The 69,916-nt window shown below is 45.8% G+C and overlaps 2 protein-coding genes across 2 annotated transcripts; one reads left to right on the top strand and one right to left on the bottom strand.

The window, feature by feature from the left end:
• The first annotated feature begins 12,915 nt into the window (after positions 1–12,915).
• On the top strand, positions 12,916–28,434 carry CYP4B1 (cytochrome P450 family 4 subfamily B member 1). Its single transcript, XM_037039474.1, has 12 exons — positions 12,916–13,138; positions 20,714–20,855; positions 21,040–21,084; positions 21,534–21,661; positions 22,429–22,553; positions 22,843–22,994; positions 23,120–23,226; positions 24,011–24,201; positions 26,429–26,562; positions 27,333–27,397; positions 27,500–27,582; positions 28,005–28,434. The coding sequence occupies exons 1-12, from the start codon at positions 12,959–12,961 to the stop codon at positions 28,186–28,188; spliced, it is 1,536 nt and encodes a 511-aa protein (XP_036895369.1). The 5' UTR covers positions 12,916–12,958; the 3' UTR covers positions 28,189–28,434.
• A 4,400-nt stretch (positions 28,435–32,834) lies between these two features.
• On the bottom strand, positions 32,835–54,148 carry CYP4A11 (cytochrome P450 family 4 subfamily A member 11). Its single transcript, XM_037039473.1, has 12 exons — positions 53,939–54,148; positions 49,770–49,911; positions 49,028–49,069; positions 48,435–48,562; positions 47,319–47,443; positions 38,455–38,609; positions 37,898–38,004; positions 37,621–37,811; positions 37,384–37,517; positions 36,037–36,101; positions 35,816–35,892; positions 32,835–33,245 (listed from the first exon to the last, which is right to left on the bottom strand). The coding sequence occupies exons 1-12, from the start codon at positions 54,131–54,133 to the stop codon at positions 33,077–33,079; spliced, it is 1,530 nt and encodes a 509-aa protein (XP_036895368.1). The 5' UTR covers positions 54,134–54,148; the 3' UTR covers positions 32,835–33,076.
• Positions 54,149–69,916: the final 15,768 nt, after the last annotated feature.

The raw sequence follows: 69,916 nt of genomic DNA, 5'->3' as shown, positions 1-69,916 counted from the left end.
CCCTATCTATTTTCTACCTACCATCTATGCTATTCTCTGTGCCTTCTCCCCCCTTCTCCCCCTCCCACCCCCCTATTGCTAACCCTCCATGTGTTCTTCATTTCTATGGTTCCACTCCTGATCTAGCTGTCCTCTTGGTTTGCTTTTGTTTTAGGTGTGGTTGTTAATAACTGTGTGTTTGCTGTCCTTTCACTGTTAATATTTTTCATCTTCTTTTTCTTATATAAGTCCCTTTAGCATTTCATATAATAAGGGCTTGGTGATGATGAACTCCTTGAACTTGACCTTATCTGAGAAGCACTTTATCTGTCCTTCCATTCTAAATGAAAGTTTTGCTGGATAAAGCAATCTTGGCTGTAGGTCTTTGGATTTCATGACTTGGAATACTTCTTTCCAGCCCCTTCTTGCCTGTAAGGTCTCTTTTGAGAAATCCGCTGACAGTCTGATGGGTACTCCTTTGTAGGTGACTGTCCCCTTATCCCTTGCTGCTTCTAGGATTCTCTCCTTCATTTTAGTCTTGGCTAATGTAATTATGATGTGCCTTGGTGTGTTCCTTCTTGGGTCCAACTTCTTTGGCACTCTCTGAGCTTCCTGGATTTCCTGGAAGTCTATTTCCTTTGCCAGACTGGGGAAGTTCTCCTTTATTATTTGTTCAAATACGTTTTCCACTCGTGGCTGTTTCTTTCCCCCTTCTGGTACCCCTATAATCCGGATGTTGGAACGTTTAAAGATGTCCTGGAGGTTCCTAAGCCTCTCCTCATTTTTTTGAATTCTCATTTCTTCATTCCTTTCTGGTGGGATGTTTTGTTCTTCCTTCTGGTCCATTCCATTGATTTGAGTCCCAGTTTCCTTTCCATCACTATTGGTTTCCTGTGCATCTCCCTTCATTTCAATTAGTTTAGCCTTCATATGTTCCTCTAATTTGTGACTATGTTCCTCTAATTTGTGACTATAATCTACCAGTTCTGTGAGCATCCTGATAAATAGTGTCTTGAATTGTGCTTCTGAGAGGCTGGCAATTTCTCGGTCGCTTAGAGTTATTGGCTCTGGGACTTTGAGTTCTTCTTGCGCCATCTTTTGGGCTGTTCGTGCCTGTTCCATAGCAGGATCAGAGCCCTAAAGTGTTCACTAGAACAGGGCAACTAAGTCGCTGGGTTGTGACGTTGTATGTGGGGGCGGGGTCAAAGAGGGACAATGGCTTCCCGTCTGCCGCCTGCCCCCGCGGCCCCGGTGCTGGTGCCGAAGCCACCACCGTCACCAGGCCCACGCGTTTCGTTCCACTGCATGCGAGTGTGCCACCGCCGTCAGTCCAACACTGCTGGGTTCGCCCCCTGGGGCCTGCGTGGTCTGTCTCACTGTGCGCGAATGTGCGACCGCGGTCAGTCTGCCCCACACCCGGACTGGTTCCGGGCTGCCTGCGCGTCTAGGTCAGGGGATCTGTCCCGCCCGACCCAGCTCCGCTGCTGACTCCGCCTCTCTTACCATCCCTGTTGAACGGTTCGTAGTTGTCGGACTTCCGTATAATCCCGTTTTCTGGTCTTTGGGTGTGTCCTAGTTCTCCAAACCTTTGTTGTGTTCAAACTTGGTTGTGGGAGAAGGCACAGTGTTTCACCTATGCCTCCATCTTGGCAGAAGTCCTGGAATTTTTCATTTAATGGTTTTGGGCCTCATTTGACCACTGGTAACTGAAACCTTGGAAAGCAAAACCATGGATAAGGGGGGACTGCTGTGCCTTATATTCTAAGGCTTCATTTCCCATGAAGCGACAAGCACGGATTAAACAGAAGTAATTCGTCCTGTTCGGCACGTTCTGCAGAGAAGGGGACCATTGCTTTACTGTCAGAATCCTCGGCATCTTCCCGGGAGTGCCCTTAGAGACAGCCAGAGACGGCAAGCCCTCTGACCCTTTCCTTTTTTCTTTCTTTTTTGTCTTCTTTTGGCAGAACTGGCTTCACATCTTAAGCTCATGTCTTGTCCTCTCCACTCACAGACATGTTTGCAATACATGTGGTCTGATGGGTTTAATGTTAGACACTAATCACGGTGTGGCAGGATTCATTTTTCAATCTATCAGTGGCAATTGTAGTTGCCTGGCTTAGTTTGGGCATTTTGATCACGGAGGAAATATTACCCTCCTCTGGGGGTGTCCAAACGAGTCTGTGTCAGTTCCAAAGTCAGTTCCAGATGCTCGTTCCCAAGTCTGGAAATTGCTGTACCTTCTCTCGTAGCAATGTTTCCTTAGACATCACAAAGTTGACACATTCATCAGATAAGAAGCAAGTGTGGCCATGCCATGGAACCTGAAACCCTCAATTGTTCCAAACGCCCTGGGTACTCACGCAACAATACTATCTGCTGCCTAGGGCAGAGGGTGGCATGTTTACTCTCCACTGATGGAGACAGGTAGATGAAGTTTTGTCCAGTCTTTAGCTTCCTCAAAGTCCGCTAACCTCTAGGGTTACCCCACCCTTTGAACTCAAGTAGAATCATCAGGGACCACTTCCACACACTATGGGAAAACTAGCATATCCCTCACAATCAATATTTCAAAGATTCTCAGAGGCATGTATTTCTCCTGAGGACCTCTTGGTCTTTGTGTTGGTTCTAAACATGTCTGCAGATTCTGTGATACTCTCCCTATCAAGAGGTGGGGTCTAGCTCTCCTTCCCTGAACTTATGGGTAGGACTTAATGATTCATTCCTGGTAAACAGAATGAGGTGGAGGTGATCCTGCTGGGCACCTGAGGCTGGATCCTACCACATCTTGGCATTTCTGTCAGGCTCTCTCTCTGGAAGCTTGGTTTTGGAAGGGAGCTGCTGTGTTCTGAGGAAGCCCAGGCCACTCAGAGAGGCCAGGTATCATGTTCTGGCCAACAGCACATACTGAAGTCCAGGGGTCATATGAATGGCATGTGAGTGAAGAAGCACTTGGGGGGGGGTCTCAGACTCCAGCTGCTGCCCAACTGCCCCCACTCTATGTACTGGTGGTGCTGTTATCTTTCTAGGCTGCTTGGTTCCATACACATCATTGCCTCTTCCTTCACCCTCATGCAGCATCACAGATGGAAGGCTAGTGTGTGTGGTGGGTGATGTTGAAGATTAGGGGCTGCAGAGGGCAGCTACATCAAACCAGAAAAGTGAGGACTTAAACTTGGGTCGTATTGAACTCACTTTGGCCAATTTCACAGGTAGTCCATACCATGGGGTATTTTTGCTGATCCTGGGCACCCTTGGCCTGAAGCTTTCTGCCATCTTCTTGGGCCTTTCTGTCTACCCCAACCCCGTCCTCCTCTCCCTTTTCATTTATATTAATTCTTGTTTTCATAAGAGGCACCTAGCAAAGAAATGAAATGTTATTTTCCTGCATTTAAAGCTATTTACTTTTCCCAACATTCTTCTTATACAGCAGGCAGAAAGGTACTCACCTCAGTCACTTTAGGGTCTCCTTTCTTCCTCTGCCAGGTGTGTACCAAGGTCTCTGAGTCACTGTAATGCTACTGAGGCTGGGTGTGGGGTGTCTGTTCTCACAGCCACACCCAGACCTGTTAGTGGTTCTGTTTCACATTTACTGTCAGAACATGGGTTTGGCTGCCGCATCTTCCCTCATTACCAACCATAAGGTCTCCCCAGGTTGAACTCCTTCCCAGCCAAGCCTGAACATTACCTGGGTGCACAGAACACTCATTTGCTCCTGTGCTGTGAGGGTGTCAAGACCCATCAGCCTAGAAGCATCATGCTGCTCCTTCTTCACCACCTTTCCAGAGCCACATGGGCATCGTTGTTTCTGTGGCCTTGACCCCAGAGAGACACATGTCCTTCTCAGTTCTCTGAGTCCTCAGCACAGGTAACACAAGGTCCTTTGTCAGGGACTCATCAGAGTCATGTCTTCCCCATGACTCTGTTCCTCACTCAGTTCAGTTCTGGTCTCAGCTGTGGGAGAGTCGCTCTGGCTGATCATGTGTTTCTCCATAACAATGGTTTATGTTATAGAGTGTGTGCTCCAAATCCTTTAGGGCTGAGGCTTTTGAAGGTCAAAAGCCCTAATTTTTGCAACTCAGTGACTTGGTTTTTGAATCTCCAAATCAAGAAGTTAACTGTGATTGCTAAGAGCTGCGGGTCCCATGTCCTGAGTGTGGATTGGGAAGGAAGGAGACTTGGAGGGAAAGGAGAGCAGTGCACAAAGATAGCAGAGTACTGGGAAGTAGCATCTTACACCGAGATTTAAAGTGTCTTTGTCCACTCAGCTTGCATCTAATCTGTATCCAGTAGAATTTCATTAAAGTGTACTTTTTATGGTCTCTCTCCCATCTTAAATATGTTCTTTCCCTGACAACTTTTTTACGTTTTTCCTAAGCCAAGACTGCAGATAACTTTTAAAAATAGCACTTTCCCTCTTCCTATTATATAATTATAAAACTGTGTAACCAGAGCTATGGTGGAAGCCAGCACTGGGGACCTAGGGCAGAATATAGAAAGAGACTGGTTGCAGTGTGCACCATGGAAGAATTCCTGGAAAAAGTGATATGTGCGCTGGCAAGAGCATTCCAAGAAGGGAAAACAACACATAAGCGCTGCAGAGGTTGTCCTGGGGACAATAAGCAGGAAACGTGGAGGGACCTACAGGGTGCAGGCAGGGAGAGAACACCAGAGTGAGCTGAAGGAATCAGCTTATCCCAGGCCTGGGTGACCAAGGGTTTGGTTGCCATCCAACCCTTGGGTAAGGGCTGCAATTCCACTGGCAGCTTCTAGACAAAGCAGTGTGATAATTTAAATAGTTTTGTCTCTGTTCCCTCTCTTTTTATTTGCTCATTCCACTCTCCCCCTCTGAAGGAGCCAGAGCCATTCTTTTTCTTGTAAGGGGAGGCTTTCTGGTCTCACTCATCCCTGCATGCTATCTCCTTCCCCTTTACTCCAAAACCCTGCCTCTCTTTGCACCTACATTATACCTACCCTGAATTTGCAACTTGTGAATATCACTATTCTTCTACCTCCAGGTCCCTGCTTTTCTGTTCCCTCCCCCTGATATACCCCTTCCTTGACTCCTCTGTTTCTGGTAATCTCTTTCTTATCCTTCAGGCCTTGGCTCTGTAGCTGTTTCTCCATATTGTGTCAAGCCTTCTGCCCCTAGATGTTTCTGATCTGTGTTCTCTGGTGCGTCAGAGGGGAGCCTGGCCTAATGCTTGGCCTATAGGCTCAGCCCCAGTCCATGTCTGCCTAGGGGAAGGTGGCTGAATTGTTTACTGCAGTGGATTTCTTTGGCAGAGGAGCAGGGAGGTGGCGATGGGCAGTGTTCTCACGCTCTGGAGCCTGCTTCTGCCCCAAGATTCAGGGCACATAGTATGCAATAGAATTAATGGGTAAATAATTAGGCAACTACAAGTGAGGTGTGGCCCCAGGGAGGGGAACCAAACCTTGGTCTGGGTTTGGGGACCCTAACTTTGGCCACATAGTCAGAAGATCTGGGCCCCCATTCAGAACCTGGAAGGATTTGCTATGAGACCCTGGCAAGTTGTTTCCTTCTCCTGAGCCTTAGTTTCTTTATTTATAAAATAAAAGGGTCTCACTAGGTGATCTGTCTCTGGGGTCTTCTCAGCAAATATTCCTGAGTACCATGCTGAGTCTGCTGGTGTTCCCGGGAGGAACCAGACTCCATTCCTGCCCTCAAGCAGCACAGGGTTTTGGTGGAAGTGGGGTGGGGGTGGAAGCAGACACACTGAGATGCTCCTAACACAGTGGCAATATGGAAAGAGTGGGCTTTGTGGTCAGACTAAGGTGGGAAAGTTCTAGCTGAGTCATCTTGAGCAACTGTCTTTATGTTCCTGAGCCTCAGTTTCCCCTTTGGTAAAATGAAGGTTATAATTCCTGTTTATGGGGGTTGTGTTACCAAGGTCACATGAAAAAACTTCAGCTCTAGATGGCTGGTTCAGGTGTTTGGAGTGTTGTCCCATGTACCAAAAAATTTCAGGGTTACCGTGCTGGTGTGGCTCAGTGGATTGAGCACCAGCCTGGGAACAGAAAGGTCACTGGTTCAATTCCCAGGCAGGGCACAGGCCTGGGTTGTGGGCCGGGTCCCCAGTTGGGGGTGTGTGATAGGCAACCACACATTGTTGTTTCTCTCTTTTTCTTTCTCCCTTCTTTTCCCTTTCTCTAAAAGTAAATAAATAAAATCTTCAAAAAACTCTTTTTTCATAGTGGATTCCTGGTCAGGGCACATACCTATGTTTTTGGTTTGATTTCCATTCGGGACAGGTATGGGAGGCAGACATTTGCTGCTTCTCTGTTATGTCAGTGTTTCTCTCTCTCTCACTCACTCTCTCTCTCTCTCTCAAATCAATAGAAATATCCTCAGCTGAGGATTGGAAAAACAAAACCCAACATGTCTACAGAACTTGGTGCTCCAGGCATTATTGCAGGAATTGCAATTATCAAGAGAAGCCTGTGGGGGGGGGGTCTCAGAAGGGAGGGGTTCACTCTGTTAGGGTTGAGCAGGTCTTCACAGCACACCAGCACTGGTCACAGGACCCAGTTTTCTATCCTAGCTGGCGACGTCCTCACTGACTCTGCCTTTTCTGCTTTGGCTGACTCTGCTCTCCTTCAGCTCCCCCAGAATGCTGGGTCCCAGCCCTGCCCTGTGTCCTCCCTGACTGCTCCCATGCCTCTCTGGAAGGCCACCATTTCCCAGTCAACTCTCCTACTTGGGGCCACTGCCCCTCTGCCCGCAAACTGTCTCCTCCTGCCTGAGAAGGATCCAGGTGTGTTCTTATCCCCTTCCATATCCCAACCCCACTTCATAACTCTTCTCCCCTGGGCATGGCCAGCCATACACTGAAGTTCTCATCTCCTACACGCTTGGCACCTGGGTCCACCTTTTATGCCCCCTCTGTCCTGCATTCTTTACCTTGTTCTCTACCAGCATCTTCCCTTCAGCATTAAAAATGCTCAGTCTCCCCACCTTAAAAGTCAAGCACTCTCAGGGGTTTACTGTTGACCTTCACTGTTTACTTTCCTCACCTCCCACTCCCTCCTCCATCCACTGTGTTCTGTGGTCTGGCCTCTGAGTCATTTCCCTGACATGTCTCTGGCCCAGGTCAGCAGGGCACTACCAACCCTTCATCCCTGCTGAATCCACAGAATCTTTGACTGAGCATGTCTTTTTTCCTCAACCCATTCAGCTCCCCATCCCAGGACCCTCTGTCTTAGCTGGCCCTAGAAATGGAAACTTTCCCAGGGTAGGGCAGGAGACTGAGCAGGGAGCCAAGGTACAGAGTGAATTCTCAAAGGTTTTGGAAGCTGTCCTAATCCTAAATACTATCTGATTGCTTGAGCCCACCCACAGGATGGAGTTACTGTAACCTGAGCCAGGCCATTTGATCACTTGCCCTGACCTGCACCTGCCCCAGTGTCCTGGTTGTCCTTGCTAGAGATGGGGCCACCCTTGGGCCTATGTTTTGTGAAGTGAAGCTCTGTTCCCTGAATTAGAGAGGAAAGAGTTTTTGAGGACATTGATTCAACCCCTCTTCCTGTACCCCAACAACTGGAACCCTGGCTCTGCTTGCTCACTTCCTGTGATGGGGAGCTCTCCATCTCATGGCTCAGAAGTATCTGCCTGGCAGGCTGGTTGTGTAAGGGGCCTGGCAAGGTAAGAGCTCTGTAACAGTGAGTTCCTATTCTATTGTTTCTTCCCTGTCTTCAGGCAGTGCTGGCTGCATGTGGGAGAGTTTTTTCCCCTGCAGTGGGTCTGATACCATGCCTTTTTGCTGAGTCTCTGCAGTTGGCTCCCCGCTTCCATACAACTCAGGAGAAGCCCAGTGAAAGATCCACTCAGCTTCATGGAGCACCTTCTTTCTGTGCATATGCAAATGAAATCTTAGCATGTGATCTTCACAGGTACACTGGCTGGAATGTGTAGTATGTATTGGAGGTTGAGTGGGGATACCCAGAGTACTTGTTTTCTGCCCTTACCTAACAAGTACTTTGCTTTTCACTTAAATTGTACTTTTGAAGAACATGTGTGTGGGTGACTTTCGGAGACTATTCAGTGTTGGGGGTGGGCTAAGATGCCCTAATTGCTTCTTGGGCACTGTCAACAAAAGTATCTTCAGGGTGCACTGAAGGGTTCCCCACACTCCCCTGCTGAGCTGGTTCCAGGAGGGGGCAACATTGCCCCCTCCACTGCCCTCTCCCATGGGGTCATATCATCTTTCTTCCATTTTGTTTAGTGCTTTCTGATCTTTATTTCTACAAAAGGTGCTTTTTCTCAGTTTTTCTATGTTTATTTTTTCTTTCTTGCTTTTGTTTAGATTAATTGAACATTTCCTCTCATTTGTCAGCTACAAGTTTAAAATTTGTTAAATTATATTCTTAAATGGCTCCCTGGATGTTTTAGTATGTATGATTTACATATCAAAGTTCACAGTTAAAGTAAAATTAAAACTTTCCCATCCCAAATAATTCAAGGTCCTTTGAACACTCTTACCTTCTCCTCCTTCTGCCCACATATTATTACTACCAATTAGTTTAGTTATATCTCTCTTTTTTAAAACATGCCACAAGAACTTATGATTTTATACAGCCAATGTTTATTTAGATTTAACCATATGTCTGTGGCTTTCTACTCACTATTGCAAGTGAGACCCTCCTAGTGGGATTTACTTTCCTCAGTTGTGCAGTATATTTTTTCAACTTTTCTTCAGGTAGAGTCTGCTGGTGAGAAACTCTCAGCTTTTCCTTGTTTGAAAACGTCATTATTTCCTCCTAATTTTTGGAAGATCATTTGTCAGGGTATAGAAATCTAGGTTGAAGGTTATTATTTGTTAGGCTTTGAAGATATTAACCAGCATCTCTGGCTTCAACGTTGCTGTAGATGAGAAAGTCATTAATTGTCTTTCTTCCAAAGTCACCTTTGACTTTGCTGTTCTGCAGACTCACCATGATATTTTGAGATGTGGATTTTTTTCACTTATGTCATGTAGAATTTATTACCTTCTTCATCCTAAAAAGTTATTGTCTTTCATCAGCCCTACAAGTTCCCACTTATTATTAATTAAATAATAATTTCCTCAAATTGTCTCTTCTGTGAGGTCTCCCTCTTCCTATTGTAGAATTCTGATCAAGTATAAGTTAGACCGTTTCACTAATATCTCCCTGGAATTCCAGAGATCTTACAGCCCAGGTTGAAGGGAACTGAGAGAGTGATCATCAGCCATGAAGGTGGGAGTCAGGATGGGCCACTCTTCCCTGTGCTACTGGAGACAGAGCACACTGGTGGAGGGTTCTCCCATTCCAAATAACACTGCCAGGGCTTCATGGCTGAGAGAGCTGTTTTTGTTCCTTAGTGCTGGCCTGTCAATCTAGTCAACAATCCCTCCCCAATAACAAACTGGAACCTCTCCTGCTTCTGGGCACTGTGGGTTGCTGGGTACTTGATGAGCTGGTAGCAGTGGGTCAGCCAGGAGCCAGGACTCTGAGCTCTACTCCCAGCTCTGCCCAAGTCCCTCTGGGTCATCTCAGCCTGAGAAAGTGGTTTTCAGCCAGGGCCCCTGAACCACTGGGAGTGGGATCTTCTGGCAATTTCCACTCAAACAGCCAAGTAGAAGTAACATTACTTTCTTTATACCTCCTTGAATATTTCAGTCACTGGCAGCATTTTCCAACTTCCCAGTCTCTGAGAATGCCCTTTGCTGCTCTCTGTGATCATTAGCTTCCTGCTACTGTGACCATCTCAGGAAATCTCCAGGAGCTGGCTGGGGTCACAAAATCACTTCTGGTTGAGTTTAGGTCAGATGGGCCCCTCCTGGAGCCAGGAAGACACCATAACTATCCTCAGAAGCTCAAGGGAACACCTGCTGCTGCCATCACCACTGCTGTTTCTGAACCTGTCAGGGCATCGAGTCCCACCTGAGGCTGCTCTTGCACCGTTCCAGCCCTGCCACAGAGCTAGTGTACACGTCATCCCCGCCAAGGTGACACTTTAAATTTAGCTTTGAAATTATGATAACTAGGTTCAAACAAGCTGAAAATATAGAAAACAATAGAACAGAACCGATGTACCTGCTTCCCAGGTTTTGTTTAATGGATGTGAATATTTTGCCATAATTGTTTCAGATGGTTTTTTTCTCTTTTAGAAGCAATTAAATGTTAGATACAGCTAAAATCCTACCCTGGTCATCTTTTTTCCTTTCTTCTCTCCAAAACAGCCTAACCTGTTGAAATGAGCATGCTTCCTTACAGTTTTTATAGTTTCTAGAAATATGGCATGTTTGTAATAGCTAGCATTGCTTTTTGTGTTTTAGCAATCTTGAAATGTCACAGATGATAACTGCAGAGTTACAGATCCGTGTGGAGAAATGAAATACTCAGATGGTCCTGTGATTATTGACTGTCCACGTGGAAAGGGGAAAACTCAGTCTCCACCTTATATCATGCACCAAATGTCAAATGTATCAAAGACCTGCCCTCTCCTAACTGTTTGTTCCAGGGACCTGATCCCGACCTCACAGCTGAAGGCCCTCAGGACACCACTGAGTCAGAAGTCTGGCTTGCCTTCCTGGGTAGTGCCTGAATGGAACCAGGTTGTTTTCTGGGCCTCCTGATCCCCCCCTCCCATGCCCTACCCACATTCCACAGCCAGATCCTCCTTTCTCCACCTGTACTTACCTAGGCTTAGGTACAATAGGTGCTAGGGGCAGCTGGGATTATGCTGAAGCAATTGTATTCAGTGAGACAGGTTATCTGGAAGACAAAGAAACCCCAGAATCCAAGCTAGAGGTTATCTCACCTATTCTTCTCTTATTGATCATTGCTCATCCAAAAACAGCTATGTGAATATTTAGTTTAATTGTACTGAACACCCCATGTGGAAGCTGGGTGCTTTATACATGTTACCTTCTTTAATCTTCCAAAAAACCTTATGAAGTAGATACTAATATAACCTGTGTTGCACAGGTTAGCAGCAGAGACTTAGAGTTTAAGAAACTTGTCCTGGGTTAAGTGTGTATCTCAGGACAGTTATGTCCACTTACCATTTTCTAGGCTAGCTCTAGTCTCTTTCCAGGTGAATCCTCAGTGGTTTTTGACAGGAGCTGTGGCTCCTTCATCAGGTGGGAACTCCCTCAGGCTCACCCAATACACTCCATGATTCCATCATGCTGAGTCCACACTAACAAATAAATTCACCATAAACTATGGAAGTCTACTGATAGACTTACTCTGACCTGCATGACTTGCATTTTTTTTACTGACTTTTTTTTTAGAGAGAGAAAGAGGAAGAGGGGGAGAGAGAGAGAGCAAATCAAAATCAGAGAGAGAGCACCTCTGATTTCTTTTCCATTCATTCATGCATTCATTGATTGTTTCTTGTATGTGCCCTGCCTGAGTATCAAAACCCGGACGTTGGTGTGCTGGGATGGCCCTTTAACCACCTGCAGTACTGAGCCAGGGCCTTGCATGACTTGCACATTAAGTGGAGCATAGAAATGCACAGAAACACAAACATATGATTTCAGAACTCTTTTGGGTTTCTGTTTATTGTACTGCCACCTTGCTTTCTCTGCCTCTGGGAGAACTGGGTAGGGTTGTTTCCCCAGCAGAGCAGTTGGAGGCCATGTTGGCATTGTACCACTCTCTGAGTCAGCCCCTGCAATCTGAGTTCAGAGTTCAGCGTTCCAGGTCCGCCTGTTTTCTGGTTTGCCCCCTGCCATCTCCATGCCAGGTCCAGCGTTTGCTCTGCTCTGCCCTGATGGGAGGCTGATTGCTGCATGCTGACTCCCCCAGGCTCTCTTGCTATCTCCCTCATGCTTGGGTTTGGACGATAGAAGACACCACTAAGAGCTTGAAGGGTGGGAGGGGAATGGGGCTGCGACATTTCTTCTCTGCTCCTTCCCTCTCCAGAATCATTTCTCTGGCAATATTTGCTCCTACCAGACTTCAGGAATGCTGTCTTCTCCTCTTTTTCCTTTAGCTAAGTGATGTCAATGGGTTTTCTGCTGTGGCCAGTCTCTGGAAGCCACGCCATACCTTGTTTGATTCCTTAATTCTGTTATCTCTCTAGAAAGAGCTTTGCATTCATGTCTTTTCACGTGAAACATCTGCAGTGAATTGTTTCCTGTGGGATCCTGACTGTCACAACCCAGGACAGGAGGGAGAAATAGCAGACTCTCTCCAAACAAGGCTAGGGCCTGGGAAAACCTTCTTTAACAGACTTTGGACTGGGCAATTGAGGGCTACACCTGCCTCACTGTGAGGCTTTGGAGAATTCCCTGACCTTCTCTGGGCCCAAGTGGCTTGTCCATCAATCCCAGAAGGACTGAATTTGATGATCCTCCTCAACACCCTGAAAGTAGTGCTGTACATTCTTTAGTGTCAAGTTTGCACTATGGTCTTGGGGTGAAGTTGGCCATTTTCTGACCCAGGATGTCCCTTCTGGAGCCAGAACCTAGTCCCTGACAGTGCCTCTCAAAAGAAGACTCAAGCATCATATGCCTGGCATTTGTGGAAGCCTCCCAGTGGCCCATATGGAAAGGGAATATAGAAAGTTCAGGCAAAGCTGAGCCTGAGGTTCATAACCTGGAACATGCTATAGAGTGAGTATCTAGGAGTGCTTTGTTTGGGTTAAATGAGGCTTCAGCGTGTAGAAGCCTCCTGAAACAACGAGGTGCTTATATGAAAAGGCAGTTGTTATGCCAGTGATTTTACCAAGGAACTAAGGCAACGATATTCCTCATGTGGTTTCTTTGAAGCCTGCTACGTGGTTTCTCTCCAGCTGTTTTGAGACTAGTCAGCCAGGCTGTTTCTGCTCTTTTCTGTGACTTTGGGTCTGCTTTCTCTTCCTTATGAAGCGCCACCCTCTGGACTGCTGCTGCTGGTTTGGCTGGGGGCAGGATCAGGCAAGGTGCCAGCATGTAGAGTATAAGTGAACCACAAAGGAGCAGGTGGAGCCTGGGTGGCTGCAACTCCAACCATGGGGCCTGTATTGCTCTTCCTGAGCCTCTCCTGCTTGTGCCTGTGGGCGTCTGGACTGATCTTGGTCTTAGGCTTCCTGAAGCTCATTCGCCTGCTGATGCGGAGGCAGTTTCTCATCAGGGCTATGGACAGCTTCCCAGGGCCCCCTACCCACTGGCTCTTTGGGCATGCCCTTGAGGTACGTGGGCAGTGATATGAAGAGGGAGGGGTAGAGAAAGAAAATGGCCTCTTTTTCTTCAGAGAATCCATCCCAGGATCCTGGGGGCCAAGGCAGGAGACCCTTATTAGGGTAGGGAAATGATATCCTGGGAGCCATGGTTTCCATTCAGCTTTACCACCTAATCTCCCCCTCGATCCATCTTCTGTGCTTGCCTGGCAGGGGGCAATTTAAAGTTGGAGCACAAGCAGGCCACAGACTCTATCCCATCATTTTGAGGTCCAAGATTCAGACAAAGTTTCTGCTAAGGGCTTGGTGATAACATCGGGGCAAAAATTCTGGACAGTCTGATAAAACTAGGCAATCTTGTTTGATGCTTAATGAATATCCTCTTTGTTCTGTGCAATGTAAAGATTTCAATTTTAAGGCAGATAATTATGAAGTGAAGGCCAAGATGAGTACTGTCACCCAAAGAACACCTAGGACATCTAAGCTGTTAGTGTCACTAATGGTGGGGTTCTCCTTGCCATGGCTAAGGGCTCGCCTAGGAATTTTGACATCTTGTTGGGTTCATATCCTCATTTGCTCTGCCCAGTTACTTCAGGGTGGGGAGACCACCTTAACATCCATTGTCAGGAACAACTCTTAGCTCCCCATGTTCGGGACTTAGACCAGAGGTTTCTGCACACAGGGAAAGGAACACCTGCACTGGAACCGACCAGGAGAGTAGATTCCTTGTCCCAAAGCCCCTGGAGATCCTACTTAGCATATTGCAAGTAGAAGCCTGAAGTAAAAACCTTCTATGACAGCATTGTTCTTCAGCCAGGTTTAAGAGCCCAGGTGTAGCTGCCAGAGATTAGGGCTCAGAGAGAGGGATAATTACTTCTACCTCCTGAGTACCTTGCCTGATTCACAGTCTGAGGAATTGCTTCTCCTCCATGATTGATGTTGGAAACGAACTTGATTTTCAGATGAGGATTGCCCAGGCTTATTCTTGCCCCCACATAATCTCCTTCCTCAGGAAGTCCAGATAACCTTGGAGTCACCCAGGAAAGGAAAGGATGCACCAGAAAGGTGAATCAGACCCAGGCTCTGCTCTCAAGAAGCTTTCTGTGTAGAGGGGAAAGCTGAGACCAGGGCCTTCCCTGCTCCAGACTGGGTTGGGTGCCTAACCAGGAGTTTGCATCAGCCTCTTGTTCTTGTCTGCATCAGCACTGGTCTCATTGGGATGTCATTTTCTGCTTATTTGTTCGTCTTTCCCAATACTGACATAGAGATCTGGTCTGATTCATCCCTGTACCCTCAGGGTCTAGACAAAGCCTGGCACAGAGTAGGCATCACTGAATGAACAAACAGTGGATGGTGAAGGGCAGGGAAGGCTATTGGTAGGGCAGAGAGAGTGATGGAAAAGACAAGTGGAAGAACCAGGAGGGCTTTGGGATAATCTTTGCTAAGTACAAAAGGAGGTCATGGAAAGGAGATAGGGCCCTAATGATGGTATGAGAGGCATTTGGAAGACCTTCAATCCCTATTCTCCCACAACCCCTCCACTTTCTCTTGCCTCCAGTGAAGCTGGGTTTTCTAGGATGAGCACCTTGCTCCCCTACCTTCACATCAGGGTTTGCTCTTTTTTACCCCCAAATTCCACCTTCCCACTCTCCTTCCACCCGCTGTGATGCACTTTGAGAGTATGTGGAAAGTCTAGAACATGGCTTAGCTCTGGCTATTATGTCCAGCACAAGTATATGAAGGTTCTTGGCATCCAGGAAGGGCATTGAGGGGTTGATAATCTCTGGCATTACCAAGATTACCTGGGGAACTGTGGCAGGCTCAACAGCTCTGCACTCTCCTAGGGCTTGGCACCTCTGCTCTGGTTGGATCTATGCTGCAGCTTGAGATATAGGAAGGAGAGAGGAGGGACTATTTTTCTTGAGGTGTACATGTGAAAACTGAGGCTCAGAAAGGGCAAGGAATTTGTTTGTGTTCATGTTGTAGCTCAGGAATTGAGTTGAGGGTAGACTCAGAACTCCTGCCTTTTCATTCAGGATAAAATTAGGCCATAAAAAGTGACTGCAGCCCTGGCTCAGTTGGGTGGAGCATAGGACCACACACCAAAAAGTACTGCAGGTTTGATTCTTGTTTAGGGCACATACCTAGGTTGCAAGTTCAATCCTCAGTGAGGGCATGTATGGGAGGCAGCACACTGATGATTTTCTCTCACATCAATGTTCCTCTCTCTCTAAGAATCAGTAAACATTTCCTTGGGTGAGGATAAAAAAAGCGATTCCTAGTCCAAGTGATAATGGCAGTAGGAAAGGGGGAGAAGGACTTGTGGTGGATAGAAGGGCCTGGGGCAAGGAGGAACTGTCCATGAGAATTAACTTCTCCCTTCTTGGTCTCAGGTGCAGCCTAAAGGTTCAGAAGCATCTAACTGTCATTTTTCTTAATTCTCAGAATGTGTTTCCTTGAGGCTGGTTTATGTCCTGCCCTGTTCTTCTAGGGTTCTGCCCATTCCACTAAGGGGGGGAGTGGGGGTGGGAGGACTTTGCACAGAATGGGAGCTCAGTTACATTATTGGCCTGAGGTTTGGGGCCCTGGAATAGATGCACAACTCTGACTTGTGTGTTGGGTTTTGGAGAGGGAATGCCAGTTGCCTGCCCAGGACAGACCATCCCTTGAAACTGCTTGGAGACTTCCTGACCTCGGCCCAGTGGAGAAGGGCATGAAAGTGGCATCTGGCCATGTTTTCAGGGCAAAAGCCCTGGCAATCAAAGAACTGAGGGCACAGGTCTTATTTTGAAACCTGCTCATACCAGGGGGAGGATGGTCCCCACAGCAGACCATTAGACCTGTGATTCCAGGGGTGGGGTGCTGTGTGATTGGGCCACACTGCACTTTTGTACCAGGGCACAGATGTGCAGAGGGATCAGGGTGCCTGTGGGCAGACCAAAGGGCTGGTGACCAGTTGTGTAACTTAGAAGACCTGGCCAGGCAGCCATGTGAGCCCCAAGACAGAGGACACCCCGGGGCATGGAATGGGGCTGCAGTTCCAGCAGGGAGGTCAGGTGCTTGCAGTTCCCTTCACTCCTACCAGGATCTTGGGGCAATCAAGGGCATGTAGGAGAAAGCTGGGCACAGGGAGGCAAGGGCTGGATCAAGCTGTGGACATGGTCAGCATGAGGTCAGGGCCTCCTGTCCTGGGTGGGAATGACACAGAGGGGCAGACTCATGACTGAGGAGGAAGGGAGTGGGCTGAGATGAACCAGGCCAGTCCTGGGCTCTTTCTACCCTTGAGATTCTGTGAGTCTGACTTCTCTGTGACTTAAGCCTGTCCCTGCCCCTGTCCAATCGGGCTTCCTGGACTTGGGAGGGATGAAGAGGAGACCAGCAGTCATGGTGATTAGATATTAAGTTGGCAAGGAAAATCTAGTAGGTCAGATAAAAAAAAAAGAGACACTCAGGATGAAGGGGGCGTTTCTAGGAACACCAACCAGCAGGGAGGAAGAGAAGGGGTCAAGGACAGCAGAAGTTTTCTCTTACTGGTAGATGGAGACAGTGTTTATCACTTTGTGTAGTGATAAACTTTTTGACATTGTGTGCACCAGGGCAGTAAAACACTTATAACAACCCTACCTCAGCCCTTGGGTTAAACTCAGGATGGCAATTCCAAGGTAATGAATGAGAAGATCAATGGGGAGATTTCACTGGACTGTGCAGAGGGTCTGGGAGGAGAAGAGCCCCAGAGAAGGCAAAAGATGGGTGGCTGGAGACCAAAGTAGGCAGGTCCCATGTCCAGGGTCCTTGGGGAAAGTGTCTTGGGTCAGACATTATCAGACGCTCATTGTCCTTTGAGGTTAGTTCCTGGAACAAGTGGATTTGTTGCGTGGGTGAGGATCATGCAAGGGAACTTTACTTGAAGGAAAAGCAGGGCCAGCACTTGCACAGACCTCAGCATGATTTGCGTATCCTAGGATTGTGCAGCGCACAATTTATGCACCTGAACATAGAAACCCTGACAAACTTCACTGTGCAGTAGGGAACCTGGGAACACTCACCAGAGAGAGCAGTACTAACCTACAAGCAATAAGCAAATCAGTTCTCATCTGAACCTCAGTTTTCTCATCTGTAAAATGAGAGCAATTATCCATTCTGCATGAGGCAGTATGTCAATTTAGTTACATATTACCTGATATATAGGAGATACTGAATACGTATCTGTTCCCTTCCATTTCCTATGTCAAGAGATAGAATGCAGCCCTGACTGGTGAGGCTGAGCTGGTTGGGTGTCATCCCACAAAAAAAAAAAAAACGGTTGACTGTTCCATTCCCAGGCAGGGCACGTTCCTGGGTTGGGCTGGGCTCCTGCTGAGCTGCATATGATAGGGGACAAACTGATGTTTCTCCCTCACATCAATGTGTCTCTTTTTCTATTTCTCCCTCCTTTCCCCTCTCTCTAACTTAAATAAATCTAATATTTTAAAAAACAGAGAATGTAGAAATAAGCAGCAAATGTGGATTGGCCAGAGCCAGCATTTAGAGTCAGCTGGGAAAAACAAATAAACATCTGCAATGCTATTTGAGCAAGACTTTGGGCTGCTTCCTCATGAGACTCACTATCCCTGACCAGTGTCCACATTAGGCAGATGCTTTGTGTGCTCTCTCTGCTCCGTTCTTGTCTTCGTCTTTTTCATTTCCTCTACTCAGTGCATTTGTTCCACACACACTTTATCAAGTACATGGTGTTTCTTAGGCCCTGTGCCAAGCTCCACAGTGACCTGGACATGCCACAGGTGTGATCTGTGCCCTTGGAACTCACAGCTCAGAGGGGAGTCAGGGGTCCTGGGTGTGAATCCCACTTTTGTTGCTAACTAACCATGTGACAGAGCTTCTCTCCCTCATCTATGAAGTGGGAATTATGATAGTGTCTGTCTTGTAGGATTTTCTGTGGATTAAATGAAAGAATTTGTATATCAGGATTAGTGCAGTGTTCGACAACTTTAAACACTCAATGAATGCCAACATGAACATTTTTAATATTTCTAGTCACGCAGGCAAGGAATTATAACAGCAAGCAGAGCATAGGTAAGGTAGTAACAGTGCTGGAGAGGCCCGGAGGAGGCAGATTTCACTCAGTCGAGGATACAGAGGTTCCTGGAACAGGGCATTCAGGTTGGATGTCGAGAAATGGGCAGTACTCAGCTAGAGGGTATATGTGGAGCAAGGAATGGTATCAGCAAAGAAGCAAAGACACAGACATGATGCCACACCCCAGGAGACCATCTTAGTTTTAGACATTCATACACACAAGGCTGCCATAGACACAGTTAGCATCAGACATCTCCAAGGATGTGGGCAGGTTGCCAGCAAGGTATTCCTAAGGTATTCCTCACAACATCCACATCAGCCATCCACCATTCAACTGATCCTAAGGGACTAACCAGGGGCAGGGAAATGAGATCCACATTAGGGGGATATGTGTCCACCTTGTCTTAGAATCCCCAAGCCCTGCAAACACTCACTGACTATCCCAGGGTTCCTGCAAGAGCCATGCACTTACTCTCAAGAAAATCTAAAGCCTGTGTTTCCATCAAGTGTTTATTGCTCACTCATGGTTCTTTCTAGTCCAGATGTTATTTACCAAACAAAGATCATTTTTGTTATAGCCACGTTGCCTACTAACAGTTGACATCCTACAGGTATCAAGTGTCCAATAAAACAAAGTTAGAGAGTATAAGCCAAGGTCAGCCTCCATGTGACAGGGGACAAATTTTGGTTACTCTTTTATGCATAGGTGGAAGTATCTTAGGGCATGTTCAGCACACGTTCTTCAGTGTAGCTGGGTGCATTTGGGAGAAGGATGTGTCTGGAGATGCACAGAGGAAGCTTGGAGGAAGAATTGGGGGAGAGGTAGGCTTGAAGAGGTGGAATCTAATTGTTGAGGGCTCGGCTTGTGAGTGGGATTCTTCTAGGTCACAGGACCTAGAAGAATCCCACTCTAGGTCCCACTCTAGGTCCCACTCTAGGTCCTTCCATGAACACTTTATCCCTTAAGGGCCTTGAATGCCACCTGACAAACCTAATAAGACACACACCCTGCATGACTTCCCTAATGCTGAAGCAATTCTATCAGCAAAGTGTTATCACCCCCACTTTCCAGATGAGGAGAGTAAGACTCAGAGAGCCTAAAGAACTTGCCCAAATTCATGCATCTAAACAACAGGGGAAATGTATATTCAAACAAGGTCTTCGAGCTCTGAAGTTTACGGGCCATGGAGTAAACGTTCCTGGTCCCCATCCCACTTCCCTTACAACCCATGTGATCCTTGGAAAGGAACATCAGATCTCTGTGATTTAGGCTCCTCTTCCCTCAAATGGGGCTTCATAGAGTTGTTATAACCATTGGATGAGGCCAAGATGTATGGTGCTGAGAAGAAGGCCTGGCACACAGCAAGCACTTAAGAAGCATTAGGTGTTCTTCCTCCCAAATGATGAAGCTCAGACTTCATTCTGAGTCACTGAAGGGTCCGGAAGACCCTGTCAAAATACAGAAAAATGGATACATACACAATGGTATATCTATATAATGGAATGGTATGTAATTGTTAAAAAATATTGACAGTTAAATGCACTAGTTTCCAAAGTAAGACAAGATATGTTAATTTTTTAAAAGGCAGGTTTGGGAAGGTATTTATAGTGTACAGTATTTTTACATGAACACCTCTGGGTGCATAGATGTGGTTAGAAAAACACTCAGAGGGCACACACCACCCTTGCAATGATCTCTCCCACCTCAACTCAGGCCACTGTCTCACTGTGAGGCAGCTGCTGGAAGACCCAATAGTTTTTCCCACCCCAGAGCCTCTGTACTTGCTGTTGCCTCAACTTGGAACTTACTTCTCTTTCTCTTTACATGGCCAGCCTCTCATCACACTTCAGGTTTCACCTTAAATGTCATCTCCAACAAGAAGCCATGTGGATCACTGTTATCTAACAGTGATCTAACAGGTTCCCCTGTTAGTCTTTTGTAGCACAGTGCTTATTTCCTTCTGAAAATTTACTATGGTCTCAATGATTTTACTTAACTGTTTACGTGTCTTGTCAGTCTTCCATGTAGAATAAAAGGGCAGAACCATGTCTGTCTCATTCTCTTGAGACACCTAGACAATGCCTTGCAGGTAGTAGATCCTCAATAAAAATGTGTCAAATGACTTAACAGGATGCAATCATGGTGGTTTCCCTTTTGAACAACAAGCTGGGATTATCTTTCTAATGAAGAGTTTAATGCTGACAAGAAATCTCTTGTTGGCTAGAGTGTAGATAGAGGGTTAGTGGCAGGAACCAGAAGGCAGCAGGTTGGCCATTGTGAGGTTGTTGAGCCAACCCAGGTGCAATAGGAAAGTGGTTTGGATTGAAATCAGTGGCTCTGTCGCTCTAGAGGGGACTGAACCAAAGATGGATAGGACTGGGTGATAGGCTGGGAAAGGGGTGTAGGAGGAGGGATGGATACTCCCTGGGCCTTCCTGTGCAGGCTGAAGGACTCATTGTGGCTGGTAATGCTGGGTTCCTGACTGACTAGCCCTTCTGTCACCATTACAGATCCAGCAGACGGGGAGCCTGGACAAGATAGTGTCCTGGGCCCACGAGTTCCCATACGCCCACCCACCCTGGTTTGGGCAGTTCCTTGGCTTCCTGAACATCTATGAGCCTGAATATGCCAAAGCTGTGTGCAGTCGAGGGGGTGAGCATTCTCGGGAGAGGGCAGGACTTATTAAGAGCAAAGGGATCATGCCACCATATGGGGAGGAGTCTTGGCCTGCAACCTACAGATGTAGGCAACTGAGATTCACATCCTATTTATCAATTAGTCTTTTTTTGGAAATCCCCCAGTCCTGGCTGAATCCAGTCATCCCTGTCTCCTACAGACCCTAAGGCCTCAGATGTGTATGACTTTATCATCCCTTGGATTGGTGAGTGGTCACCCTCCGTGACCCTGGACTGGGTGATAGGATCCTTCCCTGTCCTGTCCCCACTCAGTCAGTTATTCAGGGAAGTGGGGCCCTGGCACCTGATCCTTCTGGGTGTGTCTCCCACCCAGGACAGGTAGGGCAAGGGTCTGGGAAATGTATGAGTGTGAGGAACAGCTTTTTGGAGAAATGGGTTCTAGAGTCTATCCTTGCAGACATTGCATGTGATGCTGCCCAGAGCAAGGGCTTGAGGAAAGCCTTTGGGTCATGGACCCAAGTCTGGTATCACCAGAGCCTGTGTGGCTGGAAGGTAGAGCTAGTTTGGGGTGTGAGGTTGGGTGGGAAGAACCAGGGTAAGGTTGGGTGAGACAGGCCTGCTTAGCTCTGGACTGCCAGAGATGGAGCAGAGCTTTGTGTACTGACAAGCCCTCCCTCTCCCATCCTTTCCCCAGGGAAGGGCCTGTTGGTCCTTCAGGGGCCCAAGTGGTTCCAGCACCGCAAACTGCTCATGCCTGGTTTCCATTATGACATGCTGAAACCCTACCTGACAGTGTTTGCCGAATCCACAAATGCCATGCTCGTGAGCTCCCTGTCCCAAGATCTTGGAGGCGGTGGCTGCCAACCAGCCCCTCTGAGCACAGCTTTCCCTGGGGGAGTACAATGAGGGGAACCACTGAGGCCCTGAGGTCCTTCCCTCTTGTAGCAGTGCAAGGCCCCTGACACCACATGCCTGCTGGGACCTGACTAGGTGTGGAGTCCAAGTGGCCAGGCATCCCTGGCCCTTTTCTGCTCCAGGAGACCCAGGCATTTTCCACAGACCAATGGGCCCCTGTGGGACCCAATAGGGTTCGTACTGGAGCAGATTTGAGGGATGCCTATGTTTGGGAATATGAGGAAGGCCATTCATGTCTAAAAAGTGTCTCCTCACTATCTACAACAACTGCCTAAAACAATGCCATTGGCAATTCCTCCTTTAAAAGGGATGCCAGGGGTCAAAGTCAGACTCCTCATCTCAGGCCCAGATAATCTCCAGAGGTTATTCGGGGTTTCCTTGCCCTTGTAGAGCACTCGGCTGTCACATTACTGTAGGCCTGACTTACACACACACTGTGTTGGGAAGCTCACTACCTCTTGGCCCATCAATTCCTTTATATACAGGCAGCCCTGACAGGGAGGAAGTATCTGTGTGTGCTGTGGAAGGCCTGCCTCCTGGTCCTGCCCTCTGAGCCTGAAGCCCTGCCTGCCCCACCCCACAGTCCAGTAGGACAGAGGGCAGGCCAGGGACTGGGTGCCTGGGACAGGCTGCCTTGTGGCCCCACCACATTACTCACCCTCTCTGGGCTGCAGGAAAAGTGGCAGGAAAAGGCTCATGAGAATAAGAGCTTTGACATCTTTGGTGATGTGGGCCACATGGCGCTGGACACACTCATGAAGTGCACCTTTGGCAAAGGACACAGCAGCCTGAGCCACAGGTCAGAGGGCACTTGGGGCTGATGGTAGTTCCAATCCAGGCCACCTCGAGGGGAGACATGGCAGGATTCCTGGGCCCTTCTCTGTGAGGAGACAGGGTCTTGCCCTAGGGAATCCCTGCTGGGGGGAGCGGGACTTGTCCAAGGTGGGGAGACAGATCCTGGCTTAATGGCAGGGAGAGGAGAGGAGAAGAGAAAGTGCTGACTTGGGGCTGGATTCCTGGTATGAAGCAGTGAGGGGCTGTTCTGTGGGTGAGGGTCTAAGCACCCCTCCCCCTCCATCTCTGTGCAGGGACAGTAACTACTATGAGGCAGTCAAGGATCTCACTCTGCTGACGCAGCAGCGCATCGACTCCTTCCAGTACCACAATGACTTCATCTACAGACTTACTGCACATGGCCGTCGCTTCCTACGGGCCTGCCAGGTGGCCCATGAGCACACAGGTGGGCCTTCCCCACACACCCACCCACAGGAAGTCAGGGCTCTAATGTCACTTTGGGCCACTCTGGGCCACTGCCACTGTAGAACTTCTGTTTCCCTGTGGGCAGAGGATGGGTCCCTGGCCTAGACCAAGTCATCCAGGAACGGAAGGCAGCCCTACAAGACAAGAAGGAACAGGAGAAGATCCAGAACCGGAGGCACCTGGATTTCCTGGACATTCTCCTGGGGGCTCGGGTGAGTGCACAGTTCCCACCCCTTCCTGTGAATGGGTTCAACTGGGGTGTTCAGGCCACCCTCAGGGGCAGGGATCACTGAACAGCAGCAGAGTGGTTAAGCATTTCTTTTTCATTATCCAGCAAATATGGCCTGTTCTTTGTCCAGGACACATCAGCAAAAGCTCATAGGTGGGATGGTGCAGAGTGTGGTTGGCTGTGGCTGTGGGGAGAGGTATAGTAGCAGGAATCCTGGTAACAAGCCAGAGGGCCCACGGACCAATTCCAGATGTCTAAGACTCTGAAGAGTGTCAGTGCCCTAAATTTTAGAATCACGGACTTTGTTCATTCATCCATTTATTCATTCATTTACTCACACAGTCCATTGACTCACAGAGCCCTTTCCTGGGTTAGTTCCTGTGGTAGGGATGCAGAAGAGGAGAAAGACCTGGCACTGCCCTCCAGATGCTTACAGTCTAGTGGACAGGACAGGAGGTGGATGCTCACAAAATGTCTCCCTGTGTCTGGTGGTATTCTGTGTGCTAAACGAGCAGAATCAAGAGTCCATGCTGGGAAATGTCACAGGTCTCTTGGCCAGAGGATCAGGGATGAGTTGCTAAAGTAGGTGGCATGCAAGCTGAGTTTGCGAGAGCAGATAGGAATCTGGGAGAAGGTCCTAACCTCCAATCTGAAACAGAGCTTTCTCTACCTCCCTTGGACCTTCATTTTACAATTGCTGTTTTGAGCACTTCTTGGTCCCTACCACAAAAGCCTTGACTTGCTCCATTATGCCTACCCTAAATCAGGATGAAAGTGGGATCAAGCTGTCTGAAAGAGACCTCCGGGCTGAGGTGGACACTTTCATGTTTGAAGGACATGATACCACCACCAGTGGCATCTCCTGGTTCCTCTACTGCATGGCCCTGTACCCGGAGCACCAGCAACGTTGCTGGGAGGAAATCTATCAGATCCTTGAGGACAGGGACACCTTCCACTGGTGAGTGAGGCTGCAGATAGCCCAGGCTGTCTTGCTCAGCTCTTGGGAAAGGCTGTGCCCATGTTGTCTGGTGTCATCCCTGATGACACAGGACCATCTTAGAAACAGGTGAGAACAGCAACCACTGTCCTGTTACCTCCAGTGTAAGAGGATGCACTTCTGAGCCCATTCTCCCACAATAGAGGCTTTTCAGGTGTCAGTAATGTAGAGAAGGTCACAAACAGATGGCTGATTTCTTGTGTTGACTCTGATGGTAGAACCTGACCACTTTCTGGCCTCCTGGACAGAGCAGGGAATGCTGGGAGTCAAAGAGGTAGAAACTGAGGATGAACAAAGTTGGCAAAGCCAAAGAAGCTAACCTGCCTTCAGGTGGCCACGTGCAGCCTCCAATCCCACTGGTGAAGGAGGAAAAGCTGTTTTCCAAACTCCATCACTCAGAAAGTTTGAATTTTCCTGTCATTTGGTTCACATTTCACTTGTTACCACAACACCACTGATGGTGACCTTTCTTTGCAGCAGGCTCTCTGGGAACCTTCCACAGCTCTGCCCTCACACCTCTGTCTCCCCGCCTTCTCCCCTCTCATCAGTACCTGGGCTAGGCACCCAGTAGGGGTGCAGAAAATGCTCAGTTTGAGGGAGAAAGTTTGGATGCATTTGAGGGAGATCCACATAGTTCCAGGGTCTAATATTTGGAGGATGAAGTCTCTGTAACTTATTTTTAAGGAATGGATGTTGGAAATCTTCCACGGTGTCCAGCCAGGTGGTAGGTACTTTCAGGTGTGTGGGTGGGAGAGGAGGAGGAGGAGGAGCCAAATTGCTATCCTTGGGAGTCTGTAGAGAGATTAAGTCACATAACTGAAAAGTGAGAGAAATCTAAAGAATGAGTGACAACATGTTGTGGGCTGACAAATCAGAAGAGGTGGGGCTAAAGTTGGCTTTCTATGGGGGGGTGAACTCAGGTGAAGGGAGAGAGCCAGGAATTCTAAGGTGGGTAACTACGTGAACAGGCCTGGAGGGAGGGAGTTGAATTACTGGGTTGGTCAGAATGTTTGTTTGTTTGTTTTCTGTAAAATGGCTCTAGTAACACTTAATTTTCTTTAAATTTGTTTGAAACAATTTTGTTAGATTGTATTGTGATAACTGTCATATCAGCATGCAGTATAAAAACATCAAAATTGATGAATTTTTGTGTAGCCATTTCAATATTAAAGATGGAAGAAAACATGCAACAGTGTTTGGTATAGTATGCTTTGTTATTTCAAGAAAGGTAAAAATGCAACTGGAATGCAAAAAATATTGCGCAGTGCACAGAGAAGGTGCTGTGACTGATCAACATGTCAAAAGTGGTTTGAGAAGTTTCATGCTGAAGATTTCTCACTGGACAATGCTCCATGGTCAGGCAGACCAGTTGAAGTTGATAGCAACCATATCGAGAAATTAATTGAGAACAATCGACATTATGCCTCGTGGGAGATAGCCAACATACTCAAAATAGCCAAAGCAATAAAGTTATTGGTGAAAATGAAAAATGTGTCTTCTATTCTATGGAAAAAGCTAAAAGGGCTTTTTGACCAACCCAATATTTATTTTATTTTCACTTCATTCTATCTAGAACTTGAAGCAACTTAATGGATTGAATAAAACAACAAAGCACAAGTGGAAAAAAGAGGACCTAGGGGAAAAACCTAGGGGCTATGGAATAAGGTGTTGCCTAATAGTTTTAGTCGGACCTCACATTTGGGTGTGAGCTTCTGAGTGGCAAATGGGGACAGAGAAATTATATATATTTACCTGAGGTTGTCATTGCTCACTGTCATTACTGCTGAATGAAGTAATAAATGACTATTAGCCCCTGTTCCTTTCCATTCCAGCTCCACAGGGGAAACCTAGCAGAACCTACGGGACTGACTCATGTGGGGCTTCTCTGGGGCTCTCAGAGACACAGGACTCACCTTGTCTCTGATGGCTGGGTGCACTCACACTTCTAGGGTCCTGTGCTTTCCCTTCCTAGCAGTGAGGATGAGGGAAGGATGTTGAAAAGTGGAGTCAGAGTTTCTGGTCCGAGTGGCCACGCTAGTCCAGTCTGCCCTGAGCACTTGCTGCATTTGCGTTTCTGTGAGCCTTGGGTGTGTGATGGTGGTGAAGGGGAAGTGGGGGCTGGGGCCTGTCTTCCCGCAGTACCTGGTTGCTGCCCATCTTCAGAAAAGGCTGGCTGTGTTACTGGCAGGGATGATCTGGCCAAGATGACCTACTTGACCATGTGCATCAAGGAGAGCCTCCGCCTCTACCCGCCTGCGCCTCAGGTGTACCGTCAGCTCAGCAAGCCTGTCACGTTTGTGGATGGCTGCTCTCTACCTGCAGGTGGGAGAGGGTGCATTTGGGGTTGGAACCAGGGCCTTTGAGGATGTTTCTTTGACACTCTCTGTGCCTTTGGCTGAATCTTTGCACCTGTGGCAAAGAACTCATGCTTTGTGCTGGCCTGGGTCCCATCCTGGCTCCATAACATGGGTAAACCCCTCTATCACTAAGTTCTTTTTCCTCTTCTTTGAAATGAGGCTGAGGAAACACCTGCCTTACCAGGTTGCTTCCTGGAGTAAATCATCAGGGCTGTATCACCACGCAAGTTGTTCTCTGAACAACTTCAGGGGGCATCATTCACACAGACTATGATGCGTACAGTGCCAACCTGTACAACTCTACTTGGGAGCTTCATAAAGAAAGTTCAACTCCATATCTGGCACATGGTCCACATGCCATGACTGGTAGCTGTCACTATTGATAGCATAGTGCTATGACTAACTTGTTTTCAGAGTCAGTTTATTGAGAGCTGAAAGCGTGTAATGGTCCTTGTGTGTCCTGCTTTGTGTTGGGTGTGGGTTCAGTCCCTTTTTGTTCCATTCCACAAATGTCTGTGTCTGATGCTGTGCCCAGTGCTGACCTACAGGAAGTGGGCATGATGATAATCAAAAGCACTTGATGTGTTGAGGGTTGTCATGAACATTCTGTCACTAGCAGTGATGAGGTAGAGGCTGGTGTCTAGTTAGGCAGACACGACGGGATCCAGGCCCTGTGAGGAGGTGAGCCTGGCTGCCCAGGACCACCTGGTCATGTTCCCTCTGCTCTGCCCACAGGCAGCCTGGTCTGTCTGCACATCTATGCCCTCCATAGGAACAGTGCAGTGTGGCCTTACCCTGAGGTATCCCATTCCTGAGGCTGGAGGTCAGACGGGGAGGGAGGTGGCAGGGAGTCAGCCTTCCTCTGGACCTGGTGTGTATTTAAGCCTGGCCTGTCCCCTCAGGTCTTTGACCCCCTGCGCTTTTCCCCTGAGAATGTGGCAGGGCGCCACCCCTTTGCCTTCATACCCTTCTCTGCTGGGCCCAGGTAAGGAGAAGCCCCACATTTCCAGTCCCTCAGGCCTGAGGAGGTGGGGTGGAGGATGTCTTGGGGGAGACATTACTTTGGGGAACTCTGTGATGAGGGGGGCCAAGCTGGGTTGTGGTGATTCTAACACAGGGTAAGTTCCAAGGACTTTCTTCTTGCCTTTAGCATATTCATGTTGCTAGCAGGGGAGTGGGGTGGCTGAGTCATTGCAAGAGAGACCCCTAGGCAGAATCCTCAATGGGAATCTACTTAGCAGTAGTCTGGGAACCTACCTTATGATCTGTTTCTAAAGCCCAGGTCGATCAATCTATCAGGCAATCAGTCATGCAAAAATAGTTATGGATTTTTTGGCCACTGAGAGCACTGGATTTCACCACTTCAGACACCCCGTTCCTGATGCCTCTTTGTGTTGCTCACTGCAGGAACTGCATCGGGCAGCAGTTTGCCATGAACGAGATGAAGGTGGTCACGGCCCTCTGCTTGCTCCGCTTTGAGTTTGCCCTGGACCCCTTGCGGCCACCCATCAAGCTGCCACAGCTGGTCCTGCGCTCCCAGAATGGCATCTACCTTCACCTGAGGCCACTGTGCCCAGGCTCTGGGAAGTAGCTCTGCCAAAAGTAGGGCCCCAGACAGTCCAGGCTGTGGCCTTTCCCTGGGCCCTGACCCCTCCAGGCTGGGTTGTGGAGCAGCTGTGGCTCCCTGTCCTTGGGAGGCTTGTATTGTAGAAGGGGAGTTGGTATCCTAGACACCATCCTCAAGGATGGTGCCAGAAAGCAGGTGTGTCTATGAATGCTTACTGTGCATGTTTCCTGGAGCTGATCATTCACTCAGCAAACATGTGGTGAGAACCCACTTGATTCTAGTCTCTTCCTTTTCCTATTGTAATAGGCAATCTTTCTAAGTGTAGCAGGAACTTACATTCCAGTCTGGGTGATGGAGTGAACGCGCTGGAAGCTGTGCCCTGGAATTCCTGGCTATGACCAGCACTCGCCCAGTCCATGTGACAGAGGGTTGGCTTTGGGGCTTGGCCCTTCACTGAGTTGGGTGTCTGTCTTTAACTTCTCATATGTGTTAGGAAAATAGCATAAAGAATATTTGCCTAAAGCCAAAGTGTTCAGAACAATGAATTTCTAGAGCACACATCCAGGTAACCACTGTCAAGGTGAAGCAATGTGGAATACGAACTCAGAGGTATTATTTCTACCCCCCTGAGATGGGACTCTATGTCACTACTGCCATCGTCCATCTCTGTGTCAGAGTCACCCAGTGCCCTGGGTGCATGGGCTTTGGCTGGTGAAGGTGGCAGAATGACACTAGAGGTGAGCTTTAGGGAAGGGTGGTGCCTGAATCAGGCCTTGAGGCAGGGTGTGGCATGAGGTGCAAGAAGGAGTCTTGGGGTGAACTTCAGTTTAGGCCCACATGATGAATCAGGGTTTTTTTCTGGTTGCCTCCACATTATCTCTTTGACAGGTACATGTAGCAATAGGTTTGGTACCAACTGCTGCCTGCAGAACCCTCCCATCCACCATGGTTGGTGAATAAGTGGTCCCGGACACAATCTTGCTGTTCCCTTGGGAAAGGGGGTGGCAATTCTGTCTAGTGGGGAATGCTCTTAGCCCTTCTCCCAAATGGCTTTTATTGGGAATGGAATACAGCATACATGGCTAGCTCATAAATCAATGTCAAAAGGCTATAGCCATAAAAAATGCGTATTGTCCATAGGTAAAGATTGAAGGACCAGAGATGTGTCCTAGGTCAGGGTCTCTTAGTCATGCTGACAACAGAGGGTCTTTTAAGAATTAATTGATTGATTACTTAATGATTTTTATTTTAACTGTTCAAATATAGTTTTCTGCCTTCCCCCTGCCAGCCCACCACCCTCAGAGGGTCTTGAAAATGTGTTTCATAAGATAAGGAGTTTACTGCTCATGCCTTGAACTTAAACATCTGGTTTGAATCTACAGGGCCATACAAAACAGAATAAGCTTCAAAGGATACAATGTATTTATCAGGCCTGAACCCAGGGGACCTTCGGTGTCAGAGTCATGTCTTGTGTGCCACCTGCATTTTTACCTGGTGTTCCAGGGAGACTTACTAGCCCCTTTTGGGACTTTCTCTCACATGTGTGCATTCTTGGAAACCACACAGAGTGGTCCCCGACAAACGTCTAAGGCCATTTGTGAGCTTCAATCCGGGAATGAGACAGGTATGGAGGGAGGGCGCCTGACACCAGGGGAGGGGCAAGAGAGGAGAATTCAGGCCTGGGACATGGGGACATTGCTATGTTGCTCTGAGGAGGGACCACCTGCAGACATGTCCTTCTTCCTATTGATTCCACGGCCCTGGAAGCTTGGCCCTGAGCTCCTGCTCACTCCTGCAAAGCCCTGTTAAGACCTACAACTCACTGTGCACCTACGTCTGGGATTTGGACACCTTAGTCTGAGTGTTCACCATGCCACCAACATTCCCCTATGTTCTGGCCCTGGACAGACCTCTGTCTACACAACTGAAGAAAATGGTTCAACAGCTCATAGCTGGGAACTGAGTCCAGTGGTCATAACTAATTTTATTCCATGGGTGGTGCCCAAGTCTCCTCTTTGGACAGTCAGGAGGCCTGTGAGGCAGGATTGGAGGAGGCCATTATCCCTCTTGAATATTAAGGGAAGGAACCTGTCACGATGCTCATCAGGGAGGAGCCTGAGCGAGCTCCTGATTCTGGGCCCTTTTGACCAAGGCTCCATAGGTGGTGCTGACTCTGTCTGAGGGCTTGTGTTGGTGAGAAACAGAGCTGACAGCTCTGGAGCCTGAGGGAGAGGGGAGGCTCCACGTGGGAGGGAAGGACAGAGGCTGGGGACCTGAGAGCACCAGAGATGAGTCCACCTCATGCTTCCAGCTCTCTAGCACTCCCTGCTGTGTCCTGAGCTCTGGTGCGTGTGTGTGGTACAGTGTGGTGTTGCTACCCAAGCAGTGGGGTGGGTCCTTCTGCTCACTGCCTTTGAGGCAAAACTTTAAACACAGGGTTTGGTGGGAAAGAAAGGAATCTTTTATTTAACAATTAAGGAAGGCTATTTAAACATTTGTCATGGCAACTACTACATGAATTCAAGAACTGAAAATAACTCAAGATCAAGAATCTGTATGACTAAAGGAGGCATACTAACTTTGTTCTAAGACACACTAAGAAAAATCTTTCTATCACCCACTGCCAGCTCAGTTTTTCATTGTGCAAGGAGCCTCTTCTCCCACCCAAAAGCAAAATAAATGTAGGTGGGTTAGCTGGTGTCTTGTCCCTGTTTAGCTTCAGGCATCTTGTGCACTGTGTGCCTCCAGGTCTCCTACTCCTGGTGCACCTGTCCTCTTTCTGCCGCCACTGAAAGGGCTTGTACTGGCAACCCTTGCCAGGCACTGGTCAGCTCCCCACCCACCTCCCCCAGCACAGGACTGGTGTTGGGCCTGAGGCCTTTGATGAGGAAGGGTGGTGAGCTGGTGTGGGAGGCTGGGGGTCTGCCCCTGACAGTACTGTGCTGTGTTGTAGTGAGCTTTAAATGTTGAAACTGAGAGTCCAGGGTCCTGCTCCTAACAGGTGGAACCTCGGCCCCTCCCCTCCTACAGTCTCTAGAGTCTGGGGCTCAGGACTTCCTCCTTGTCCAAGTAGGAGGGGAGATCAAAGGAGGAGGCTGATTTCTGCATCCCACCCCTTTATAAAATGAATCTCCTGCAAACAGCTGCATGTAAGTCTCTAGTTGCCAGGGGAGTACAATGGTCTGTAACTCAGCCCCTCCTCTATTTCTGGGGATGGGGTCTTGGTTTCTTCATTTGCATCGTTAGAGTGTGCAAGGGCACATGCAGGAGGGGCTGCCCAGGAGTGTCTCTATGTAAGCATCAGGCATCTGTGCATGTGAGCCTGGACTCAGCCAGGTTGAGCTTTTACCCATTGCCTGAAGCCAGTGGGGAAACTCCCTGGCCCTTCTCACAGCCCTAGAGTGCTGTGGTTAGAGTACATCAATGTGGCTGACCACCCAGATTTCAAGGTTCCCATTGTCCCGTATTCCCTGATCATGTCCACTGAGCCCTTCTGCACCACCTGATGTCAGGGGACCTGCTAAACATACTACTCAGGATGCTCCCACCTATTTTTGCTCTATATCTGCCAAGCACTTTGTGCTCACCATGCCCTTCCTTAAAGCAGGGCTGAAGTAGCCCAGTGACCCAGGAGGCCAGGGGACTGGGGTGGGAGATCCTGGCTGCAGGTACCGGGTTGGGGAGAAGCCCTTTGGGGAGGCAGAGGCGGTGCTTCCACCACAGGCAGAGGGTGCCTGGAGAGGTCTGTGTATGCATCCAGGGCCCTAGGTGAGGAATGGCTGGGATTGGACAGGGGGAGGACCAGTGTTTGGAACCGGCAAGAGAACAGGGCTTGGCTGAAAGAGGCTGGTGGAGGAACACAAAGGAACAGAGCCCAGAGTCAGAGGACGACGACCCACTTGGTCACCAAATGTGGCAGGGTTGAAGAAGCCCCTCTGCCCTTAAGGTAGCTGACCAGAGATGCAGGGCCTGTCCTGCGGAGAAGGCATTGCCAGCTGTTTGTTGGCATCCTCTCTGATAGAGCACACATGTCTGCCCACCTGGGCTCCCCCAATCCTACTGGACAGCTGTCTCCTCTGTGGCCTCTGAGGTGATGGATCCTGGCACCTCAGAGCAGATATCATCTCCCTGCTTTGTCTTGTCTCACTTTCCCACCCCGTCTCCCTTGCTACTCTCCATCCAGCTCCTCCCAAGGCATATGACAGTGTGAACTGTATTCTGGGAAGGGAGAAAGAAGGAGAGGGTGTGATATTGACAAATGGGTGTATGGGAAACACAGAAGGGAACTGGGAACATGGACCGATGGCAGTCACTAGGGACCCATTAGGCAGAATGACAGCTCACAAGATGTCCATGGTATAATCCCTGTAAGATGTGACTATGTCTTCTTTTATCTGAGTGAGTCCATGTAGTCACAAGTGTCCTCATAAGAGAGAAGGCAACGTGAAGACAGAAGCAGAGGGACATCGGAGGTGCTGCTGGATTTGTGTACAGAGGAGGCTGCAGGAGACAAGGGATGTAATAAGGTAGCTCTGAATGCTGGAAAGACCAAGACAGGGATTTTCTCCTAGAGCCTAGAGGTGGTGTGGCCCTACCAACACCTCGTGGTGATCCTGTGAAACCCACTTCAGACTTATGAATGCAGATGCTAAGAGAAAATTTGTGGTGTGTTCTGTCACTGAGGCTATAGTAATTTATTATAGCACGTGAAGGAAACTATACAGAAAAGAGAAGCAGGCAGAAAGTGAAGTGACAGGTTGGAGGGCAGACAGTCAGAGGACCCGAGGGGGAGGTTAGGGAGAGTGGCATGTGGGAAGCAGGACTTAGTTAGAAAGACAGAGGATGGCATCACGTAACGGAGACAGGATGTCAGGAAGGAGATCCTCAGAGCTTGCTCTTGTCCCAAAATGGATTAGGGGAGCTTTCTGAGTTGCAGGTGGATTCCATTCTTGGAACCCAGAACAATTCTGGATACTGGGATGGGGACTCTAAATGGATCCACCTCCAGCTCAAAGCGAAGCAGGGTCAATGCCACGGCCACCTTCAGCTCATTCATGGCAAAATTCTTCCCAATGCAGTTCCTGGGCCAGGGAAGAGAAATGACATGAGAAGTGGCCTTAAACCCTGTTTTGAGCTGGGCACCCATTGGCTGCTGAGTCCTTGGTAGGAACAGGGCATTTGATGTGGGTCAATCCAATCCCCTTTGTTTTTATGACACACACACTTCTACCCCTCTGGTCTTGTTTCACATTCTGTACTCAAACTTTGACAAACCCTATCTCTCTATTAGGAGTAGTTTCAAACTCCTACTTCTGTACTCAGCAGGCATGAAATCCTAGTAGGAGAAGGTCATTGCCCTAACCTACCAAGTGAAGTCAAGTGAATGACTGAAAAGTTGTCAATTTGTTTTCTCCTACCACAACCAGTTTCTGACGTCACAATGAGGAGGCCAGGTCAGGGTGTGATATGGAGTGGGATGGGTCACACTCTTAGGTCCTCACTATATCGGGGAATGTCAGTGATCTTCATCCTCACAGAGAAGGAGAGATGGGTTTGTGTAAGGAAATCCAACTGGCAATGAGAGAGCTGCAGGGGCAACTAGGGATTAATGACATTCACCCAGTTGTACCACCTGCCTCCCAATCAATGGTCCAGACTCCTGCCACTCTGTCCTCTCCTCAGTCCACAAGCCTCTGTAGCCTTTCTGTCCTACTGCAGAAATGTCCCTTCTTGACATTCATCAATCTCAGCACCTGGACTTCTCTGTCTCCTGACTTCCCTCCCCTCTGCACTGAAGTCCCTTCCATGCCCCCATCATAGGTAGAACATGTCCAAGTGCTTCACCTGGCATCGAACCCCCATGGGTCATTGCTTCACTCATCTCTCACTTGTCCAGCTCCACTTCCTAAGTGAGCTCATGTGGTTGAATCACAGAGAGGCCGTCCCTCCACCCTGCCTGCCACATGCTCAAGGTTAAGTCCAAGGACATAACCCTCACACCTTTGCTGTCTGTACCTCTCCTTTCCTAGACCCCCAAGGCACCATTAGTGTTTTATTCGAGGATACATCACAGTCCAATGCCTAGGACAGTGCAAAGAAACATAGAACATTCAACACTCTGCTCACTGAGGGAATGAGTGAAGGAAAGAAGGAATGAATGAAGTGTCTTCAGTAGATGGTGACTGGGAAGACCTGGCGGCAGGGACAGTGTCTTTCCCGTCTCCTGGCACAAATAGTTGTACACAGAGACAGACTTAAGAAAACATTTACACTTGAATAAAGTTCATTGAATTGTAAAAGTAAATTAAAATTGGAAAAAAATTCAAGTTCTGAACTAGGAATTGAGCTGCCTAGTGCTCTCCTGCCCTCTAGTGGCAGGCATATGACTTGCAGCCATGGTCTAGGAGGAGGACTCAATCCTGGGAGAAACCAAAGGCTAGATAGAGCCAATTAACCCCTGTAAGAATTTGTTTAGAGCCTATTCTGTACAAGTTGATTCAGCATTTGAAGAATTCACAAAAAGAGCTTGTTGCTGAGCCAAGTACAAAGGTTAAGGACATTAGTATATTTCAGGAAGTTTTCTTTAGTCTGCAGATTTTCCAACAGCAACCCTTCCGGGGTGTAATTGTCCAGCTCAACAGCTATTTCAAGGATGCTGTATATTTTACACACCAGGAACCTTTCAAATGCCGTATGTCATATACAAAATCGGGGATTTTCTCTCAAAAGGAGTGGCTGTTCTTAGTTTTATGCTTTTTGCTAACATTGGACCATGTAGCTCTGGGAGTTCCATAAATAATTCCATTTGTATAAACAATTTTGTCAACTGGAAAACCAGTCATACATATGTGAATGTTAGTGTGAAGTTGACCTTTTGTGGGGGTAGATTGATAAAGCAAGGAGGCATACGTTGGTGTGAAACACCTCTCTATGCACCGTTTATGAACAGGACTTGAACCATCAGGAGAGGGAGGTGGCTGGAAATTGGAACACAAGCAAATATTGCAGATACAGTGAGTGGCAGGCCAGTGATGTGAGGCATTGGCTGCCCTGTTCTGTGAGAAGAGAGAAAAAACTCTCTTTTTAATGGTACTGGTAATGGAGAAAAGTGAGTGGGAGTTTCATTTTTATAAAAAATTCTACCTTTGAGAAGTTGTGTTCCTGAAGTGAGAAAGACACCAGAATAACTGAAGTTTAGAAGAACAACTGACACTGAATTGTGGGTGGCAAACAGGGAAAGGAACTCTTTGAAGAGTTTTAGACAAGTATAGCCTCTCTGTTTTTGCCATCTATCCCAGCAAAGGTTTGACCGCATATTAATACTCACAAAACCATGACAGCTTGGTTCAGTTGGAAAGCTTCTTTGTATGAAGTGGGGTTTATATACCATAGTTCCACTGTCTGCATAGTCAAATAGTGACAAAAATCGTAACATTAAGGACAATCAATTGCTTGGAAAAAAGTCAGTGGGTAAAGTATCTGCGTGGTGGCCTGATATGTCATGGTTATTTTGTACATATAGACAAGTGTCTCCTTTACAACACACCAGCATACAAAGGCACATGTTGGGAAACACATATGAAACTAGAGGGTCACAAATATCAGGGTTCACATTTGGTGGTGGGCCCTCCCCAAGTACAGGATGCCTCACCTCGATCCTCCTGAGAAGGGCAGGAAAGCATGGCTGTGTAGATCAGAACCTGGTGCAAAACGGGAAGGGTCAAACACCTGCAGAGAGAGCACCAGGGTCAGGACAGGTAGGGTCAAGCCCCTCCTTCCAATGCAAGAGGACACAGGACTCCTGGCGCTGGAAGCAGGAGGAGGTATTGGCCTAGAGAAATCAGCCCATCCTCCCTCCCACAGCCATCCTACCTCTGGGTTAGGCCACACCTTCGGATTGTGGTGAAGACCATACAAAGAAAGGGAGACACTGATTCCTGTAGGGCAGGGAGAACAAAGAAGACTGATCATACACATGGCAGCAGGGGGCCGGTGCGTTCCCCAAAACTTGGGAGTTGTAGTGAGTGTCAGAGTGGAATGATCCTATTGCAATACCAGAGGGTGCACTTGGCAGAGCACACGTCACACACTATGAGTAGATAATCATGTCCCACGACTGAGAAGCAAGACAGAATGCTTACTTTTTGAAGGCTTACTTTCTGGAGCAACTCAAGATAAATCTCACATTTATTAGGTGCCCTTAATGGGCCTTTGGGGGTTATCCATGAACTCATTCAGTCTTCACAACAGCCCTCCAAGAAAGGCATCCATGTTCCCGTTGCTCAGATAAGGCACCTAAGATTCAGAGAGGCTGAGCACATTGCCTATGATCATAGGTAGGATGTGGCAGGGTTGGGATTCAGACCAAAGGTGAACCATGAGGTGGCCTCCACCATGACAGGATCTCAGATCTGATCAACATCTGTTCTCTGCCATCAACCTGAGGGCGGTTGGGAGACTGGCCCATCTGACTCATGGCAGTGGATTTGCTGGTCTAGCATCCTATCTGGTCATCCTAGGAAGACCAGACCCCAGAGGAAGGATATCACATTTCTCCTTCCCTGTGTCTGGTTTTTGAGGCAAATCTCACATTACAGAAAAGTAGAGTTTTAGATTGAAATTGTGGAAGCTGTATCCAGAATCCAACATCTCCTTGTGAAGAACATGCCATGCACTGAGTCATTCTTATGTTATCTGCTATGTCTAGAGTGATTTACAATTGTCACAGAGGAATTGCACACACATTACATCAAAAACAGAGGATATTCAACTAGATGTGAGAACACAGACAAAATTGCCCCTAGAGTTTTACAACTTGGAGCTGGACTGGAGAATGGAGTATTAGAATCATAGAACATGGGTGCCATCAGATGGAATTACTGTGGTGTCATCAAACCATGGATTCTAAATGCGATAGGATGCTAGACTAGAGAATGATAGAAGCTTGGGATTCCATTCATCTGAGATGTCAGAATTGAGATGGACCCTTTTGAGGTAAATGTACTGATGTGATTCACTATGATTAGAAAGGGGGACTGGTGTTGTGGTCCAACTGTGTGACAGGCATTTTATATTCCTAATATAAACTACAAAGTAAGTTTACACTTAATGATGAAGAAACAAGACCAGAGAGGTCAGGACTACCCTAGGACACCTGAACCTCATTCGCTAGGTGTTCTTGCAGAGTAACCAATTTAGTGAATGTGGTGAAGATCAGACCTCTGGGTAAGGAGCGTCCATCAGGGAAGGTGATTGGCTTGCTGAGCTCTCTTGCAATAACTGGTATAGGTGGATAGAGTCGCAGTGCCTCCTTGATGCACATGGTGGTATAGGGCATCTGATCCAGCTGATCCCTGAAATGAAGGCAGCCCACTCTGAGGGCAGGCAGGACCCAGGCAGACCAGGGCGTCTTATCTGGCTAAGTGGGTAGGGCTCTCCCATCTCCTGAGTGCTCACCAGGTGATGGAGGTGCCATCTCCCAGGAGGCTCTGGATCTCCTTGCGGCACCTGTGCTGATGCTCAGGGTGTGCAGCCAGAGAATAGAGGATCCAGGAGATGCCACTGGCTGTGGTGTCATGGCCCTCGAACATGAATGTGTCCACCTCGGCACGGAGGTCCTTGTCAGGCAAGCAGCTCCCATTCTCCATCTGGGGAAGGCACAGAGAGAGTGCAGGGTTAGTTCCTTCTTCTGCTCCTCTGCATGAAACCTCTGGCCCCTCCCACAGACACTCACTCTGGCAAAGAGGAGGATGTCCAGGAAGTCCAAGTGCCTCTTTCTCCTGACCTCCTCCATTTCTCCCTCCTCTTGCAGATGTGCCTTCCTCAAGTTGATCACTTGCTCTGTCCCAGAACAGTGGACCCCAGGTAGAGTTCAGGACTTTAGGTGTCCACAAAGAGCAGCTAACACAGAACACACCTGCCCCCAGCCCTGTTCCAGTTGGGGTCCCATGAATCAGAATAAGTGTGGGAGCGGGGGTCACATCAGGAGGAAGAGGTCCATCTCCATCTCATTGGAAGTCAGGGCTCTGCTCAACAGCACACCCATGGAGTAGGGTCTGCTTGAATGCCACTTGCAGGGGGTGACATTACCAGGATGGTGACACAGGTCAATCCCAGCACAAGACCTGGCACCCTAACACTTTGGTTCCCAAGCCATGAACCAGGAGAGTACCCAGCATGGGTGTGTTGCATCTCCTGAAGAGCACCAGTGGGTTCTTTCTGAGGGTCAGGGCCAGTCCCTTTGGCATGTGCCTGATGAGGGACAGGAGCAACCCAGGAGGTGGATCCAACCTGTGTGCTGATGGGCAAGCTGGCAGGTCCTGTGGTTGCAGCGGCCCTCAGGAGTCAGCCCATAGATGGTGTCATTCTGGTAGAAGAAACTCCTCACTCGAGAAAAAATGAGGTTTTTCAAGTCTTCAATGGTCTGGAGGTAGGACTGGCAGTTCCTGAGGGAGAAGATACAGAAAAGACTAGGGTATTGAGAGGCCTCTGTCCTTGAGGTTCTAGGTGGGAGTTTCCATAAACAATGGGGACAGGTGGCACTGAGGCATTCACTGCTTCAGTCTTCTGGTCCTTGGCACCCTCAGTCCTTTACAAGTGATATGAATAAGAAGGGAAGATAGTGGAGAGTTAGGTGAGAATGGAGTCCACTTCCCCCTGTGCACAAATGGAAAACCTAGCTGATCTGAGGAACAGACTGAACAGCCAATGGTATCCCAGCAGAGAGGAAGATTGGAGGCTAATGTGTAGAGGACATTCAAATACCAGATGCTAAGGAGAGTGCTTTGGGTAATAAGGTTTCTGGTACCAGCATGGGGAAGAAGGCAGCTGCATCTCCAGGCCTGGCGCCCACTGGGTCTGGTGCAGGATTCTTGGGAGAGAGTCAGTCAATGGCTCCCTTTCCTGCCAAACAAGATTTGAGCAGCACCAGGATAGACCTGGATGCTTGAAGTCGCTAGGGGCAGAGTGTACCCACTGAAATTGTGGATGGTGGCAGGGGAGAGATGGTCTGTGATGGCCCCTGACCTAGGTAGTCCCCAGTCTGGTTGGAGAATTGGACTGAGTGGGAGGCCAGTTGCTTGTTTAGAGTGGCAGAGTTGAATAGGAGAAATTTTTCAAAAAGAAAGAGAAAAAAAGAGGCACTCAGTGGCTGCTTAGGGAATATTCCCACTGTAGCCACCTGTGACTACCCTGGCTGCACCTCTGTGGCCTCTGCAGCCTCACATGTGGGCCCATCCCTGCTGTCAGGATGCCAACTATATTCCTACCCCCAGCTGCAGTGGCGAAGGGCACCCAACTGTGCCTGTGAACCCTGTGGTGCACCACCAACCCAGCCACCTCCCGTGCCATTGCAGCTGCCACCATAGCATTGGAGGCTGGCATGTGCTCAACACTACCACCAGGTGACTCTGTTTCAGCTGGAACAGCAGAGGCCTAGACCTCATGCCTGCAGCCCAAGAATGAGTGCGCCTGACCCTGCTGCCCAGAGTTACCTTGTGCCCCACCCCATCACCCTGTACCAGCATCCTCAATGGCAGCCATGGCCACAGCTTCCACCCTGCAGAACCAACTGGCTGTAAGAGGAAGATGGAGACACCTCTGTAGAGGGGAGCAGCAGGGCTCAAGGAGTCAGCTATTCCCAGAGAGACTTAATGCAGTGTGGGGGCTGAAGTACCCTGAAGAGTTTCTGAGAGTCCCTAGCGTTTAGACAGCAAAGAGTGAGAAGGTGGTGTGTGAGTTGCCCTTAATTGGTGCACTTCAAGGACAGCACAACTGGTGGACTGAAGGCGTAGGCCAGGCTCAGACGGGTACTGGAGGCACCGGTAGTGAACTGAGGAACTAGGCTGGAGGGTGGACAACTGCAAACAGTGTGGCTCTGGCCAGGCTCCAGTCCTTGCAAAACCACAGGAAGGGAGAAAAGGGAAACCAATCCCCATTCAGCCTGATGCAGCCAGGAAGACCAGCAGAACTGGCTTGGCTTGTTTAAAGACAGCAGGAGGCTTTAAAAAAATTTTCTTCCTTTGTTTTTTTCTTTCTTTTTCAAAATCCTTCCTCCCTCCCTCCCTCCCTCCCTCCCTCCCTTCCTTCCTTCCTTCCTTCCTTCCTTCCTTCCTTTCTTTGTTTTTTATTCTGACAAGTGAGACAATAAAACCTGGAGCAGTGAAAGAACCAGAGTTAGACTGAAAGAGGGGACATCTGAATGCCTGAGACAGTGAGAAAATTTGACTTTGCTACTCCAAAGGAGTTGTAAGTCATTGTATATTGGTGTCATTATTTTTCTTGTATGTACATCTTCTATTTTATCAGTATTTTTAATATCCCTTCTTCCTGTTTAGTTTTCTTCACTCGGTCTTTTTAATTGCATGGTTTGACTGGTCTGCCTTGTTTGCTCTTTCATAGTGTATTTTAAATTTTCTGTCTTTTGCTTCATTTGTGTTCCAATAACACACTACTCTAGGTCTTGTACTTCCTATTTTTGTTATTCATATAACATAGATTCTATCATATGATTTTTGCTCCATTAGTATTGAAAATAACTGCTGTTCCATACAATTGTAAATACTACACAACACCCCTCCTGGATCTTAGCCCACTTCAGTTTCCTGAACTCTATTACTGTAGTGGTTAACTCTATTCTCTCACACACTACACCTGTTTTCTATTTTATTCTCACTTTACCTCATAATCTGACCTCCCACAAGCTCACTGAATTCTATATCCAACTCACAATTCTCCCCTCACCCACTAACATGAGTCTTATCTTTTTTCCACCCTTTCTAAAAAGTGGCCAACTGGGGGAAATTTCATGGTTAACACCACACATATCCAAAGGATCTCCTATCTCTTCTCTATGGGTTGGTACTTTAAATACCATAGAATACACTCCACTGTCTTAAGCCATTTTGCCTGCCCACTCCAACTGATCACAAAAAAGAGTAGGTTGGAGATGTGAACATGAGGATACCTGCTGAAAGAGGAAACACACCAACAAAAGAATCACCAATAGATAACAATGAAAGAAAGTGAAGGAGGGAGTAGAAGACACACTGGCCTCAACCCAGGACCTATCTGGGAGTGAAAGACACACTAACCTCAACACAGGATCTGTCTGGAAATACAACTAAGTGGTCGAGAAATGCCCCAGAACAAACAACTGAACAAGAGTGAGAGAGAGGCCTCAAAATCCCATACACACAGAAGAACCAGTTTCAAACTGTCCATACCTGCACAACAGAATACAAGTTGTGGTGGATGGAGTGACCCTCAGTTCACCAGTTGAAGGGAAGGATCCACCAAAAAAAAACACCCAACAACAATCAAAATGCAAAGATATACAGAGAGCCAACATAAACAACAGCCAAAGACCAGCAAGCTCAGGAGATCAAGGAGACTGCACCACTGAATCTCACAGGTCTTCTACCGCAGAAGTTCACACCACAAACCCGAGGACTCAGAACAGATCAATTTAAGAAAGAGAGGCTAAAAGAAGAGTCTCACAAACAATGGGGAAATAAACAAACAATCACAAATTAAAGAAAAGGAGGAAGCCTCAGAAAGAAGGTGAAATAAAATAGAGGCCACACATCTATCAGATATTGAGTTCAAAGGAATGGTTATCAGGAAGTTCAAGAGGCTCACAGAGAATTATCAAAAACTATAGGGAAACTACAATGAACTCACTACAAACTGTATCAACATGAAAAAGAGAATAGATAATATCAACAAGGACCAAGAGGAAATGAAGAATACAATTTCTAAACTGAAGAAAACAGTAGAAAAAATCTAAAGCAGGCTCAGTGAGGCAGAGGATTGCATCAGTCAGCTGGAGGATAAGGTAGAAAAAAAGCACCCAGAAAAAGCAAGAAAAGGAAAAGAGACTCAGAAAGAATAAGGAGTGGTAAGGGAAATGTAAGAGAACATGAAAAATAATAATATCCCTATAATAGGGATAGCAGAAGGAGAAGAAGAAAAGCAAAGGATAGAAAACCTGTTTGAAAAAGTAATGCTGGAAAACTTCCCTGATTTGATGAGAGAACAAGTCCCACAAACCCAGGAAACACAGAGCATCCCAGTCCAGATGAAACCAAACAGGCCCAATTCAAGACACATCGTAATTCATATGGCAAAATCTCAAGACAAAGAGAGAATCTTAAAGGCAGCAAGAAAGAAACTGAAAGTAACATGCAAGGGAGCCCTGATAAGACTAGCAACTGACTTCTGGAAAGCTTCAAGCCAAAAGAGAATGGCAAGAAATATTCCAAGTGATGAAAACCAAGGGCCTGCAACTGAGACTAGTCTTTCCAGCAAAGCCCTCAATTAGAATGGAAGGCCAAATAAGGAGCTTCCCAAACAAAAGAATCCTCAAAGAATATACCTCCTCCAAATCAGCTCTGCAAGAGATGCTACAAAGTCTGCTTGAAGAACAGGAAGAAAAACAGTGACAGAGAGAGAGGAACACAGGTACAAAAAAATGGCAATGAGTAAGTACCTATCAATAACAGCCTTAAGCAAAATAGATTAAATACTACAATCAAAAGACATAGAATAGCTGAATGGATGGGAAATCATGACCCACACATATGCTTTCTACAAGAGACCCACCTCAGAACACAGAACATAGACTGAAGTGAAGGGCTGGAAACAAATATATATATATATATATATTTGGATATAAAGGATATATATATATATCCTTTCCTCCCAAAGGAGCAAAATACACATTCTTTTAAAATGCACATGAATCATTTTCAAAGATAGACCACATGATATAACACAAAAGAAGGCTCAAAATTCAAGAAAATTAGAATTGTATCAAGAATTTTCTCCAGCTAGAGGTTGTGGGGAAAAGGGGACCCTAGTTCACTGTTGTTGGGATTGCTGATTGGTACAACCATTATGGAAAACAGTATGGAATTTTCTCAGAAAACTAAAAAGGAACATGCCTTTTGACCCAGCAATTCCACTGCTAGGAGTATTTCAGAGCTTTAAGAACCCTGAAACACCAATCCAAAAGAACCTATGCACACCGATGTTCATTGCAGCAGAATTTACAATAGCCAAGAGTTGGAAGCAACCTAAATACCCATTTTTGATCCTAAATGAATGGATCAAAAATTATGGTACATTTACACAATGGAATTCTATGCAACAGTAAGAAAGAAGGGGCTCCTACCCTTTGCAACTTCACGGATGGAACTGGAAAGCATTATGCTGAGTGAAATAAGGCAGGTGTTGAAAGAAAATACCATATGATCTCACCATTAACAGGAACCTAAACAACAAAACAAACAAGAAAGCAAAATATGACCAATGACACTCAAATACAGAACAGGCTGACAGGAACCAGAGGGGAGAGGGGAGAGAATCACAGGGGAAAAGGGGAAGGATTCACAGGAACAAGTATAAAGGACACATGGACAATAACTAAGGTGGGGGTGGAAATCAGGGAGGTGGGGAGCACTGGAGGGGTGTGGGCAGGGCTGAGAATATAAGACAGAAAACCATACTTGAACAATAATTAAATTAAAAAAAAAGAATGTCAATTCTCAAAGAAAAAAAAAAGAATTTTCTCCAACTACAAGGGACTGGGACTAGAAACCAACCTCAAGGGAAAAAACCTAAAACACTCAAACTCATAGACATAGAATATCATGCTATTAAGCAATGAATGAGTCAAGAATGAGATTCATAAAGAGATAAAAAAGTTTCTGGAAACAAATGAAAATGAGCTCACAATAATCTAAAACTTATGGGACAAAGTGAAGGAAGTCCTGAGAGAAAAGTTCGTAGCAATACAGGCTTACCTAAAAAAGATAGAAATATTTCAAATAAATGACCTAACCCAATGCATACAAGAACTCGAGGAACAACAATAAAGACAGCCCAGAGCATGCAGGAGGAAAAAAATAGCCAAGATTGGAGCAAAATTAAATGACATAGAGAGTAAAAGCACAATTCTAAGGATCAATGAATCCAGGAGCTGACTTTTTGAACAGATAAACAAAAATCGACAAGCTTTTAAACAGGCTCATCCAGAGAAAAAGAGAGAGGACCCAAATAAACACAATCAGAAATGAAAGAGGAAAGATTACAGCTCTCAGCACAGAAATGCAAAGCATTGTAAGAAAGTACTATGAAGAACTATGTACCAAGAAATTTAAAACCTAGGTGAAATGGACATATTTCTAGAAAAATATAATCTTCCAAAACTGAATGAAGAAGAAGCAGGAAGCCTGAACAACCAATAACAGTTGATGAAATTGAAGCAATAATCAAAAAGCTTCCAACATAGCAAAGTTCTTGACAAGACCATTTCACAGGAGTACTTTACAAAGTATTTAAGCAGGAACTGACCCCTATTCTTCACAGTTATTCCAAAAAATTCAAGAAGATGGAGCACCCAAACTCTTTTTTTTGAAGTCAGAATCATTTTAATCCCAAAACCAGAAAAAGAAACAATAAACAAAGAAAACTTCAGGCAAATATCATTTATGAACATAGACACTAAAATCCTCAACAAAATACTGGCTAACTGCATCCAGGAATATGTTCATATGTCAATATGTATAAAGATCATACACCATGATCAAGTGGGATTCATCCCAGGGATGCAAGGATGGTACAATATTTGCAAACCAATAAATGTAATACATTACACAAACAAAACAAAAAAATCACATGATCATATCAATAGATGTGGAAAAAGTATTTGATAAGGTACAGGACATATTTATGTTAAAAACACTTAGTAAAGTGGGAATAGAGTGAGGATAAATGCCTTATATGAGAGACCTACAGCCATAATCAAACTCAATGGGCAAAAACTTAGAGCTTCCCCACTAAGATCAGGAACAACACAAGGATACGCGTTTTCACCACTCCTTTTCAACATAGTATTGGAAGTCCTAGCCACAGCAATCTGACAGCAATGAGAAATAAAAGGCATCCAAACTGAAGAAGAGGAAGCAAAACTCTCCTTGTTTGCAAATGACATCATAGTGTACGAAGAAAATCTTATAGACTTCACCCAAGAACCTACTCAACCTAATAAGTGAATTTGGCAAAATAGCAGGATACAAAGTCAATATTCAGAAATCATACACATTTTTTTACACCCACAATAAAATATCAGAAAGAGAAAACAAGAAAAATAATCCCATTTGATATAGCAACAAGAAAAAATAGTACCTAAGAATAAACCTAACCAAGGAGGTAAAAGACCTGTACTCAGAAAACTATACAACACTGAAGAAAGAAATTAAGGAAGACACAAACAAATGGAAGCATATACACCATGCTCATGGACTAGAAGAATTAACATCATCAAAATGTCCAGAGTAACCAAAGTGATTTGTAGATTCAATGCAATCCCTATTAAAGTACCAATAACATATTTCACAGATACAGAACAAACATTTCAGAAATTTATATGGAACCACAAATGACCTTGAATAGCTGCAGCAATTTTGAGAAAGAAGAGCAAAGTAGGAGGGATCACCATACCTGGCACCAAAGTATAGTCCAAGGCCACTGTAATCAAAACAGCCAGGTACTGGCATAAGAACAGACACATGGACCAATGGAACAGAACAGAGAGCCCAGAAATGAACCCAAGTCTCTATGGTTAATTGATATTTGATAAGGAGGAAGAAGCATAAAATAGAGTCAAAATATCCTCTTCAACAAATGGTGTTAGGAGATCTGGACAGATATTGGCACAAAAATAAAACTCAATCACCAATTTACACCATACACAAAAATAAATTCAAGGTGGATAAAAGACAAAAACCTTGACAGGAAAATCTCAGACATTCAATGCAGCAACATCTTCACTGATGTGTTTCTTAAAGCAGGGAACATAAAGGAAAGAATAAACAAATGGGACCTCATCAAGTTAAAAAGCTTCTGCACGACTAAAGGAAAAAATTAAAAGAGAACCGACTATATGGAAAATCATCTGCCAATGATACCTCGGACAAAGGTTTGATCTTCAAAATATATAAAAAACTCACATGACTCCATTCAGGAAGACAAAAAATCCAATTAAAAAATGGGCAAAAGAATTGAACAGACACATTTCCAAGGAGAACATACAGAGGGCCTGGAGAAATATAAAAAGGTGCTCAGCATCACTAGCCATCAGAGAGATGAGTATCTCTCACATTAAAACCCCAATGTGATAGATACCACTTCACACAGGTCAGAATGGCCATCATCAACAAATCAACAAACAAGTGCTGGAGAGCATGAGTAGGAAAGAGAACCCTAGTGCACTGTTGGTGGGAATGCAGACTGGTACAACCACTGTGAAAAACAGTATGGTATTTCCTCAGAAAACTAAAAATGGAAGTGTCTTTTGACCCAACAATTCCACTGCTGGGATCATATCCTAAGAAACCTGAAACACCAATCCAAAAGAACCTATGCACCCCAATGATCATAACAACACAATTTACGATAGTCAAGTGCTGGAAGCAACCTAAGTGCCCATCAATAAATGAATGGGTAAAAAAAGCATGGTATATTTACACAATGGAATATTACGCAGCAGAGAGAAAGGCAGAGCTCCTACCTCTTGCAGCAGCATGAATAGAATGGGTGAGCATTATGCTAAGTGAAATAAGCCAGGCGGTGAGGGGAAAATACCACATGGTCTCACCTTTAACTGGAACATTATAAATAAGAGAGAAAAACAAGCAAAATATAAGCAGAGACATTGAAATTAAGAACAATATGGCAGTAACCAGAGGGGAGGGGGGAGGGGCTAGTGGGGAGAAGGGATTTTAGGAACTACTATAAAGGACACATGGACAGAACCAAAGGGGAGGGTGGAAGTAAGGGAGGGAGTTGGATTTGGCTGGGGTGATGGGGAGTGGTGGTGGGGAAATGCAGACAACTCTAATTGACCAAAAATGATATAATTAAAAAAACAAACAGAGAAGTGATATGAGCCAACAGGAATGAGCCTTTGCAGGAATCGGGTCTGTGGGTGAGTCAACCTTTGCTCTGGACTGCAATTTGTCCATGGTCAGCAGTTCTGGACAGATTCTTGCTTTTTGAGCTGGTAAGTCTCGCTCCTGCCTGAACTGCCTCTCCACTGAGTCCATATCAGTTGATAGAAACAAAAACCCTGCAGCGGCAGGATCATCACAGACCTGTCTGTCTGGACGCTGCCTTGCTGGCTGAAGGCACACTTCATGATGGTGTCCAGGGTCATCAAGGAGACGTGTTCAAAGATCTCCAGATGGGAGTCCTGGCTGATGAGCTCCTCCCATTTGTCCTGTAGTGGGAGAGGAACATTGACCCAAGTCTATTGCTCCAAAGGGCCTCAGCTGACAAAGCTAGTTTGTCTCTGTCTCTCCAGATACCTGTTTGGTATCCCTCACTTTCCAGAACAGAGGCATTATAGCACATTTAGACTGTAAAGCAAATGATTATAAAGTTCAAGCTATATTCTCACAACCTTCGATTATAAAATTAAAGACATTTTCTCATAATGGTTTGAAATACTTTTGAAATGCAGAAATAAGTTATGATAATAACCTTTAAGCAGACCAGAAAACATTGTTTCTCAGGGGATAAAGAGGGAATTTTGTGTGGGGTTAAGCTAGAACCGAGGGACATCAGGTGCCCTTTATCTCTAGGTAGCAAATATGTCAAGGCAAGAGGAAACCTAAGTGACCAGTACTAGAACTCCTAAGGAAGGGACACCAGGGACTTTAACTCTTTCATTCATCAAATGAGCATAGCTGTTGAGATCAGAGACCAGATAACAGGTGATGTGATGGCAGGACCTGGCTCTGTGAGTGAGGATGTAATCCCCATTCCCTTCCACACAGTGACTCAACTTCACATTGAAGCCTGTGCTCCGAGCCAGAGTCCACCTGAATGTCCTCCTGGGATGGCCATCCTGTCACTGAAGCTGTCACTGCTCAGGTGTGCTAGTGGTGGTGTGTCTTATTATCAAGAGGAAGGACTGTTCCTCTAGCCCACTGTGCTGAAGATGTGGAGGTGATAGGTGAGTGGACCTGTTCCTTCCATGGCCCTCCTTTCCCTTGGCAATGACCAAATTCATGTGGATTCAAGCTGGTGCCTAGGTACTTCCTGTCCCATCCACTTTGGGGTGGTCTGTCACATGGTAAGTTCTGACTGGCTGAGTTATTCTAGTTGGCTCTATCTGATGGATGTCCCAAGGCTCCATATATCCTAGAGTGGATCATGTGAGTTGTGCCATGAGTGGGTGTGTGCAGATGAGAGAGGAATGAACTTACCAGCATCACTTGGACAGAGTCAGCCATGATCCCCAGGTAGGGCTTCAGGATGTCATAGTGGAAGGCTGGGGTTAGCATCCGCCGGTGCTGGAACCAGGTCTGTCCATTCAACAGAAGCAAACCATACCCTGGCCACAGATAGGTGTGTAGGGATGGGGAGATGGAATCAGAAGGATGGCTGGGGACAATTTGGAAAGAACCAAATGAAAAAGGTACACTATGGGTAAAGGAAGGAAAGGCCAGTGTATTTCAGGAGCGTGAATTTCCCAAAGTGGAAGGTACATGGGGTATTACTATGACAGCTGTGAGTTAAAGGGTGAGATAGAGTAGGGGGGCTGGTAATAGAAGTTTGTAAGTAAATGTCACTCTGAGAACATTGGAAAGCACTGAGAGGTGATGGGAAAAAGCTGAGTTTCAGAGGGGCTCTCACCATGACCTGGAAGCAGTGAGGTTTTATTAGAAGAGAAATAAGGCTTAATTCAGAGATGAGGGTAGTGGTAACCAGGTGCCGGTTACCTGTTGTTCTCTGTGAGTCAAAGAGATAGCTCTTGGTAAGGCAGGTGGACCCCACAGTACTGCTTAGACATACTTACCAATCCACGGAGCCAGGAATCTGTACATACGGTTCTTTGGGTCTGAAAGTAATAAAAGGCATTAGAGGAAACTGGAGGGGTTCAAACAAGACAGGGCACCCCCAGGAGGCAGCTGTGGTCCAGACCATGGGTTGTTCTCCTTTCCCAAGATTGTCAGCTGGCAGTTTGTCTCAGGTTTGTCTCCCATCTCCAAGGCTCTCTGTCCCAAAAGTTGCTGTGAGCTCAGGAAGGCAGACACAGTGTCCCAGCAGCAGAATGCCCACAGAATTAGGATGCTCAATCAGCCAGAAACATAAGCACTGTATTCAGTGCCACAGAAAACACAGCAGTCTATCCCCTTCCTGCAGTTTCTGGGAGCTTCACGTCTCCAGGACAGGCAACAATTAGAAGTGTGAAACCAAAGTCAGTGTTGATAGGAATTGTCCTTCAGATCTGGGGAATTTACATAACAGATCATCACAATCTGATTAAAGGAGAAAGAAAGAAACAGAAGGAAAAAATGATAGAATGAAGAAAGGAAAGAAGGAAACAACAAAAAATAAAGAACATAGAAGGGATATTGGCCCAGCATACTGTTTAAGTATGCAGTTATAGCAGATATGGTTGACCTTAAGCTGGCTTGTGGTCTGGGAGAGTGGTTGGTAGAGGGTTTCGAGAATTCTGGCAGAACTGAACTCTCCAGTGGAAGTTCACAAGACAGAGGGAAGAGCTGCTCCAGGCACAATTCAGGTTTCACTCTCACCTGATCTTCCTAGGATCACCTTCATGTAGTCAGGGTCATAAACCAGGAATGTGACCTGGCTTCCCCACATCCAGCGAGGACAGGCACATGGAAATGTCTCTACCCTTTTTAGAATCTGTGGTAACTCCTGGTCATTCTGGAACTATAAGCAAGGGAAAGACAAATCAACAAAACCTTTCTCTTTAGGTCTAGTGCTTGGAGTGGTGGTGAAGGGTAAAACAGCTAGAGGGACAAAATTCTGGATCTATTAGCTGTGATTAGGAGCTTGGAACTGGCTCTAGTGAACCAGACTGTGATGTGGATTCTTGCTCTTCATCAAGAATTGATCTAAGGTCAGATTCTGGCTTCTGATTGAGCCCTCACTCGGAACTGCCCTTAGACACTTACACACAGTACGTGTTTGATAAACATTCAGTTACAGATTGAATAGTGCACATGCCTTTTCCCCAGACTTATGCTTGTGTTACTTGTTGAATTTTGTCCCTTTCAAATTCATATTTGAAAGGATTAATCCCTAGTACCTCAGAATGTGACTTTCTTTCAAGATACGACTTTTTAGTAGTAATTAAGTTAAAGTGAGGTCATTAGAGTGAGCCCTGATCCACTATAAATGTGTTTATGAAGAAGGGGAAGCACAGAGAGGGGAACTGTCACTCACAGAGAAAAGATGATATGAAGAGACATGTGGAGAAGATTGTGGTTTACTAGCCAAAGAGAGAGCCCTTGAGCACATGGTTCCTTCACAGTCTTGAGAAGGTGCCAACCCTACAAACATCTTGATTTTGAACTTCTAGTCTCTAGAACTGTGAGACACTCAATTTTGCTGTTTCACCACCCTATTTGTTAAGCACCCTAACAAAGCAGTATGATTGTGTGATGATCAGGGCATACCCGTGAGTGTGGGCAGATTATTATATTCTCCTGTTTCACTGAAGAATAAGGAAACCTTGAAGGCAATGTCCCGGTGAGTCCATTTACACCCAAGCCCACTGACCCCAGTGTTCCCACAGTAACCTGGGTGTCTGTACTATCATATCTCAACTCAGTGTTCAAATTGCTGGGCCCCATGTTCGTAAACTTACCTTTAATACCTGTAATCTGTGTTCTTCGAGAATGGCTTTTAGCAATTATGGCTTATTTTTACAAGAATAAAAAAGTGTGAGAAGGAATGAATGAGCCTGTGTAGGAGAGTGAGTGAGTGAGTCTTGTTTAAAATTCTTGTTACAAGTGACAGATATAATCTAAAGCAATGTAAAAAAGAGAAAAGGAACCAAGAGAAGGTTGAGGGCTCCATGGTGTTTCACAGGGCATAGGGCAGGAGGCAGCCATGGTGTGGGAGGTGCAGACTGGGAACTGGAGAGGAGTGGCCAGGACTGAGTCTCTCATTCTTCCTCTCTGCACATACGTGCTTTCATTCTCTTACCAAGTGTCTACTGGGGTCTACCTGACAATTTCTAGAAGCTGGCAGTCTGGTCACAGATAAACAGACAACAATCCCTGTCTTCCTGGAGCTGAGGGTACGTGGAGGAAAGAGCACTTGTATTCTTCCCGATTGGCACCATTCTACCACTTGTCGTGTGTGAGGGACACTAAGAATCCTATTAAAGATGCAATTGTAATATGGCTAAGGTGTTTACCTGCTACAATCAACTGTGGCTGGGGTTTTATAGGGTATTTAGGGGCCTACCCTTTGTGGGAAAAAAATGTCAGAGAAGTTGGCCTGCGAAGACATCCCAAAAGGCCACCTCTGTAGTGATGAACAAATGCACAAGTGAGTAGATGAGTAGATGGATTCACTCATTCACTTATTTCATAAGTATGTATTGAGTACTTTGGGTGAATCATCATCCTAGTTGCTGGAGGTCTGTGCTCTCATGGGGCTTATTTTCAAGTGTTGGTGCAGGTGGCGAAAAAATCCTTCAGCACAGTAACATGTCTTTCTGATTTCTTGGTACTCAAGCTCCCCCAAAACTCTGCTCCTGGCCACTGTCCTTAGATTCCTTTGGGGACCACGAGAAGCTACACTTTGTTCTGCCTTTCAATTCTTCTCTCTAGCCCATTTGAGTATCCACTAGTCTGTCTGTCCTCCTGACCAACAGTTGGGACTCCCAGGTGTCTCTGAGGTGTCTGTGGCCAGAGCCAGTAGAGACTCTTGTAGAGGGGTGGTGTCCATGGCAGCAGGGTCAGAAACCTGTAGGCAAATATCCAGTGTCCTTTTGGCCCCCACATTTCAGCCACTTCACACAGGTGGTCCTGCCCTTTACTTGTCTTTATCTGGCTCATCTTCGGAACTACAGCCACAAGTCAACTTTTCCAAAGGGATATACAAAGGGTGTAGATGGAGAGATTATGATTTGGCCACACAAGCAATAGTCAGATGTGGGCTCTGCTGGCATGGCAGGTATGCATGTGTTGGTGGGAGGACACGGAAGGAAACAGGGCAGTTAGGGTTGTTTGAATCCTAGAGACATTAGTTTTCTTTTCTATGTTCCCCATTAGATTCCATTTAAAGCAGAGAGTTTGTACCTTCAACATGGTTGTCCTTCTTAGGCTTTAAAATTATTTAAAATTCAAACAATTAGAGAGTGTGTAATGGAGGCCCTTGATCTGTGCCATGCATAATGCCAACATTTTAATAACTCGTTTGTGTGCTATAAGTATCATTATCATCCACAAGTTACAGATTAGGAGTGATAGAGGAGGCATTTGAAGAATGTGGTAGAGCTGGGATATGAATCTAGGTGTCTCGGCAACAGGGCCCATATGTTAACTTCCCACCTTGTCAGACATCATCTAGTCTGAAAGATTAGCTTCTGTGTGGATGGAACATCTGGCACTCTATTCATGACTTAGCCAATAACAGAGGTATTGAATACATGAAAATCTCAGGCAGTACTATAAAAGCAAGGAAAATGTGGCTGCATGAAATGCATTTGTTAAATAAATATATAAATACTCTGTTTCTGAGTCTATATGTCATCTAAGACCCTCAGTGTCACGGGAGAGTCACAGGAGAGAAGTGGAGTGGTGCCTTCTATCAAATCCCACCTCAGAAAGGTGAGAACTGCATCCACACACATCACAGTTTCTCCAAATCAACAATCTGGAAGTGGTTAGTACCTCATTTGCAAGAACAAACTGGGCTTTGGCTGTCTCTCTGTGGTTGACATGGAGAGTTCCCATTTTTGGCTCCACTCTGCTGATAATCACTTGTCCTCTTTTTCTTGTCAGGCTTGTTCAATCCACAAACCCTAGGTTAGTCTCCCACCATGCTGGCCTCTCACCTTGCTCTGCACCCTTCCCCCAGTGACCAGTGCAAACAGAGTAGGCTGGGTAGCACTGTCTGTCACACAACCTGCAAGCTGCTTCTTTCCTGTTACTCCATGAGTCAAGCATCCCTTTTGTGTCAGGCACTGTGCTGGATCTGAGTGTTCAGAAAGAGGTACGATATCCTTAGCCAAAAGGAGCTCACAGGGCAGGGGTTTGGGGAATGAGAGCTGGGAGGGAAAGAGATTCTTTTTACTGGTGCAACCCAAATGCCAGTACTCCTTACTTTGGACCATTCTGGAAGCCTTCCTGCTCATATGTGTCAGTACCTTATCAAGGTTTTAGCACTGCCATTACTAGTCTGAAAAGTCTCAGAATTGCAGGCCAACCAACCTGGTGGGTCTCCTACTCCCGATCTTACCCACAGCCACCCTGTGGGTGAACCTCTCTTCTTGTGACCTGACAGCTTCTTTAAATTTCTGTCTATTGTCTCCACAGACTGTGAACCCCCATAGGCATGGATCCATGAGGCTCATGTTTATGACCCAGGAATCTTAGGGCCTGATGGAGGGGATGGAAATGAGTAGACACAGGCAGGGAAGCACCTAGAAGTTCTGTTCTGTGATGTTGTAGCACAGAGACTAAGGAACAGTCATTGTCCTCAAAGTGCTGGGCTGCCAAAATAGCTTGAGGTTCTACCTAAGGAAGGGCGATCTGACAGACTGAGCACAGCAGCACATGGGATGAGGAGCCATCACCTGAGGGGTAAACTGGGTTTTGCCCCCATGACCACATGCTCCTCATATAACAAGACTTTGTCCCACAGACTTGCTGGCCATTACTGTGCTTGGCAATACCCTGCCCTCCTTGCCTTCCCACTCCCCTGTCCCACTTGCTTATACCTCCTGCTGGTGCCCAAACAGCCAGTGGGAATGAGGGCAAGGAAACTGCTGGAAGGCTCTGAGTAGCCACTGTCTGCGCAGGTAGGGCTGGGCTTCCTTGAGCAGCAGCAGAAACAGACCTAGTAAGGAGGCCACCTGAAGGAGCCCAGAGATGCTGCCCAGGGCTCTGGTGGGGCTCAGCACAGACACACTCATGGTGCAAAGGTTTCTGGATGGCTGACTGTCTCTGAGCACATCAGGCCAGTATGGAAGTTTTGCCCCTCCCACCTGTGGGGAGGTGGAGGGTGGAGTGTGAGGGCAGAGCTTAGAGACACCAGAGTTGACTAACTGTGCTGGCTCCACCTTGGGGAATAGGAAGAAAAGCTTCTTTAGCTGACCGTGACAGTGGTTTCGTACATTTCCACTTTCCACTCATCAGTTTCCTAAAAAATGTGCAATGAGCACCTATCATGTGCCAGCCAGCTGGAGGTCATGACACAGCTGCAAGCAAAATACACATTAATCTGAATTGGAGAAATCACAGTCAGTTCACCAAATGTTCTAGGTGTGGCTATTTCCTTATTATTTTTATTCCAGAAATACAAAGTCGTTATGGATAGGGTAAGTGGTCATTGAGAGTTTGGGTTGGGGTTAGGATCCTTCTCAGTTGTCTCCAAAACTGCCTGCCTACCTACATCAGAAGTCTTCCCCATACATGTCTACTCCACCTTTCAGTTATGATGCAAGGTGAATGTGCTGGTGAGTCTTGTCCCCAGCAGTTTCATCCCCAGGTCTGCCCCACTGCATATGAAGTCAGCAACTGATACTGACTGAGACTCAGTTTCTCTTTTTGTAGGTGGAAAAATAATCTTTTCCCCACGAATGTCATAGGAATGCTCATTCATTCATTCATGCAGTCAGTCACTTGACAGATATTTCTTAGAGTATGCATCTAGTACATAAGGTCAGAAAACAGTACAATAAAATATGATAAGGCCTTTACTGGAGGAATGAACAGTAGGGTAGGTCTACCCAGAGGAGGAGAAAAGTAAAGGAAGAGAATGGGGTTTTCAGGAATGAATAGGAGTTCGTGATGTGGAGAGCACAAGAGAGCAAGATGGGCACTGAAACCATCATGGAGATCATCTGCACAAGAGAAAGGTGTGGGGAAGTCAATGTGTTTCCCTTGTCTTACAAGGGAATTCAATGAAGAGAATTGTCTTACAATTCTCTCCCCCAACATCAAATCCAAGGCCCATAATTTGGATACTAAAACAAAATACATTTCGAAAAATTCCTTGGCAGCCAGCCTTCCAAGATGCCCCATTTCCTCCTGACCTGCTCCTTCACCTGTCTACACTCTTACTCTCCAAAACCCTCTTTCCCTGCTGTACATTCACACAGGTGACCCCTCACACAACACGAGTTGTTTACTTTCTCCCCTACATTCTGGGCTCCTGTCCAGACCAAAACCAGAGCATGTAACCTTTCACGCTCATTCCTCCCAACCTCCACCCAGTTCTGTGGTTATTTTCCACCTTTCTGCCTCTAACCTCAGGGATCCTTGGACCCTGACTCTCCTTTACTTGGCTCAGCACCAGTTTTTCACCATCAGCATGAGGGACAGTAGTGGACTTTGGAGTCAAACCCGATGTAAATTTTGGTTGTAACTCTTTTTCAGTCTCAGTCCTCTGTTTCTTCTATCTAGGCGGGCTCATAATGCTTGGTGATAGCTAACATTTACTGAGCACTTACTATGTTCTTGGCACTGAGCAAAGGATTTGTTTTCTCCTATAACAATTCCATAAAATATTTTTAAATCCCACAACTCTAGGTGAGTAAACAAGTGCACAGAGAGGTCAGCTGCCTGCCCAAAGTCACCCATTTGTTAGGGGTAGAGATAGGATTCACAGCCAGGCAGCCTGGCTTCAGAGATTTGTTGTCAACCACAATGTAAAGAGATGATTTGGGGGTTGAGAATGGAGACCACACTTGGAGGTCCTGAAACTTCCCAGGATGCATGTGACGTTTGATGTGCTTTATCCAGTGTCTCCAAGTAGCAGGTGAATATTTCATGAACTCCACATATTGGTGCGAATGCCAGCCTTACTATCCAGGGCAGCTTTTGTGGGAAAGGTTTGGGCAACACGTGGTTAGATGTAGCAGTCATGAAAATGGTATTCATGGAAAATTAAAAAATATATATTTTATTGAGTATGCTACTACACTTGTCCCATTTCCTCCCTTTATTCCCTTCCACCGTGCACACCCCCTCCCACCCACATTTCCCCACTTTAGTTCATGTCCATGGGTCACAAGTGCTTTAGCTTCTATGTTTCCCATACTATTCTTGCCCACCCCTTGTCTATTTTCTACCTACTGTCTATGCTACTAATACTCTGTACCATTCCCCCCTCTCCTCCTCCGCCTCCTCTGTTGCTAATCCTCCATGTGATCTCCATTTATGTGGTTCTGTTCGTTTTCTAGTTGTTTGCTAAGTTTGCTTTTGCTTTAGGTGTGGTTGTTAATAACTGTGAGTTTACTGTCTTTTTACTGTTGATATTTTTAATCTTCTTTTTCTTAGGTAAGTCCCTTTAACATTTTATATAATAAGGACTTGGTTAGGATGAACTCCTTGAACTTGACTTTATCTGAGAAGCACTTTATCCAAGTAATAAAAACCAGAACATGGCAACCAAGGCTACTCTACCCAGAAAGGCTCTCAATCAAGATAGAAGGCCACATAAAGAGTTTCCAGGACACAAGAAGTCTAAAAGAATGCACCTCCACCAAACCAGCTCTGCAAGAGATGCTAAAGGGACTGCTTTAAGGAAAGGAAGGAAAAGAGAGAGACAGAGAGGAACACAGGTACAAAAATGGCAATGAATAAGTACTAATCAATAATAACCTTAAATGTAAATGGATTAAATGCTCCAATTAAAAGACACAGAATATCTGAATGGATAAGAAAGCATGATCCACACATATGCTGCCTACAAGAGACCCACCTCAGGACAAAAGACTTACACAGACTGAAAGTGAGGGGTTGGAAACAAAGTTTCTAAATAAGTGAAGAAGAAAAAAAAGCTGGGGTAGCAATACTCATATCAGACAAAACAGAGTTCAAAAAAAGGGCCATAAGGAGAGACCCAGAAGGTCACTTCATTATACTCAAGGGAAGAAGTCCCCTAGAAGACATAAACATTGTAAATATATATGCACCCAACATAAGAACTCCCAAATATATAAAGAAAATCTTAGAGGACTTTCAAGAAAGCTATTGACATCAACACTATTATAGTAGGGGATTTTAATACCCCACTGAAGAAAATGGACATCTCTTCCAAATAAAATATCAACAAATATATTGTAGCATTGAACAGCACCATAGATAAAATGGACTTAACTGATATATAGAGAGCCTTTTATCCCAAAGAAGCTAAATACACATTCTTTTCAAATGCACATGGAACATTTTCAAAGATAGACCATACGATAGGACACAAAACAAGCCTCAACAAATCAAGAAAACTGAAATCATACCAAGCATTTTCTCCAACCACAAGGAACTCAAACTAGAAAACAACAGCAAGGGAATAAACCCAAAACACTTAGAATCATGGACATAGAATAGCATGCTATTAAACAATGAATGGGTCAAGAATGAAATTAGGGAAGAGATCAAAAAGTCTCTGGAAACAAATGAAAATGAACTCATGAGAATGCAAAACTTATGGGGCACAGTGAAGGCATTCCTGAGAGGGAAATTCATAGCAATACAGTAGTACGTAAAAATATGAAAACATTGCCATTAAACAACCTAATCCTACACGTACAAGTGCTTGAAGAACAACAACAGACATAGCCCAGAGCAAGTAGAAGGAAGAAAATAACCAAGATCAGAGCAGAATTAAACAACATAGAAACTAAAAGCACAATTCTAAGGATCAATGGATCCAGGAGCTGGTTTTTGAACACATAAACAAAATCAACAAGCTTTTAAGCAGGGTCATCAAGAGAAAAAGAGAGAGGACCCAAATAAATACAATCAGAAATGAAACAGGAGAGATTACAATTGACACCACAGAAATACAAAGAATTGTAAGAAAGTACTATGAAGAACTGTATGCCAAGAAATTTGAAAAGCTATGTGAAATGAACAAATTTCTAGAAAAATAAAATTTTCCAAAACTCAGTGAAGAAGAAGCAGAAAGCCTGAACAGACCAATTGTAGCATGAAACCTGCCTAGACAAGCCTGGACAAGTCAGGTGGACGTGGTCCCTTGGCTGAGCCATTAAGAAAAGGAAGGGTGAGCAACTAAGTAACTAAGAAGTAAGAACAAAAGAACATTGGATGACCCTATCAGCAGCCCTGCTTTCTTGCTTCTGTAAACCTGCTTCTGCCACGTAGGCTTAGTTAAATTGCTTCCGCATGCCACACTATATAAACAAGCCCCTGCCTGAGCTCAGGGCCCAGAATTTGGAGACTGCCTCCTCTGGGTCCACGTGGCTAGATAAAGTTCCACTCCATATACCCGAAAGTGGCTGAGTAGTTTTCTCTAACACAATAACTGCAGATGAAATTGAAGCAGTAATCCCAAAACTCCTGACACACAAAAGCCCTGGACTATGTGTTTTCACAGGAGAAATCTACAAAGCATTTAAGGAAGAGCTAACCCCTATCCTTCACAGACTATTCCAAAAAAATCCAAAATGATGGAAGACTCCCAAACTCTTTTTATGAAGCCAGCATCATCCTAATCCCAAAACCAGATAAAGACATAACAACGAAAGAAAACTTCAGGCCAATATTGCTGATGAACATAGACACTAAAATCCTCAACAACATTTTAGCAAACTGTATCCAACAATACATTAAAAAGATCATACACAATGACCTAGTGGGATTCATCCCAGGGATGCAAGGATGGTTCAACATTCACAAATCAGTAAATTTGATACATCATATAAACACACTAAATGTTTTTAAGGTTTCATATTATTTATTTTGGTTCTTGGTCCATCTTGAATGTATTAATGTGTGTATGTGGAAAAATATGGTTCCAATTTCAAATTTTTCATTTTTGTCATATTATATGATAAGTCTTTTTTGAGAATGTCTATTCTAATTCGTATTGGCTAATTGTACAACTTCATTGTTTTAATTACCATGATTTCATAATACATTTTGATAAGTGTCAAGGCAGTTGCTTCTTCCCTATTCTTCTTCAGGATTATCTAAGATATCCTTGTCCTTTTCTTATTACATAAAAATTTAAAATAAAGTTGTTCAGTTTAATTTTTAAAAAGCTTTGTGGGGATTTTGATTGGGATTGCATTAAATCTAAAATTAACCATATTAAGCACTACTTGTATTTAGAAACATGGGAGAGATACTGTCTCTAATATCTTTCAGTAAAGCTTTCTCCCAACTGCTATTTTTGGAGCAATGTCAGGGTCATATACAATATTTACAAGAGTGACAAAGCAATGTTTGCCTACCCTCTACACACTTGTTTCAGCTCTCCATAGTTGTTTTAACACGTTCATTTATTCTGAACCACACAAGAGTAACTTACTTTCAAATGATGAAATTCCACCTCTAAATATTTCTGCATATAATTTCCAAATACACAGTCTTCTCTATGAGCTCTACATAATGACAACATTCAGGAAGTTGGACACTGGTACAGTAATATGCTGTAATAGACAGTCTGTATTAAAAATTCTCCAATTGTTCCTCAATGTCTGTCATAGCTGAGTTTTTACAAAGATGGATGAAATCAAAGATTTCACACTGTATTTAGATGACTTGCCTCTTCTTTCTTCTTATCTAGAACAGTTTCCAGACTGTCACAACTGACCTTTGTGAATTGTATCTTTCATGATATTTTTGAAAGTACAGGCTGGTTGTTTTGCAAAATGTCCTTCAATTTAGTTCCAAATTGTTGTGCCAACGTACACTTCCACCAGCAATCATTGTGTGACTATTTCCTCATGATTAGATTCAGCATAAACATTTTGGGCAGGAATACGATGTCACTGAGATGGACACTGACATCTCAGTGTGTCACAACTGAGGGCACAGGATGTTCTTTGTGGAAGTGCTGGTGACATTGGGTTTGATAACTTGGTTGAGGAAGTGTCTCTCAGTCAGTATCATAATTATTTGCATGTAGACCTTGTACAACTTTAGGTACAATTATGCCTAAGTACTATGTAATTTGTATGCTGTTACAGATAAGATCTTTAAAATATTGTTTTTAGGGCAATTATTTGTTGCTGGTGTATAGAAATGCAATGACCTTTGTATGTTAACCTTACATTCAACTGCCTTGTGGACTCACCTAATAATTCTAACAATTTGTCTGTGGATTTTTTCATTTCATGCAGACAGTCACATCATCTGAATGTAATGACAACTTTATCTCTCCCTTTCTGATCATTTCTGTCTGGACGTTCTTTTCGGTTATTAGGGCTGAAATCTCGCCTTTGTGCTACCTCAGCTCCAGAGATTTTCCCTCAGCTATTGGGAGCAATGGAACTGTATAATTATTTTCTGATTTCTTGACTGTCTTCTTTATTAGCCAAGGAGTTATTTGAGGACACAGACTAATTGGCCTTTAAATCCATGGTCCTCAATAAGCCTTGTCTTAGATGAATGTTTAAGTATAATAATAACCATATATTGAGCACTGTGCTATGCATTTTACATCAATAATTTTACTTAATCCTTCCAATAATACTACAAGATGGGTACAATGATTATCTACCTTGTTTTAAGATGGAAAGAGAGTCTCAGGGAGGTGAAGCAACTTGTCAAAGCTCACATAGCTAAGGAAGAGGCAGAGCTTAGGTATGGACTCAGCCCTAACTTCTAAGACCTTTCTCTTAATGACCATTCTTACTATTTCCCCAGCAAGTTAATAAATGAATGGATGAGAGGAAGGAAGGTGGTTCCTCCTTTAGTCTCCAGNTTGATCCTTGCCACCACATATTCCTCTGTATTAGAACCCAATAAAAGGCCCTGGCAGAGGGGGCTTGAGGCCTTTTTCTCTTCAGAGAAACTGGCTGCTGCTGACCTTTTTCCCCAGAGAAACTGGCCACCAGTTCATGGCCTTTTCCCTCTGGGAAAATGGCCACTTCTCCTCCCTAAACAGATCACATCATGTCTCAGTCATATTCACTTTCATCCATGGCACTCAGGGGGAGTCGTGAGGGAAGTCACCCCCTCACAGAACGTAATGACAGCTTTATCTCTCCTTTTCTGATCATTTCTGTCTGGACGTTCTTTTCGGTTACTAGGGCTGAAATCTCTCCTTTGTGCTCCCTCAGCTCCAGAGTTTTTCCCTCAGCCTTTGGAACAAACGGTATTGTATTATTATTGTCTGATTTCTTGCCTGTCTTCTGTATTAGCCAGGGAATTGGTTGAGGACACAGACTGATTGGCCTTTAAATCCATGGTCCTCAATAAGCCTTGTCTTAGATGAATGTTTAAGTATAATAATAACCATATATTGAGCACTGTGCTATGCATTTTACATCAATAATTTTACTTAATCCTTCCAATAATACTACAAGATGGGTACAATGATTATCTACCTTGTTTTAAGATGGAAAGAGAGTCTCAGGGAGGTGAAGCAACTTGTCAAAGCTCACATAGCTAAGGAAGAGGCAGAGCTTAGGTATGGACTCAGCCCTAACTTCTAAGACCTTTCTCTTAATGACCATTCTTACTATTTCCCCAGCAAGTTAATAAATGAATGGATGAGAGGAAGGAAGGTGGTTCCTCCTTTAGTCTCCAGATGGTGTAGAAAGATCTTCTGGGGTTCCTCTTTTTTGGAACAGGTTTGAGCACCAAGGCTGACAGTTCTGTGTCTCCATAAGCATTGTGGTTAGCACTGAGCTCCCTAGACACCAAGGCACAAAGGAACTGTGCACAGATATCAGCATACCTCAATGCACTGAGCTACACCAGCCAGAGGGATATCGGCATTTTAGTTCATGAAACCTGACCATAGATGTTAATGAAAGTGTCTTCAATGAGCAGTTCCTGAGTCAAATACACCTGAGAAATGCTTCATTTATTACACCCCACATCGTGTTTGAAGGTTCTTAAAGGGATTAAATATTGAAGGCTCGGAGGAATCTTTCAACACATTTCTCTTTACTCAGAATTTCCCAATCATGGGGACCCAATTTCATATAAAAATTGTTAACATTTTGCAAGAAATCAGCATTTTTGGTAGATCACTTTGGAAAATGCTCATTTAAATAGTTTTCTAGGTTAGGCAAACATTATTTCCTGATGTGAAATCCTAAAGATGGACCAAATATAACTTTTTCCCTGACAGCTTGTTGCTGACCATCTGTGTGAACCACTCTGTCCCCATGACTGTTTGTAAATATCAACGTTCTCCAAAATTTTTGTAGGTTTTGGGGCCGAGGATAAATATCCCTGGTGGGCATCCTCCTATGGTGATTGAACAAGGTTAGCAAGGTGAAGCCAAATCAAAGCTTTGGAGGTTAGCACAACCCCCTCAGGTGCTGGAACAGGAATTCCAGTGAGAGGGCATAAGAAAGTGGAGCTAGGTATTGGGAATCTTACCTGAATCCAGATGGGTTCATATTCAGAGGCAGCGGTAGGTTTAGTGACCGGCTACCAGCTGGTAAAACTTTAGTGACCTCCTTCCACACTTCCCTGTTCACTGTTTTGTGGGAAATGGGTGTGAGGAGCAGAAAGAAGGATTATGCCAAAGATGCAAAGATTAAAAGCCTGAGGGTCATTCTGGACCTGGGTTTAGCCTCTGCCTTTTCAGGGCTGAACAGCTGGGTCCTGGGAACAGGCTAATGGTAGCAGCAGGTCTTTCCTGGACTCCTCCAGACACAGTTTCCATCCCATTCCACACACATTTGCCTGAAGCATGACAGTCTCTCCCACCAGAATGGAGCTCCTGAAGGGCACGGCCAGCTTCTTGTATCTTCCTGACATCCCCAGCACCCAAAATGGTGAGGAAGGGGCATTGGCCATTAGCTAATTAGTGGTTGGCCATTAACACTTGTGGTGTAGCTCAAGTTTTCTAAAACTTCCACAGACGTGATCTCATTAGGGATTCACAGCAATAGTGCGAAACATGGCAGAGACCATCACCCCATTTTATAGACAAGGAAACAGAGGCTCAGAGAGGTGCTGATGTAACCAACCTCCATGGGGCTGGAGAGTGGCTGTCTACATACTACACTGTACCTGCAGCTTCTGGAGGGATTCCCACTGTCTGATGCTTGGTATGGGGTGGGGTTCCTGCCCTGGCTGGGGAGACAGGGAGCTCTGTCTGGTCTAGCATCCTGTGAATCTCTTCCAAAAGGACTCCAGCTATTTTAGCCAGCAGAGGGAAGCATCTAAACATAGAAGTTTGTAAAGCCCAGAACTCACTTTGCTTCACCATCACTTTGTTTCAGAAATTCAGCAGTTTCAAGTAAATATAATGACTTGCTTTCATTGAACACCTACTGTGTGTCACAATTATTATTATTACTAATGTTTAAAAAGACCATGCATGGAAGTGATGGCCGTTGATTCCCATTTTTCAGAGAAACTGGGTCACCTGCTTGAAGGCATGTAATTAGTATACCAGGGATTTGAACCAACCAGGTCTGCTAGTTCCAAAGAATTGGTGCATCAACCTTATCAGGCCCTGACAAGTGTCTGCACAATGAACTTGTTGAGTGAAGTCAAGGCACATAGTCTTGGTCTTCATGTTGGTTCTAAACATATCTGCACATTCTGTGATACTCTCCCTATCAAGAGGTGCGGTGTAACTCTTCTCCCCTGAACTTATAGGTGGGACTTAGTGAATCATTCCTGGTAAACAGAATGAGGTGGAGGTGATCCTGCTGGGCACCTGAGGCTGGATCCTACAACATCTTCGCATTTCTGTCAGGCTCTCTCTCTGGAAACTTGGTTTTGGAAGGGAGCTGCTGTGTTGTGAGGAAGCCCAGACCACTCAGAAAGGCCACATGTCATGTTCTGGCCAACAGCCCCAGCTGAAGTCCAGGGGTCATATGAATGGCATGTGAGTGAGGAAGCACTTGAGGGGTCTCAAACCCCAGCTGGTGCCCGACTGCCCCCACTCTAGCTACTGGCGATACTGTCCTCTTTCTAGGCTGAGTGGTTCCATACACATCATTGCCTCTTCCTTCACCCTCACGCAGCATCACAGATGCAAGGCTAGTGTGTGCGGTGGGTGATGTTGAAGATTAGGGGCTGCAGAGGGCAGCTGCTTCAAACCAGACAAATGAGAACTTAAACTTGAGTCGTATTGAACTCACTTTGGCCAATTTCACAGGTAGTCCATACCATGGGGTATTTTTGCTGGTCCTGTCCACCCTTGGCCTGAAGCTTCCTGCCATCTCCTGGGGCCTTTCTGTCTACCCCAACCCCATCTTCCTCTCCCTCTTCATTTATATTAATTCTTGTTTTCAAAAGAGCCACCTAGCAAAGAAATGAAATGTTATTTTCCTGCATTTAAAGTTATTTACTTTTTCCAACATTCTTCCTATGCAGCAGGTAGAAAGGTACTCACCTCAGTCACTTTAGGGTCTCCTTGTTTCCTCTGCCAAGTGTGTACCAAGGTCTATGAGCCACTGTAATGCTACTGAGGCTGGGTGTCGGGTGTCTTTTCTCATGGCCACACCCAGAACTGTTAGTGTTTCTGTTTCATGCTTACAGTTAGAACATGGGTTTGGCTGCCCCGTCTTCCCTCATTACCAACCATAAGGTCTCCCCAGGTTGAACTCCTTCCCAGCCAAGCCTGAACACTGCCTGGGTGCACAGAACACTCATTTGCTCCTGTGCTGTGAGGGTGTCAAGGCCCATCAGCCTAGAAGCATCATGCTGCTCCTTCTTCACCACCTTTCCAGAGCCACATGGGCATCGTTGTTTCTGTGGCCTTGATCACAGAGAGACATGTGTTTTTTTCAGTTCTCTGAGTTTTCAGCACAGGTAACACAAGATTTTTTGTCAGGGACCAATCAGAGTCATCTCTTCCCCATGAGTTTGTTCCTCACTCAGTTCAGTTCTGGTCTCAGCTGTGGGAGAGTCGCTCTGGCTGACCATGTGTTTCTCCATAATGATGGTTTATGTTATAGAGTGTGTGCTCCAAATCCTTTAGAGCTAAGGCTTTTGAAGTTCAAAAGCCCTAATTTTCCCAACTCGACGACTGGGCTTTTGAATCTCCAAATCAAGAAGTTAACTCTGATTGCTAAGAGCTGCAGGTCGAGCATCCTAAATGTGGATTGGGAAGGAAGGAGACTTGGAGGGAGAGGAGAGCCGTGCACAGAGATAGCAGAGTACTGGGAAGTAGTATTTTACACCAAGATTTAAAGCGTCTTTGTCCACTCAGCTTGCATCTAACCTGTATCCAGGAAAATTTCATCAAAGTATACTTTTTATGGTCTTTCTCCAATCTAAAATATGTTCTTTCCCTGACAACTCTTTTACCTTTTCCCTAAGGCAATTCTACAGATAACTTTTAAAAAGAGCCCTTTTTCATTTTCTGTTATATAATTATAAAACTGTGTATCCAGACCTATGGTGCAAGCTATCACTGGGAATCTAGGGCAGAGTATAGAAAGAGACTGGTTGCAGTGTGCACTATGGGAGACTTCATAGAAGAAGTGATATGTGATCTGGCAAGAGCATTCCAAGAAGAGAGAGCAACACAGAAGCACTGCAGAGGTTGTCCTGGGGATGATGAGCAGGAAATGTGGAGGGACCTACAGTGTTCAGGCAGGGGGAGAACACCAGAGTGACCTGAAGGAATCAGCTTGTATCAGGCCTGTGTGGCCAATGGTTTGGCTTCCATTCTGCGGGTAAGAGGTGCAATTTCACTGTCAGGTGTTAGATAAGGCAGTGCCATGATGCAAATAGTTTTCTCTGTGTTCTGTCTCCTGTTATTTGTTCATTCCACTCACCACCCCCCCAGAAGGAGCCAGTGCCATTCCTTTCATTGTACATGGATGGTTTAGCTGGTGTAGTCCTCACTGACTCTGCCCTCCCTGCTCTGGCCAGCTCTGCTCTCCTTCAGCTCCCCCAGTACGCTGGATCCCAGCCATTCCCCATGTCCTTTCTGACTGCACCCAGGCCTCTCTGGAAGGCCACCATTTCCTACTCAACTCTCCTTCGGGACAGTTGCCCATCTACCTTCAACATGTCTCCTCCTGCCTGAGAAGGATCCAGCAGTGTCCTTCTTGTCTCCCTCCACATCCCAACCCCATTTCATGCTCCTTTGGCCAACCCTGCACTGAAGTTCTAACCTCCTATGTGCTTGGCACCTGGATCCACCTCTTATGCCCCCTCTGTCCTGCACTCTTAACCTTGTTCTCTATGAGCAACTTCCCTTCAGCATTAAAAATGCTCAGTCTCCGAACCTTAAAAGTCACTCTCAGGGGTTTACTGTTGACCTTCACTGTTTACTTTCCTCACCTCCCACTCCCTCCTCCATCCACTGTGTTCTGTGGTCTGGCCTCTGAGTCATTTCCCTGACATTTCTCTGGCCCAGGTTAGGAAGGTACTGCTGACCCCCCATCCCTGCTCAATCCACAGAATCTTTGACTGAGCATATCTCTTTTTCTCAACCCATTCAGCTCCCCATCCCAGGACCCTCTGTATTTGCTGGCCCTAGAAATGGAAACTTTCCCAGGGTAGGGCAGGAGACTGAGCAGGGAGCCAAGGTACAGAGTGAGTTCTCAAAGGTTTTGGAAGCTGTCCTAATCCTAAATACTATCTGATTGCTTGAGCCCACCCACAGGATGGAGTTACTGTAACCTGAGCCAGGCCATTTGATCACTTGCCCTGACCTGCACCTGCCCCAGTGTCCTGGTTGTCCTTGCTAGAGATGGGGCCACCCTTGGGCCTATGTTTTGTGAAGTGAAGCTCTGTTCCCTGAATTAGAGAGGAAAGAGTTACTGAGGACATTGATTCAACCCCTCTTCCTGTACCCCAACAACTGGAACCCTGGCTCTGCTTGCTCACTTCCTGTGATGGGGAGCTCACCATCTCATGGCTCAGAATTATCTGCCTGGCAGGCTGGTTCTGTAAGGGGCCTGGCAAGGTAAGAGCTCTGTAACAGTGAGTTCCTATTCTCTTGTTCCTTCCCTCTCTCCAGGCAGTGCTGGCTGCATGTGGGAGAGTTTTTTCCCCTGCAGTGGGTCTGATACCATGCCTTTTTGCTGAGTCTCTACAGTTGGCTCCCCGCTTCCATACAACTCAGGAGAAGCCCAATGAAAGATCCACTCAGCTTCATGGAGCACCTTCCTTCTGTGCATATGCAAATGAAATCTTAGCATGTGATCTTCACAGGTACACTGGCTGGAATGTGTAGTATGTATTGGAGGTTGAGTGGGAATACCTACCTAGAGTACTTGTTTTCTGCCCTTACCTAACAAGTACTTTGCTTTTCACTTAAATTGTACTTTTGAAGGACATGTGTGTGGGTGACTCTTGGAGACTATTCAGTGTTGAGAGTGGGTTAAGATGCCTTAATTGTTTCTCGGTTGTGTCTTTGGTGTCTTCAGTGTGCACTGAAGGGTGCCCACACTCCCCCTTTCAGGGGGTGCAATATTGCCCCCTCCACTACCCTCCCCCATGGGGTCATATCATCTTTCTTCATTTTGTTTAGTGCTTTCCAGTCTGTATTTCTACAAAAGGTGTTTTTTCTGAGGTTTTTACACTTCTTTTTGAAGTTAGATTAATTTCTTCTACATTTTGATTAATTGAACATTTCCTCTCACTTCTCAGCTATGAGTTTAAAATTTGTTAAATTATGTTCTTCAATGGCTCCGTAGACATTTTAATACATATATTTTACATATCAAAGTTCACAGTTAAAGTAAAATTAAGATTTTTCTATTCTGAATAATTCAAAGTCCTTGAACACTCTTACCTTCTCCTTCTTCTGCCCACACATTAATATTATCAATTAGTTTAGTTATATCTGTTTTTAAAAACATTTCACAATACCTTATGATTATTATTTTATATAGCCAGTGTTTATTTATATTTACCTATGTGTCTGCTGCTTTCTACCTACTATGGCTATTCAGACTTTCCTTGTGGGATTTACTTTCCTAGTTTTGAGGTATATTTTTTCAACTTTTCTTCAGGTAGTCTGCTGGTGAGAAACTCTCAGCTTTACCTTGTCTGAAAATGTCTTTATTTCCTCCTCATTTTTGGAAGATCATTTGTCAGGGTGTACAAATATAGGTTGAAAGTTATTTCTACTTAGGCTTTGAAGATATTAACCTACATCTTCTGGCTTCAAGGTTGCTGTAGGTAAGAAAGTCTTTAATTGTCTCCCTTTCTTGCTTGTCACCTTTGAATTTGCTGTTCTGCAGATTCACCATGATGTTTTGAGATGTGGATTTTTTTCACTTATCCCATGAAGAGTTTATTACCTTCTTCATCCTAAAAACTTACTGTCCTTCATCAGACCTACAAATTCCCACTTATTAGTAATAAAAAATAATTTCCTGAAATTGTCTCTCCTGTGAGCTTTCTCTCTCTTCCTGTCATAGAATTCTGATCAAATATAAGTTAGACCATTTCACTAATATCTCCCTGTTTGTATTGCTTATATTTTAATATTTAAAAAGTTTATTTAAGTTTAATGGAGTCATGTAGGTAAGGAGCACATGGCAGGGAGATGGCAGGGACCAGGCACCCTAAGCACCATCTATCCTAGGATGTTGGGGACCGCTCTGCCTGGTTTGAGGAATTGTAACTAACCCCCATGGCTAAGGATGAGTGAGTGACCTCCGGAATGCGAGCCACAGGAGACAAAGCTTGTCTCTGGTAGCGAATGCTGCCTCAGTTTCCTCCCCTTGCCCACAAAGCATGGTCGATGCCCCTCACAGCGAGGGGCAACCTAAGCCAGACTTGATCACTTGGGAAGCCATGATGGTTGCAACAAAGAGGAAGCAATGGACCCTTGTCCCCCAGCTATGTGACATAGCCCAAGTCCTCATGTCCTCTGGGAGAAGCCCTTCCTGCCTCTAATCCACTTAAGCCTGAAAACCTGATGGGGAGTAGGTGCTTCTCCTTTCCTTGCTAGAGCAGTATCGGGGAGAAATCTGGCATAAGAAAGAATTCCTAAAAATCCAGTGAAACCTGCTTTGGTAGGAGTGTTTTCATTCATATGTTAAGGGTCCAAGCAGGAAATGGGTATGTCTCCCAAACTTTCTTTGAATCCCCTTTCCTGACAGACACGGACTCAGACTAAGCCCTCAGATTTCTTTTAAATGTTATCTACTGTTTGATCCTTGCTGCCCTGTATTCCTGTGTATTACAACCCAATAAAAGCCCCAAGAGTAAGGGGCTTGAGACCTTTTTCCTGTGAGAAACTGGCCACCCTCCTCCCCAAGTGGATCATGTCTTGGTAGTGTTTACTTTTCTGTGGCAATTGGGGCAACTTGAAGGCAAAGTCACCCCCATACCAGGGTTAGCTTCCACAGTGTTTGCTCTTTGCTCCATTTCATGAGGTGCCAATATTTTTAAAATGGGGTACATTCATATAAGAGAAAAATGTGGCTGTCCGTGTAGAATTCCAGAGATCTGGCAGGCCAGGTTGAAGGGAACTGAGAGAGTGATCATCAGCCATGAACGTGGGAGTCAGGATGGGCCATTCTTCCCTGTGCTACTGGAGACAGAGCACACTGGTGGAGAGATCTCCCATTCCCAAAAACACTGCCAGGGCTTCATGGCTGAGAGAGCTGTTTTTGTTCCTTAGTGCTGGCCTGTCAACTCTAGTCAACAATCCCTCCCCCAAAACTGGAACCTCTCTTGCTTCTGGGCACTGTGGGTTGCTGGGTACTTGATGAGCTGGCAGCAGTGGGTCAGCCTGGAGCCAGGACTCTCAGCTCTACTCCCAGATCTGCCTGAGCCCCTCTGGGTCATTTCAGCCTGAGAAAGTGGTTCTCAGCCAGGGACCACTGGGAGTGGGG

Source organism: Sturnira hondurensis, unplaced genomic scaffold, assembly GCF_014824575.4.
Source record: "Sturnira hondurensis isolate 20B ecotype Veracruz unplaced genomic scaffold, ASM1482457v3 Scaffold0025376, whole genome shotgun sequence".
Classification (NCBI taxonomy): Eukaryota; Metazoa; Chordata; class Mammalia; order Chiroptera; family Phyllostomidae; genus Sturnira; species Sturnira hondurensis.
This window is presented reverse-complemented; position numbering and strand designations above follow the sequence as displayed.

What these genes read in the sequence shown, in the direction of transcription:
- CYP4B1 (XM_037039474.1), top strand. Translation starts at nt 12,959, where the DNA reads ATGGGGCCTGTATTGCTCTTCCTGAGCCTCTCCTGCTTGTGCCTGTGG. An exon ending in CACAGCAGCCTGAGCCACAG is followed by an intron (nt 22,554 to 22,842) that starts GTCAGAGGGCAC and finishes ATCTCTGTGCAG; the next exon opens with GGACAGTAACTACTATGAGG. An exon ending in CCCTTCTCTGCTGGGCCCAG is followed by an intron (nt 27,583 to 28,004) that starts GTAAGGAGAAGC and finishes TGCTCACTGCAG; the next exon opens with GAACTGCATCGGGCAGCAGT.
- CYP4A11 (XM_037039473.1), bottom strand. Translation starts at nt 54,133, where the DNA reads ATGAGTGTGTCTGTGCTGAGCCCCACCAGAGCCCTGGGCAGCATCTCT. An exon ending in ACATCCTCCTCTTTGCCAGA is followed by an intron (nt 37,812 to 37,897) that starts GTGAGTGTCTGT and finishes TGCCTTCCCCAG; the next exon opens with ATGGAGAATGGGAGCTGCTT. An exon ending in CCCTTCTCAGGAGGATCGAG is followed by an intron (nt 33,246 to 35,815) that starts GTGAGGCATCCT and finishes TCCCTGGCCCAG; the next exon opens with GAACTGCATTGGGAAGAATT.